Genomic DNA, 70,696 nt, shown 5'->3' with positions numbered 1-70,696 from the left:
TCCCCACAGAACACCCAGGGACTCCTCGACACGAAGGCTCTGACAGCCACAGCAAAGAGCCAGCAGCTGAAGGCAGCTCCCCAGCCTTGGAGAGGGAGCAGCCCCAGGGCAGGAGGAGCAGCAGCGTCACCAGGCCATCCCCAAGATGTGCCTCTGCCCCTGCCCTGGCAAACGTTACCCGTGACAGCGGCAGGATGGTTCGATGCTTCTCCCAGCCGGACTGCTTTCTCCCAGCAAAACTGCTTTGAAGGTAGGAGCAGGGAGCAGGAGGAAGGGTGACTATGCCATTAAACAATTGCCTTAAACATGTTGCATTAAACATGTTGCCTTAAACAATTATCCCATGACCTCCTCCACAAAAAACATCCTCCACCTACCCCCTGGAAAGCTCTTTTCCCCACCTGATGCCTCCATCTTCTTTACCTGGGTTCTTCCTATGACCTAGGACTGTTCTCCCACAGGACATTGTCCTTGAGGGATTTGTGTTTCCTTTACTTCTGCTCTGCTGCAGAGGCGCTACTATAGCATCAGCTTGGGCTGTGTTGTTTCCTGCTAGAGACGGTCCCCTGGTATCTTGCAGTGCCCCAACAACTACCTAAGAGGCTCTTTCTCCCCACAGGACACCTGGGGACTCCCCAGCACGAGGTCTTTACTGGCGAACACCAAGAGTCTGTGGCTGAAGGCGGCCTCCCAACCCCGGAGATGGAGCAACCCAAGGGGCAGAAATGTTACCAACACCAGAATCAGGCTGGTCCGGATTTGCTCCAAGCTGGACCTGGCCTTCGCCACCCCTTTTAAGGGAAGAGGAGGGAGCATGCGGCCTGTAAAAGTGACGGCAGTTTCCCAATTCTGCAAGAACAGCTGCTGCTGGAGTAGAAGACACTGGAGAAACACCATTCAATATTGTCCTCACAGTTATCACGTGGCCTCCTGAAAATAAAACATTCTCCAGCTGCTCCCTGGGGTGCCGCTTTCCTCTTCTGATGCCTCCATCTTCCCTAGCTCCACGTCATTATTTTTTTTCCTCTACTCTACAAAAAGCACTTTTAGAACAGGCCTCAAACTTTTTGACTTTTTGGGGACAGGAGGGCATGGAACAGAGCAATCCAGTAGCAACCCAGAGCTTGTGTCACCTTCCCTAGGACCTTTGCACCACAGCTTAATATTTTCATTTCTGACACATAAGGAGAAGGACCAAGCCAAAATATCACATTCCTTGACACCCAGTGGATAAGATGATAGAAAACCTGGGGCAGAAGTCATGATACCAGCTTCAATATGATCCTCTGAAGCAAAGCCTCATGCAGCAACAAACGCTTTAAAATTTTTAATGTTTGCTTTCCCATCTATGGGCCAGCCTTCATGCACACTTAACTAGATAAAGGCTTAGGGGATTCACAGGGACCTTAGGGGCAAGCATGGCAATAATTTCTGCAAGACACAAAGGAAGAACCAGGTTGCCTTGGACCCTAAATCCTGGCAAGGCTCCGTAGGGAGAAGCCCTGCAGAGGATGTGGTGAGGAGGCACTCGCTGACAAACTTGCTGGTAGTAGAGCCAGCACATGAAACTACACACCGACCCGATTCCCATCAGGGCCAGGCAGGCATATTCCGTTTGGTCAGCCGGGTCTGACTGCACCCGTACCGTACTTTCTCAAGGTTAGTGCAGCTGAGATAGGAATCTAGTTCTAGCACATTTAAGGGGTGCAAGGATACAACAAGTTGAGTCCCACCTGGGCATGTGACACATGTGTCCCTTCCATGTGTCCAGGATCCTCCCACTGGTGACCCTTCCGTGCAGCCTCTGGGGCTGCACAGTAAGCCCTTGTGGCGCAAAGGCAGCTCACGTGGAGCTCTCCGAGCACAGGGCTCATCTGCAGGGACCCCCTCAGAGCCTCCCCCCAACCTGTGTTGCACCCACAGCCCCATCCCTGCTGTAGCCAAACTCGGTGCTTCAGGCTGGCCACAGCTGGGCTTTTGTGTTCTCCAGGGAGTTCCCCCTTCCCCTGATTCCCCTCATGCCCTGGGAATACTCCCTCCCTCCAGCTCCTCCTCAGTATCCTCCTCTCCTCCCTGCGGACTATGGAGGCGCAGGGCAGGGCCAAAGGCTGGGCTCGGAGCTGCCTCCTGCTCCTGCACCAACTCCAGTGCACTTGGCATCATGCACAGGTGCAGCCCCCCGTGCTCTTGAGCAGCCCCTTTGGCAGCAGGGAGCTCCAAGCAAGCTGCCTGCTTGGGTGCTCAAGTCACGCGCAGGCTCCCTCTCTGCTCACTGGCATCAGCGTGGAGAGCCTCATCCACGTGCCTTGGCCTTGCAGGACTTCCTCCGCAGCATCCCCTCCAAGCTCCTCCAGGAAGAGCTCTACGAGGAGTGGATGGAAGCGATGCAGAAGCCCAGCCAGCAGGACAAGATCAACCAGCTGAAAGAGTAAGATGTGTGGCCAGTGCCACCATGTGGGCTTGCAAGCCAAGCTGGACTGGCCCCCGAATGTGGCATGCAAGTCCATCCTGCAGCACCCCTGGGCACCCATCCTGCTGGCCAAGCCTGGCCCAGCACGGTCTCCGTCCCCATCCGAATCCACCTTCAGCTCCAGGAGCGAGGAGCCCTTGGGCGCCCCAGGGCTACAGCGCTGGGACAACGTGGAGCTCTGGGCTGGGGACGCGCAGTCTCCCACCCCACTGACAGTCGGCCCTGGCTGGCGAGCGGCACTGGGCTCCCTGCTGAGCCCCAGCTGCACATTCGGGGGCTGGCAGGCGCTGGGCAGGGGGCTCCGGCGATGTGTGGCCGTGCTCGGGAAGAGGCAACGGTGCAGGGGCCGCTGGGCCAGCAGTGTCACCCACGGGACGCTGTGAAGCGCAGCCCCTGCTCAGAGGCTGCGCTGAGCAGCGCCGCTGACCCGGCGCCCCTGTCCCGCTGGGGCCGTGCAAGAAACATCTGTGCCACCAGCATGGAGGGCGTGAGGCCACCGTCACTGGGGAGAGGCGCAGGACACCATTGCCTCCCGCTGGGCCTTTTGGTCCCCTGTCCCCTCGGTGCGGTGCAATAAACATCTGTGCATCGCACTGGGGGATTCGAGGCCCCCAACATCAGGGAGAGGTGCAGGACACCAGCGCCTCTCCCTGGGCCTCTCCTCTGCCCACAAAAACTCTCCCCTCGCCAGACATCCTTCCAGGCAGGCAGGCAGGCACCACCAGGATAGAGCACTGTCTCCAACAACAACATCCTTGCCCACGTCGGGAAGTGCGGCCAAGACCGGTGTCCCTATCACCTTGGATCAGTGCAATAAACATCTGTATATATGAACATGCAATAAACATTGTTCACTCTGCAGTGAGAGTCAGCAATGATTCTACTTTCCCAGTCTTACCTTCCCCTTAAGCCGCCTTGCTCCTCTGAGCCCTCTGCCGTGTATCAGAAAACACACAAAAGTCTAAAATCTTTCCCCAAAAATGTCCCCTACGTTGGCCCAGAAAAATTCTCCAAGTTATCTGCATTATAAAATGGTGTGAATAAGCAACTCTAAACACGTAGTGTAAGACAACTGGAATGCAAACACAATATCCTTTAAAGCATGATGGCACTTGCTCAGCTAAGTCTCTGCCTACAAGAGACTAGTGGAGAGGCCAGCACACTTTCTCCAGAAAGGCAGGAATTGTCTCTTGCGATGCTTTTGTCCCGAGGATACTAATTGACAGCAGGCTAAATATGGGCCAGCGCTGTACCCTGGCAGCCAGGAAGGCAAGGGCCATCTTGATCCTCAGCATCTTGAAAAGATGGGAGGCTCCTGAAGCAAGAGTATTATCAGAATACTCTTAATCAAAAGGAACTCCTCTTTAATCTACAGCTTCCAGCTTATCCCTCCACTGATTTGCCTGTGGATCAAAATGGAATTTGGAGAGGAACTGATCTCCTTTTTTATCTGGATTCCGTTGCAGATTTCTTCTGAACATTTTCTCAAAAGAACAACAACTCTCATTTTAGTGGCAGGAAGAACAACTTCTATGAAGACACTTGGGGGCATTCAATAAGCACAGCTGACGTGGAGGGCAAATGATTCTTATAAGTAACAAGGCTGTGTCCTTCCCGCATTATCAAGGTGTGCCGCGTATCGCGGGTCACCACAAGAACCTTTCCTACGAGCCTGGAGTATCTGTCATTCCTTTCCTACGTTCAGCCTCGTGGACCACTAGGAGGAGAAGGGGAACGACAACACAAGGGGACTCTACAGGTCACAGCGGACAGGGAGAAGAGACAACAGGGCAGAGACAGAACCATATGAATTGATGCTCACAGCACACAAGGATGTTACTGACAATTACTATGTTCTTCTCAAATGGCTGTTGTCATAGGTGCAATCCAAAGGGCAAGAGAAGAAGGTAAGCAGGACGTAAGTACTCAAGAAGTACACAAATGGTTGGAGAATTGCATGCCTCACAGCTCTTCACCACTGCAGGAGGATGAGAAAAAGAAGTATAGGAAGAAGAATCAGCATATATCTGTTTCTTTAACCGAAAGAGATAACGTATGGGCAGTGAGAAGCAGTTTCAATGGAATGAGTAAAGACAGTCTCCAGTTCCCATTCTCAAGGGCTCTGTTCAACGGAGTTCACAATCACAACTAGGAAAAGTAGTTCTTAACCAATTAACTTATGTATTATTTACCTGAAGAGAAAAAAATATTGCTATGTCACTGTAATTATTCAGTAAGAAAGTACTTAAGTCCTCTGCCTGAGCACATTGTACTACAAAACACATAAAAGTCCAAAAACTTCATTCAAAACTCTCCCTCACTCTGCCTAGAATAGCCCTACAAGTTATCTACATCATAAAATCATGCAGACAAGCAACTCAAAGCCTGTAGTGCAAGACTGCATCCAAATACTAGCTAGTAAGTATTAGCATTTAGCTACTAAAAAATATTCGTTGAGCAGTAAAGTGGACTGAGATCCAAATGGCTTGTAAATAACTACGAGGGGAAGAAAGACTCTACATATTTTTTAAATATTGCCAGGATGCCCTGCATTTCTGGTCTGTGCAAGAATGGTGTCTGGGCAATTTCAGGACTGCTGAGATCAGCAGCATAGACTGAGCACAACTGGAATGCAAGCCCAGTATCCTTTCAAACATGATGGCACCTGCTCAGCTAAGGCCCTGCCTGCAAGAGACTACTGGAGAGGCCAGGACAGCTCCAGATCCCCAGAAAGGCATCAACTGTCTCTTGGGATGTTTTTTTTTTGGCAGGGATCCTGATTGACAGCAGGCTAAATATGGGCCAGAGCTGCATGGTATGCAGGGATGATGCGTAATGGTATGCAGGGATGATCAGAGCCAGCAGGCGAAGACAAGGGACAATTCCCCTTCACTATCCACTCTTAGACAGCCTCCTATCCAGCTGTGTGCAGCTGTGGCACTTCTGCCACAGGAGGAAGGTGTATATACTGGAGCAGGCCCAGCAGACACTAACCAAGATTTTCTGCAGGCTGGAGCGCTCTCTCTAAGCCTGGAGAAGGGAGGACTTTGGGGACACTTGGTAGCATCCTCCATACCTGAAAGGGACTGAGTGAGAAGGGGAGTTGCACTGGATGATCTTCAGAGATCCCTCTGGACCTGAATGTCCCTGTGGTTCTGTGATTTGGAATCCTCACAGGGAAATGTCCTCTCAGGAAGAGCTTTCAGGATGGGCAGCAGGCACGGTGCCACAGAGCCAACACAGAAACCTGGCATGTGTTTTTGTTTGTATTTTTTTCCTGTTTTGTGTACCACCAAAGAAGTCACTTTATTTCATGCACTCTGGGCGGAATTCACACTCTGAGCTGGCCAGAGGTGCCAGGACATGCTGCAGTGCGGCACCAGTCCTGGCTGAGCACGCACCCCTGCAGGGGGTAGGTGCAGGTGCCATCGCTCGCCTTGCCCACGGCCGCCCCTTTATAGTGCGGCCACACGCATGGCCCTGACTCAGCAGCGCATCACAAGGTGCCCCAGTGGCATCACAGAGCCCCGGGCAGATAAAGCGGTGCGTGTGCCCCAGCACGGCACTGGGCTGGTGCGAGGCAGCGCAGACGGAGGTGTCTCCGAGCTCGGCATCACTGCTAGGAGCGGGGACACACGTCCAAGGCAGCCTCTGAGAAGTCAGCTCAGTGCGGGGTACTGCGCGGCGCAGAACATCGCTGCAGCGCACCCGCCGGCCTGTCCTGTCGCCATGGGACAGGCCAGTTGTTTTGGGGCCCGCGGCAATGCTGGCTCTGCTGCCGGCATGCGGGCACCGCCCGGGGCGCCCGATCCCGCGGCTCCCGCCGCCCGTCGCGGCCTCAGGGGCAGGGCGGCCTCGCGGCCCCCGCTGGGGTCCTTTGTCTCCATTAGGAGCCCCCAGTTGCTTCTTGCCCTGCAAGCGGAGGTGACGCGGCACCAGAATACACGTGACCGCTACCTCCTGCTCTTCGCCAACGCCGTCGCCATCGCCACCCTCAAGTAAGAGCAGACCCGCAGCCCTCCTTCCTCCCCGGCCCTGGCCCCGCAGCACCCACCCACCCCGGCTCATCTCCTCGCGGGCTCCCGTGGCAGCCGTGCGCGCACAGAGCTGCTCTGCGCCAGGCCGCTGTGCGCACAAGGGCACAGGGCCCTGCTCTGCCCTCCTGCTGCGCAGCCCTCGCCCAGCGCCCGCCGCTGTCACTGCCCTCCGTGCTCAGCGCTGCCCCAGGGTGCAGGGCCGCCGTCCCCATCGCGCTGCTGCCACCCACAGTTGTGCCCCGGGTGGGCACAGCTGGGCCGCCCCGTGCACGACCCCTGTGCGCCACATGCCCGGCATGTGGGACACCTCCTGCTCTGTCCCCTGCAGATTCGGCTCCCTCTTCCGCCTGAGGCACCGCGTGCGGCTCCACGAGCTCTGGGTGCTCTGCGGCGAGGAGGCGGCCGCGGCCGGGCCTGCGCGGGACGACGAGATCTCGGGCCTGCGCTGCAGCCGCTCCGTCGTCCTGGCCTGGCCCACGGGGAGCTGCGTGGTGACGTTCGGGTGAGTTTGGCCCCTCATTCTATTCTGGGGCTCTGCATCAGCCCCGTCCTGCTCCCCGCATGGCTCACGCTGCCTCTCCCTGGTGCTGCAGGTCGCAGGGGGAGAAGCAGTTCTGCCTGGATGCCCTTCTCCGGTGAGACCTGCGCGGGAAAGGGGCCACGCGCGTGTAGGGCCGGGCCCGGGGCAGCGCGGGGCTGGGGGCAGCAGGGAGAGCAGCCAGGCCTGGCGCTGAGCCCGCTCTTCCCTCCCCTTCCCTGTGCACAGGCAGAGCCCGGGAGCGCCGGGAGCCAGGCTCACCCGGCTGCGCTCCCTGCGGCTCCTCACTGACATCGTTGGCTTCTCGGGCCCTGTAAGTGTCCTGGCGCTACGCGCTCGCCCAGCAGCACTGCGGCTCCCCAGAGCCCCTCTGCGCAGCTGCTCACGGCACCTCTCTGCTCTCTCGCACAGAAGCCGCCGCTGACGGCTGACAAGCTGCAGAGGCTGCTCTCGGGAGAGGTGAGCGGGGCTGCCCTGGCCCTGCCGCGCTGCGCGTGCACGCGAGGGCTCTGCGCACCACGGGGTGGCTCCCGGGGCCCTGCAAGGGCGGCACATCCCTGGTGCCAGGCAGAGCACGGACGGGCAGGCGCTGTCCGCGCCATGGCCACATCCCTGCCGGTGGCGCGGGGGCTGCTGCCGCCCAAGCAGTACCCGCCACCCCCACCGGGGCTCTGGCTGCAGCGGCGCTTCGGGGGTGCTGGCTGCAGCAGCAGCTTGGCCCCAGCCCCACGCACAGACGAGCAGCGTCACTCCCGCACCTGCAGCCTCCCCTCTGCAGCCTGGGGCCACCTCTGCTTCCCGGGAGCCTCCCAGCCATCCTGGCATCACTGGGCAGCTCCCTCGTGGCCCTGGATGCTGAGAGGCGGCTCCATAACCTTCTCCCGTTGATCGCAGGCTAGCTCCAAGCTATTCCCCTGCTTGGAGTCCACCGAGAGGGAAGAGGTGCTTGGCCCCGTGGCTGGTGAGTGTCAGGAAGCGGCTGAGCAGCTGCCTCCTGCCGCGCTGCTGCTTTCCTCCCGCCGTGCACAACCTGTGCAGCGCCTCTGCACAGGCTGCACGAGACCCGGCAGCACAGGGTGCCGCACGCTCACCAAGGGCCTCCTCTGCGGGGGGTCCTCTCCTCTGAGCTTGGCTTGCCTTTTCCTTGCAGCAGAGCCAGGAACCTCTGCCCACGGGGACACCTCAGGGCCGCTGCCCGCGGGCCCCTCACTGCCCCTCTTTGGCCAGCCCCTGGCAGCCGTCTGTGGGGCCCATGGTGGCCTGGCCCAGCCGCTCCAGGTAAGCAAGCCTGGCCACAGAGGCCTCCTGCTCCTCCCTTCCCCTGCAAGGCACCAAGAAGGGGCTGCAGCAGGAAACACCATGGGGCTGCCAGGGTGCTCTGCACGCAGCCAGAAGGAGAGACTCAGCCTCGCAAAGCCTCCCAGGAACCATGTCGATCTCTCCCTGCAGGATATCCTGGACATCCTTGGCGAGAAAGGGCCAGAAACAGAGGGGATTTTCAGGATCGCGGGCAGCCACAAGGAGCGCCAGGAGCTGCACGAGGTCCTCAACCATGGCCAGGACGCTGATCTGCGCAGCAGACCTGTGCACCTGCTGGCCATGGTGCTCAAGGTGAACTGCGCTCATGTGGAGCTCTGCGAGCACAGGGCTCATCTGCAGGGATCCCCTCAGAGCCTCCCCCTGACCTGGGTTGCACCAACAGCCCCATCCCTGCTGGAGCCAAACTCGGTGCTTCAGGCTGGCCACAGCTGGGCTTTTGTGTTATCCAGGGAGTTCTCCCTTCCCCTGATTCCCCTCATGCCCAGGGAATACTCCCTCCCTCCATCTCTTCCTCAGTATCCTCCTCTCCTCCCTGCGGACTATGGAGGCGCAGGGCAGGGCCAAAGGCTGGGCTCGGAGCTGCCTCCTGCTCCTACATCAACGCCAGTGCACTTGGCATCATGCACAGGCGCAGCCCCCCGTGCTCTCGGAGCACAGCAGCCCCTTTGGCAGCAGGGAGCTCCAAGCAAGCTGCCCGCTCGGGAGCTCAAGTCACGCGCAGGCTCCTTCTCTGCTCACTGGCATCAGCGTGGAGAGCCTCATCCACGTGCCTTGGCCTTGCAGGACTTCCTCCGCAGCATCCCCTCCAAGCTCCTCCAGGAAGAGCTCTACGAGGAGTGGATGGAAGCGATGGAGAAGCCCAGCCACCAGGACAAGATCAACCAGCTGAAAGAGTAAGATGTGTGGCCAATGCCACCATGTGGGGCTGCAGGTCAAGCTTGCTGTGGGGCAGCAGGAGCGGGCACTGCTCCCTGCATGAGTGAGGTGACTTTTGGTGTGTGTTCCCTAGGGTGGCTGGCCGCCTGCCGGGAGCAAACCTCCTGCTGCTCCAGCGCTTGCTCGCTGTGCTCCATCACATCAGCGAGCATGTGGAGACCAGCAGGATGGGGGCCACCAGCCTGGCCACCTGCGTGGGGCCCAGCTTGCTGAGCCTCGGTGGGGATGGCATGTTCCCGATGGCAGAGGGCATGGAGAGCAAGAGGAAGGTCTGTAGAATTCATCCCCTCGCTCCCAGCTTGGGGGTGGGTCTGGGCCACCCCGCACGTCCCTCTGCCCCTCTGCAGCATTGGGGCGCCCCTCATCAGCACTACCTGCAAGGGGAGAGACACATCTCTGAAAGTTATGGTTTTATGTATGCAGGTGACAGCGCTCGTCACCTTCCTCATAGAGAATTCCAAAGAGATTTTGGAAGAGGACATCACTTCGCTGCCCTTCAGTGTCTCCTCCGAGGAGTCGCCCGTGGACACCAAGTGCTCCACAGGTAGGAGGATGGATGGATGCCTGGCAGAGGGTAGGGCTGTTGGGAGACAGGTTTGCATTAGCTCTCAGAAGGCCTTTGTGGACATGCAGAGAGGTGCTGTGGGTGCTCCCACAGACACAGTCCCCTGGTATCTTCCAGTGCCACAACAAATACCCAAGAGGCTCCTTCTCCCCACAGAACACCCAGGGACTCCTCGACACGAAGGCTCTGACAGCCACAGCAAAGAGCCAGCAGCTGAAGGCAGCTCCCCAGCCTTGGAGAGGGAGCAGCCCCAGGGCAGGAGGAGCAGCAGCATCACCAGGCCATCCCCAAGATGTGCCTCTGCCCCTGCCCTGGCAAACGTTACCCGTGACAGCGGCAGGATGGTTCGATGCTTCTCCCAGCCGGACTGCTTTCTCCCAGCAAAACTGCTTTGAAGGTAGGAGCAGGGAGCAGGAGGAAGGGTGACTATGCCATTAAACAATTGCCTTAAACATGTTGCATTAAACATGTTGCCTTAAACAATTATCCCATGACCTCCTCCACAAAAAACATCCTCCACCTACCCCCTGGAAAGCTCTTTTCCCCACCTGATGCCTCCATCTTCTTTACCTGGGTTCTTCCTATGACCTAGGACTGTTCTCCCACAGGACATTGTCCTTGAGGGATTTGTGTTTCCTTTACTTCTGCTCTGCTGCAGAGGCGCTACTATAGCATCAGCTTGGGCTGTGTTGTTTCCTGCTAGAGACGGTCCCCTGGTATCTTGCAGTGCCCCAACAACTACCTAAGAGGCTCTTTCTCCCCACAGGACACCTGGGGACTCCCCAGCACGAGGTCTTTACTGGCGAACACCAAGAGTCTGTGGCTGAAGGCGGCCTCCCAACCCCGGAGATGGAGCAACCCAAGGGGCAGAAATGTTACCAACACCAGAATCAGGCTGGTCCGGATTTGCTCCAAGCTGGACCTGGCCTTCGCCACCCCTTTTAAGGGAAGAGGAGGGAGCACGCGGCCTGTAAAAGTGACGGCAGTTTCCCAATTCTGCAAGAACAGCTGCTGCTGGAGTAGAAGACACTGGAGAAACACCATTCAATATTGTCCTCACAGTTATCACGTGGCCTCCTGAAAATAAAACATTCTCCAGCTGCTCCCTGGGGTGCCGCTTTCCTCTTCTGATGCCTCCATCTTCCCTAGCTCCACGTCATTATTTTTTTTCCTCTACTCTACAAAAAGCACTTTTAGAACAGGTCTCAAACTTTTTGACTTTTTGGGGACAGGAGGGCATGGAACAGAGCAATCCAGTAGCAACCCAGAGCTTGTGTCACCTTCCCTAGGACCTTTGCACCACAGCTTAATATTTTCATTTCTGACACATAAGGAGAAGGACCAAGCCAAAATATCACATTCCTTGACACCCAGTGGATAAGATGATAGAAAACCTGGGGCAGAAGTCATGATACCAGCTTCAATATGATCCTCTGAAGCAAAGCCTCATGCAGCAACAAACGCTTTAAAATTTTTAATGTTTGCTTTCCCATCTATGGGCCAGCCTTCATGCACACTTAACTAGATAAAGGCTTAGGGGATTCACAGGGACCTTAGGGGCAAGCATGGCAATAATTTCTGCAAGACACAAAGGAAGAACCAGGTTGCCTTGGACCCTAAATCCTGGCAAGGCTCCGTAGGGAGAAGCCCTGCAGAGGATGTGGTGAGGAGGCACTCGCTGACAAACTTGCTGGTAGTAGAGCCAGCACATGAAACTACACACCGACCCGATTCCCATCAGGGCCAGGCAGGCATATTCCGTTTGGTCAGCCGGGTCTGACTGCACCCGTACCGTACTTTCTCAAGGTTAGTGCAGCTGAGATAGGAATCTAGTTCTAGCACATTTAAGGGGTGCAAGGATACAACAAGTTGAGTCCCACCTGGGCATGTGACACATGTGTCCCTTCCATGTGTCCAGGATCCTCCCACTGGTGACCCTTCCGTGCAGCCTCTGGGGCTGCACAGTAAGCCCTTGTGGCGCAAAGGCAGCTCACGTGGAGCTCTCCGAGCACAGGGCTCATCTGCAGGGACCCCCTCAGAGCCTCCCCCCAACCTGTGTTGCACCCACAGCCCCATCCCTGCTGTAGCCAAACTCGGTGCTTCAGGCTGGCCACAGCTGGGCTTTTGTGTTCTCCAGGGAGTTCCCCCTTCCCCTGATTCCCCTCATGCCCTGGGAATACTCCCTCCCTCCAGCTCCTCCTCAGTATCCTCCTCTCCTCCCTGCGGACTATGGAGGCGCAGGGCAGGGCCAAAGGCTGGGCTCGGAGCTGCCTCCTGCTCCTGCACCAACTCCAGTGCACTTGGCATCATGCACAGGTGCAGCCCCCCGTGCTCTTGAGCAGCCCCTTTGGCAGCAGGGAGCTCCAAGCAAGCTGCCTGCTTGGGTGCTCAAGTCACGCGCAGGCTCCCTCTCTGCTCACTGGCATCAGCGTGGAGAGCCTCATCCACGTGCCTTGGCCTTGCAGGACTTCCTGCGCAGCATCCCCTCCAAGCTCCTCCAGGAAGAGCTCTACGAGGAGTGGATGGAAGCGATGCAGAAGCCCAGCCAGCAGGACAAGATCAACCAGCTGAAAGAGTAAGATGTGTGGCCAGTGCCACCATGTGGGCTTGCAAGCCAAGCTGGACTGGCCCCCGAATGTGGCATGCAAGTCCATCCTGCAGCACCCCTGGGCACCCATCCTGCTGGCCAAGCCTGGCCCAGCACGGTCTCCGTCCCCATCCGAATCCACCTTCAGCTCCAGGAGCGAGGAGCCCTTGGGCGCCCCAGGGCTACAGTGCTGGGACAATGTGGAGCTCTGGGCTGGGGACTCGCAGTCTCCCACCCCACTGACAGTCGGCCCTGGCTGGCGAGCGGCACTGGGCTCCCTGCTGAGCCCCAGCTGCACATTCGGGGGCTGGCAGGCGCTGGGCAGGGGGCTCCGGCGATGTGTGGCCGTGCTCGGGAAGAGGCAACGGTGCAGGGGCCGCTGGGCCAGCAGTGTCACCCACGGGACGCTGTGAAGCGCAGCCCCTGCTCAGAGGCTGCGCTGAGCAGCGCCCGCTGACCCGGCGCCCCTGTCCCGCTGGGGCCGTGCAAGAAACATCTGTGCCACCAGCATGGAGGGCGTGAGGCCACCGTCACTGGGGAGAGGCGCAGGACACCATTGCCTCCCGCTGGGCCTTTTGGTCCCCTGTCCCCTCGGTGCGGTGCAATAAACATCTGTGCATCGCACTGGGGGATTCGAGGCCCCCAACATCAGGGAGAGGTGCAGGACACCAGCGCCTCTCCCTGGGCCTCTCCTCTGCCCACAAAAACTCTCCCCTCGCCAGACATCCTTCCAGGCAGGCAGGCAGGCACCACCAGGATAGAGCACTGTCTCCAACAACAACATCCTGGCCCACCTCGGGAATTGTGGCCAAGACCAGTAGCCAAAGGAGGTGGCCTCAGAAGTGGCGGAACAGCTGAGCTCAGGGCTGTGCTCAGGGCACGGAGACTCGGGGGAGGCCCAAGCTCATAGAGGCCTCCCCGGCTCCTCCTGGCCTTGATTCAGTTGAACTGGATAGAGCTGCTGAGCCAGGAGAAGCTGCTGTGGGACACCGGAGAGCTCAGCGCTGGGCAGGGGCTCCACTAACCAGCCCGCCGCTGAGCCCAGTGTCCCTATCACCGTGGATCAGTGCAATAAACATTTACATATATGAATGTGCAATAAACATTGTTCACTCCGCAGTGAGAGTCAAGAGTGATTCTTTTCTCCCAGTCTTACCTTCCCCTTCATCACAAAAATCCCACAGACAGAGATCATTGCGGCAGATCAACAGGAAGCCGCCCTGCTCCCCTGCCCCTCCTGCCGTATATAAGAAAACACACAATAGTCTAAAATCGTTCCCAAAAAATGTCCCCTACATCTGCCCAGAAAAATTATCCAAGTTATCTGCATTATAAAATGGTGTCAACAAGCAACTCTATACATGTAGTGTAGGACAACTGCAATGCAAACACAATATTCTTTAAAACATGATGCACTTGCTCAGCTAAGGCCCTGCCTACAAGAGACTACTGGAGATGCCAGGACAGCTCCAGCTCCCCAGAAGGGCAGCAATTGTCTGTTGGGATGTCTTTGTGCCAGGCATCCTGACTGACAGCAGGCTAAACGTGGGCCAGCTCTGCACCCTGGCAGCCAGGAAGGCTAACGGTATGCGGGGATGATCAGAGCCAGCAGACCAAGGGGAGCGACAATTCCCCTTTGCTGTGCACTCTTAGATACCCTCTTATCCAGCTGTGTGCAGCTGTGGCACCTCTGCCACAGGAAGCAGGTAGATAACCTGGGGCAGGCGCAGCAGACACTAACCAAGATTTTCTGCGGCCTGGAGCACTCTCTCTAAGCCTGGAGAAGGGCGGACTATGGGGACACTTGGTAGCATCCTCTCCATACTGAAAGGGACTGAGTGAGAAGGGCAGTTGCATGGGATGGTCTCCAGAGATCCCTCTGGACCTGAACCTCCCTGGGGTTCTGTGATTTGGAAACTAATGTGGGAAATGTCCTCTAAGGAAGAGCTTCAGGATGGGCAGCAGGCACATGGCCAGAGAGACAACACAGAAACCTGAACTGTGTTTTTTTGTTTGTTGTTTTTTCTGGTTTTGTGTACCACCAAAGAAGTCACTTTATTTCACGCACTCTGGGCGGAATTCACCCCAGACACTCTGAGCTGGCAAGGGCTGCCAGGACATGCTGCAGTGCGGCACCAGTCCTGGCTGAGCACGCACCCCTGCAGGGGGTAGGTGCGGGTGCCATCGCTCGCCTTGCCCACGGCCGCCCCTTTATAGCGCGGCCACACGCACGGCCCCGTCTCAGCAGCGCATCACAGGGTGCCCCTCCCGGAGGACTATGGAGGCGCAGGGCAGGGCCAAAGGCTGGGCTCGGAGCTGCCTCCTGCTCCTACATCAACGCCAGTGCACTTGGCATCATGCACAGGCGCAGCCCCCCGTGCTCTCGGTGCTCAGCAGCCCCTTTGGCAGCAGGGAGCTCCAAGCAAGCTGCCCGCTCGGGAGCTCAAGTCACGCGCAGGCTCCTTCTCTGCTCACTGGCATCAGCGTGGAGAGCCTCATCCACGTGCCTTGGCCTTGCAGGACTTCCTCCGCAGCATCCCCTCCAAGCTCCTCCAGGAAGACCTCTACGAGGAGTGGGTTCAAGCAATGGAGAAGCCCAGCCACCAGGACAAGATCAACCAGTTGAAAGAGTAAGATGTGTGGCCAGTGCCACCATGTGGGGCTGCAGGTCAAGCTTGCTGTGGGGCAGCAGGAGCGGGCACTGCTCCCTGCATGAGTGAGGTGACTTTTGGTGTGTGTTCCCTAGGGTGGCTGGCCGCCTGCCGGGAGCAAACCTCCTGCTGCTCCAGCGCTTGCTCGCTGTGCTCCATCACATCAGCGAGCATGTGGAGACCAGCAGGATGGGGACCACCAGCCTGGCCACCTGCGTGGGGCCCAGCTTGCTGAGCCTCGGTGGGGGCGGTATGTTCCCGATGGCAGAGGGCATGGAGAGCAAGAGGAAGGTCTGTAGAATTCATCCCCTCGCTCCCAGCTTGGGGGTGGCTCTGGGCCACCCCACATGTCCCTCTGCCCTTCTAAAGCTCAGCAAAGCAGCATCTCTGAGCATCGGGATGCCCCTCATTGGGACTGCCTGCTAGGGGACAGGCACATCTCTGAAAGCCGTGGGTTTGTGTGTGCAGGTGAGAGCACTCATCACCTTCCTCATAGAAAAGTCTGAAGAGATTTTTGAAGAGACCATCACTCTGCCCTTCAGTGCCTTGGCCAAGGAGTCCCCCATGGACACCAAGTGCTCCACAGGTAGGAGGATGTGCTGATGCTTGTCACAGGGTAGATCTGCTGGGGGACAGGTCTGCTTTGGCTCTGGGAAAGTGTCTGTGGAATTTCAGAGAGGTGTTGTGGGTGTTATTACAGACCAAGTCTCCTGGTATTTTCTAGTGCCGCAACAAATACCCAAGAGGCTCTTTCTCCCCACAGGACACCCGGGGTCTCCTCAAGAGGAAGGCTCGGCCAGTGACCTCCCAGATACAGCATCTGAATGCAGCTCCCCAGCCTTGGAGATGGAGCTGCCCCAGGAGAGAAGAAGCAGCGTCACCAGGCCATCCCCAAGATGTGCCTCTGCCCCTGCCCTGCCTAATGTTAACAACTACACTGGCAGGATGGTTCGATGCTTCTCCCAGCCGGGCCTGTCCAAGCAAAACCACTTTGAAGGTAAGAGGAGGGAGAAAAAGCTCAGCAGGAGTGAGGGTGACTATCCCAGTTTCCTGGGACAGCTGGAACTGCAGAAGGAGGCCCTTGGGAAACACTGACACATAACGAGAAGGACCAAGTCAAGATCACAGAATCATAGAATCATAGAATGCTTAAGGTTGGAAGGGACCTCTCGAGGTCATCTAGTCCAACCCCGCCCTGTTCCAGAGCTCTGTCACTCTCACTGTTAAAAAAATTTTCCTTAAGTTCCTGTGGAACTTTAGGTGCTTCAGTTTGTGGCCATTACCTCTAGTTCTGTCGGTGGCCACCATTGAAAAGAGGCCAGCACCGTCCTCCTCACTGCCTCCCTTGAGGTACTTATAGACACTGCTCAGGTCCCCTCTCAGCCTTCTCTTCTCCAGGCTGAACAGGCCCAGCTCCTTCAGCCTCTCCTCATATGACAGATGTTCCAGGCCCCTGAATCTCATGTTCCTTGGCCCTCAGTGGATAAGATGACAGAAACCTGGGGCAGTAGTCATGATACCAACTTCAATCTGGTCCTCGGAAGCAAAGCGTCCCGCAGCAACAAACACTTTAAAACTTCTAATGTTTGGTTTCTCATCTATGGGGCCAGCCTTCATGCACACTTATACTAGATGAAGGCTTAGGGGATCACAGGGACCTCAGGGGCAAGCATGGCAATAAGGTCTGCAAGACACAAAGGAACAACCATGTTGCCTTGGACCCTAAATCCTGTCAAGGCTCCGTAGTGAGAAGCCCCGCAGAGCATCTGAGGAGGAGGCACTCACTGCCAGAGTAGCTGGTAGCGGACCCAGCACGTGAAACTACACACTGACCCAATTCCCATCAGGGTCAGGCAGGCATATTCCGTTTTCTTAACCATCCCTGACTGCTTCCCGTGCCGTAGTTCCTCAAGGTTAGAACAGTTGAGATAGGAATCTAGTTCTAGCACATTTAAGGGGCACTTAGGATACAGCAAGTTGAGCCCCCTTGGGCATGTGGCTCGTGTGTCCTATCCTTGTGTCCAGCATCCTCCCATTGGTGACTCCTCTGTGCAGCCTTCGGGGCTACACTGTAAGCCCTTCATTCAATGCATCCTGCTCAACCCCTCGTGAACCTTGAGTGTCTCTCTACACCAATATCCGAGTTGTACTTGCCCCGGCCTGGCTCTCCACAGGACTCCACTCGCCCATCGAAAGGGCTTTTAGCTGCAGAAGAAGGGCTGCTAACTGCCAAGCCACTTAACCCAGTTGAGGAAATCAAGTGGTGTGTGTCAATTCTCATTTAAAAGAACGATTGCAACTGGCAAGCCCTTGGTGCTTAAGGGCAGCACAGAAGACTACTGTGCAGGGATGGGCTTTGTACATGTATTACGGGGTCACGAGTGATGTGCTGGTGATGATCCCCGTGGACAGCACATCCCCACCACCCAGGGCACGATCTGTGCCTGGCTGCTGCCTCCCTCCAGCCTTGTGGCGCAAAGACAGCAACTCTGGCTGCCCGTGAGCATCCCCTCATGTGAGCATCCCTACAGCCCAGCACGGCACACAGGACACCAGGACCACTGGCACAATGGACAACGCGCCTGACTACAGATCAGGAGACGGCAGCTTCGACTCCTGCCTGGCTCAGCCTTTTCCTTTGCACACCTTAGCCGCAGTGCATGGGATGGTGACAGCGCCCTGGTTTCTCCTTGGTGCTGACTGTGGCTTGCTGTTTCTCCCAGCCTGCTGCTGGAGAGTCCTGCCATGTAGCAGCAGGGTTTGGGGGAATGGAGTCTTGCCCAGAACAATGGACATCTCAGCCACAGACCACTGCACTGGAGGCCCTTACATGTGATCTTGCTGTGGGCATGCAGAAGGACTGTGGCTTTGGCAGGCCGTGTGTCCCACAGGCAAAGGCTGGAAGGAAGGGTGAGGCAGTAATGGAGGAGGAGCAGGAGGGAGAAAGGGATGGAGGGATTGAGGAAGGAGGGGAGGAGGTTGCAGCCAGCAATTGCAAAGAGCAGCTTGGCAGGTAACACAGTCTGCAGAAAGTACAGGAGTCTTAGGGGGACCGTGAGAGACCACCGAGGGAATTAGTGAAGAAATAGTGAGGTTGTTCTAAACGCCACAAATCCTGTTGTCTGTTGGAAAAACCATCCCCGGCTTCTCAGCAGTCACGATGCAGCTCGAATCCCTGAGGACAGACGTCGCTGCCCAGGTCTGCGGTATGGCAGGACCTGCTGCCTCTCACGGGAGCCAGGTAACGGAAAGGTGAATGGTGGCCTCAGCTGGAAGAGGTGCCTCTGCCCAAGCTGCTGCTGCTGCAGATACAGGACAAAGTGGGCAGACTGTGAACAGGAAAGAGAAAGCGTGAATGCTTCTTGATTTTAGTTATTTTGATAAAACTAGTGTCTACCATAAGACAGGCTGAGGCTGAGATTTCACATAGACTTTCCTGCCCAGCTCCTTAGGGTTGGCATAGCACCCAAGGGCACATCGATCAAGATGGCCCTAGACTTTGCATGAAAAGGTGGGAGGCTCCTGAAGCAAGAATATCATAAGAATACTCCTCATCAGAAATTCTGTTTAATTTATGACTTCCAGTTTACCTCTCCACTTAGCTGCCTGTCAATCAAGATCTAATTTGGAGGGGAACTGATTTTCTTTTCTCTAGATTCCACTGCAGATTTCATCAGAACATTCTCTCAAAAGAACAGCATCTCTCTTGAGGGAGATGAAGAACAAAAACTTGGAGGCTGTGCAGGGCCAAACAATAAGCAGAGCTAATGGGGATACTAAAGAGTTCCGAGAAGTGACAAGGCTGTGTCCTTCCCGCATTTTCAAGGTCTGCTGCATATCGTGGGTCACCACAAGAAGTTTTCCTACAGGCCTGTGAAAAATCTTTCCGATTGACTGTCCTTCCTTTCCTATGTACAGCCTCATGGACCACCAGGAAGAGAAGGGGAAGGCAACACAAGGGGTCTCTACAGGTCACAATGGACAGGAAGAAGAGACCACAGGGCAGAGACCGAACAAAATGAACAGATGCCCACATCACACAAGGACGTTACTGACTGCGTTCTGCGTTCTTCTGCGTACTCCGTTCTTCTCAAATGTGTGTTGTCACAGGTGCAATCCAAAGGGAAAGAGAAGAAGATAAGCAGGACTTAAGTACCCAAAAAGTACAAAAAGACAAAAAGTCTCAAAATTGCGTCCCTCACACCTGTTCAGCACTGCAGGAGAATGAGAAGGAGGAAGAATTAGCATATATCAGAGAAGGACAGGAGGAAGAATTAGCACATATCTGTTACTTTAACCAAAAGGGACAAAGCATGCTCAGTGAGAAGCACTTTCAACGGAATGAGTATAAACGGCCTCCAGTCCCCATTCTCAAGGGCTCTGTTCAATGGAGTTCACAATCACAGCTACGTAAAGTGTTTATTCACTAATTCATTTCTCTATTATTTAGCTGAAGTCAGCAAAATATTGCTAGGTGATCAAAATTACTCCATAAGGAAGACCTTAACTCTTCTGCTTGAGCACATTGCATTAGAAAAGACATAAAAGTCTAAAAAGGCTGTGCCAATGCTTGACCTTCATTTGAGATTTAAAGCCTCTTCTGCATAAACCACTGGTCTCAAAGTACTGGTCAATTTATTTCATCTCTGTAGGCAATGTGCACATCATTTGTTTTAGCACTGAAAAGAGGCCTCCGTTGGAGCACGGACAGAAAATTTCTGAGAGGTTGAGTGGCCCTGTATTACAACGTGTTGCAATGCCAGGCAAAGGCCACAGCCTGTGCATGTGCTTGAGCGTGATGTGTCCCAGGTGCTTCTGGGGTTCTGCTGCCGAAGCTCCCTTGGGCTTCTCCTTGCCGCACTGGGAAGTGTTGGTGTTTGGGTGACAGGAGGGTCAGCGCAGCCCACAGACGGGCCTGCGCGGGACGACGAGATCTCGGGCCTGCACTGCAGCCGCTCCGTCGTTCTGGCCTGGCCCACGGGGAGCTGCGTGGTGACGTTCGGGTGAGTTTGGCCCCGCATTCCAGGGCTGCGCGTGAGCCTTGTCCTGCTCCCCGCATGGCTCACGCTGCCTCTCCCTGGCGCTGCAGGTCGCAGGAGGAGAAGCAGCTCTGCCTGGACGCCCTGCTCCGGTGAGACCTGCACGGGAAAGGGGCCGCGCGCGTGTGGGGCCGGGCCCGGGGCAGTGTGGGGCTGGGGGCAGCAGGGAGAGCAGCCAGGCCTGGTCCTGAGCCCGCTCTTCCCTCTCCTCCCTGTGTGCAGGCAGAGCCCGGGAGCGCCGGGAGCCAGGCTCACCCGGCTGCGCTCCCTGTGGTTCCTCATGGAGATCGTTCGCTTCTCGGGTCCCGTAAGTGTCCTGGCGCTGCGTGCTCGCCTGGCAGCACCGCGGCTCCCCAGAGCCCCTCTGCGCAGCTGCTCACGGCGCCTCTCTGCTCTCTCGCCCAGGAGCTGCCGCTGACGGCTGACAGGCTACGGGGGCTGCTCTCAGGAGAGGTGAGCGGGGCTGCCCTGGCCCTGCCGCGCTGCAGTCCCGCACCTGCGACCTCCCCTCTGCAGCGCGGGGCCACCTTCGCTTCCCGGGAGCCTCCCAGCCATCCTGGCATCGCTGGGCAGCTCCCTCGTGGCCCCGGATGCTGAGGGGTGGCTCCATAACCTTCTCCCATTGCTCACAGATTAGCTCCAAGGTGTTTCCCCACTTGGAGCCCCCCGAGAGGGAAGAGGCGCTTGGCCCCGTGGCTGGTGAGTGTCAGGAAGCGGCTGAGCAGCTGCCTCCTGCCGCGCTGCTGCTTTCCTCCCGCCGTGCACAACCTGTGCAGCGCCTCTGCACAGGCTGCACGAGACCCGGCAGCACAGGGTGCCGCACGCTCACCAAGGGCCTCCTCTGCGGGGGGTCCTCTTCTCTGAGCTTGGCTTGCCTTTTCCTTGCAGCAGAGCCAGGAACCTCTGCCCATGGGGACATCTCAGGGCCGCTGCCCGCGGGCCCCTCACTGCCCCTCTTTGGCCAGCCCCTGGCAGCCGTCTGTGGGGCCCATGGTGGCCTGGCCCAGCCGCTCCAGGTAAGCAAGCCTGGCCACAGAGGCCTCCTGCTCCTCCCTTCCCCTGTGAGGCACCAAGAAGGGGCTGCAGCAGGAAACACCATGGGGCTGCCAGGGTGCTCTGCAGCAGCCAGGAGGAGAGACTCAGCCTCGCAAAGCCTCCCAGGAACCATGTCGATCTCTCCCTGCAGGATATCCTGGACATCCTTGGCGAGAAAGGGCCAGAAACAGAGGGGATTTTCAGGATCGCGGGCAGCCACAAGGAGCGCCAGGAGCTGCGCGAGGTCCTCAACTGTGGCCAGGACGCTGATCTGCGCAGCAGACCTGTGCACCTGCTGGCCATGGTGCTCAAGGTGAACTGCGCTCACGCGGAGCTCTGCGAGCACAGGGCTCATCTGCAGGGGCCCCCTCAGAGCCTCCCCCGGACCTGGGTTGCACCAACAGCCCCATCCCTGCTGGAGCCAAACTCGGTGCTTCAGGCTGGCCACAGCTGGGCTTTTGTGTTATCCAGGGAGTTTTTGTGTATCCGGGAGTTTTGTGTGTGCAGGTGACAGCACTCGTCACCTTCCTCATAGAAAAGTCTGAAGAGATTTTTAAGGAGAACATCATCCTGCCCTTCAGTGCCTCGGGGGAGGAGTCCCTTGTGGACACCAAGTGCTGCACAGGTAGGAGGATGGACTGATGCTTGTCACAGGGTAGATCTGCTGGGGGACAGGTCTGCATTGGCTCTGGGAAGGTGTCTGTGGAAATTCACAGAGGAGTTGTGGGTGTTAGCACAGACCAAGTCTCCTGGTATTTTCCAGTGCCCCAACATATACCCAAAAGGCTCTTTCTCCCCACAGGACATCCAGGGAGTGCTGGATACGAAGGCACTGTTCGCGATGGCCCGGAGCCAGCAGCTGGAGGCAGCTCCCCAGGTGTGGAAATGGAGCAGCCCCAGGAGAGGAGGAGAAGCAGCATCCCTAGGCCATCCCCAAGATGTGCCTCTGCCCCTGCCCTGACAAATCTTACAAGTGACACCAGCAGGATGGTGTGGTGCTTCTCCCACCCGGACCTCTCCAAACAAAACTGCTTTGAAGGTAGGAGGAGGGAGCAGGAGCCCAGCAGGAGTTAAGGGTGACTATCCCCTTCCCCTTAGACAGCTGGGGTTGCAGAAGGAGGCCCTTGGGAAAACACCTAGCAGTGTAGCCTTCACAATTATCCCATGAACTCCTCCACATAAAATATCCTCTATCTGCTACTTGCAGAGCTCCATTCCCCACCTGATGCTTCCATCTTCTTTACGTGTGTCCTTCCCTGGACTGCGCTCTCCTAGGACATTGCCCTTGGGGGATTTCTTTCACTAACTTCTCTGCTGCACAGGCACTACAATGGCATCAGCTTGGGCTGTGTGGTCTCACAAAGATGGTCCCCTGGTATCTTCCAGTGCCCCAACAACTACCTAACAGGGTCTTGCTCCCCACAGGACACCAGGGGACTCCCCAACACCACGTCTCTGCTAGTGACCACCGAGAGTCTGTGGTTGAAGGCAGCCCCAGGGCCCTGGACACAGAGCAACCCCAGGGGCAGAAGTATTATGAAGATCAGCAGTGAAATGGTCCAGATTTGTTCCGAGCTGGACCTGGCCTTCCCCACCACATTTAAGGGAAGAGGATGGAGCACGCAGCCTTGCAAAAGTGAGGGCAATTTCCCAGTGCTGCAAGAACGGCTGCTACTAGAGTAGAAGACACTGGAAAAGCATCAATCAATATTGCCCTCACAATTATCACTTGGTCTTCTGAAAATAAAACATTCTCCAGCTGCTCCCTGGAGTGGCCCTTTCCTCTTCTGATGCCTCCATCTTCTCTAGCTCCACATTAATTTTTTTCCTCTACTCTTCAAAACCACTTTTAGAACAGGCCTCAAGATTTTCCACCAAGCGGGATGGGGACAGCAGGGCAAGGAACAGAGCAAACCAATAGCAACCCAGAGCTTGTGTCAACTTCCCTAGGACCTTTGCACCACAGTTTAATGTTTTCATTTCTGACCAGTAATGAGAAGGACCAAGCCAAAATATCACATTCCTTGACACCCAGTGGATAAGTGGAAAACCTGGGGCAGAAGTCACAATACCAACTTCACTATAGTCCCCAGCAGAAAAGCCTCATGCAGCAACAAACGCTTTAAAACTTTTAATGCTTGTTTTCCCATCTACAGGCCACCCTTCATGCACACTTACACTAGCTAAAGCTTAGAGGATTCATAGGGACTTCAGGGGCAACCATGACAATAATTTCTGCAAGACACAAAGGAACAACCAGGTTGCCTTGGACCCTAAATCCTGGCAAGGCTCCGTAGGGAGAAGCCCTGCAGAGGATGTGGTGAGGAGGCACTCGCTGACAGACTTGCTGGTAGCAGAGCCAGCACGTGAAACTACACACCGACCCGATTCCCATCAGGGCCAGGCAGGCATATTCCGTTTGGTCAGCCGGGTCTGACTGCACCCGTACCGTACTTTCTCAAGGTTAGTGCAGCTGAGATAGGAATCTAGTTCTAGCACATTTAAGGGGTGCAAGGATACAACAAGTTGAGTCCCACCTGGGCATGTGACACATGTGTCCCTTCCATGTGTCCAGGATCCTCCCACTGGTGACCCTTCCGTGCAGCCTCTGAGGCTGCACAGTAAGCCCTTGTGGCACAAAGGCAGCGACTCTGGCTGCCCATGAACATCCCCTCATGTGAACATCCCTACAGCCCAGCACGGCACACAGGACACCAGGACACCGGGGCCAGTGGCACAATGGACAACGCGCCTGACTACAGATCAGGAGATGGCTGCTTCGACTCCTGCCTAGCTCGGCCTTTTCCTTTGCACACCTTAGCGGCAGTGCATGGGACGGGGCCAGCGCCCTGGTTTCTCCTTGGTGCTGACCATGGCCTGCTGTTTCTCCCAGCCTGCTGCTGGAGAGTCCTGCCCTCTAGCAGCAGGGTTTGGGGAAATGGAGTCTTTCCCAGAGCAGCGGACCTCTCAGCCACAGACCACTGCACTGGAGACCCTTACATGTGATCTTGCTGTGGACATGCAGAAGGACTGTGGCTTTGGCAGGCTGTGTGTCCCACAGGCAAAGGCTGCCAGGAAGGGTGAGGCACTAATTGAGGAGCAGCAGGAGGGAGGAAGGGATGGAGGGATTGAGGAAGGAGGGGAGGAGGCTGCAGCCAGCAGTTGCAAAGAGCAGCTTGGCACGTAGCACAGTCTGCAGAAAGTACTGGAGTCTTAGGGGGACCGTGAGAGACCACCGAGGGAATTAGTGAAGAAATAGTGTGGATGGTCTAAACGCCACAAATCCACGTTGCAGACAAGCAACTAAACGCCATGTTGCAGACAAGCAACTCTAAACATGTAGTGTAAGACAACTGGAACGCAAGCCCCCTATCCTTTCAAATATGATGGCACCTGCTCAGCTAAGGCCCTGCCTACAAGAGAGACTACTGGAGAGGCCCAGGCAGCTCTAGATCCCCAGAAAGGCAGCAATTGTCTCCTGGGACATTTGTGTCCTGGGCATCCTGATTGACAGCAGGCTAAACACGGGCCGGTTCCGCACTCTGCCAGACGGGAAGGCTAACGCTATGCGGGGATGATCTGCAGGAACAGAGTCAGCAGACAAAGGGGAGAGACAATTCCCCTTTGCTGTGCACTCTTAGACATCCTGTTATCCAGCTGTGTGCAGCTGCAACACCTCTGCCACAGGAGGCAGCTTGATAGCCTAGAGCAGGACCAGCAGACACTAAGCAAGATTTTTTGCGGCCTGCAGTACTCTCTCTAAGCCTGGAGAAGGGATAGCTTTGGGGACACTTGGTAGCATCCTCTCCATACCTGAAAGGGGCTGAGTGAGAAGGGGGGTTGCACTGGATGGTGTCCAAAGATCCCTGCTGACCTCAACCTCCCTGCGGTTCTGTGTCTTCCCCCAGAAACCTCTGGGGGAAATGTCCTCTCAGGAAGAGCTTTCAGGATGGGCAGCAGGCCCAGCACCAGAGAGCCAACCCAGAAACCTGGCATGTGTTTTCCCTTTTTTTTCCGGTTTTGTGTACCACCAAAGAAGTCAATTTACTTCACGCACTCTGGACGGAATTGACCCCACACACTCTGAGCTGGCAAAGGGTGGCAGGACATGCTGCAGTGCGGCACCAGTCCCGGCTGTGCACGGACCACTGCAGGGGGTAGGCACAGGTGCCATCGCTCACGTTGCCCACGGCTCCTCCTTCATAGCGCAGTCACGCACGTGGCCCCGTCTCGGCAGCGCATCATAAGGTGCCCAGGGCTGCTCATGGCGCCTCTTTGCTCTCTTGCCCAGGAGCCGCCGCTGACGGCCCACAAGCTGCAGAGGCTGCTCTCGGGAGAGGTGAGCGAGGCTGCCCTGGCCCTGCCGCGCTGCGCGTGCACGCGAGGGCTCTGCGCACCATGGGGCAGCTCCCGGGGCCCTGCGAAGGCAGCACATCCCTGGGGCCAGGCAGTCGAGCTCCTCGACAGCCTCCCCAAGGAGCCCCATCTGGACTGGCCCCCGAATGTGGCACGCAAGTCCATCCTGCAGCACCCCTGGGCACCCATCCTGCTGGTCAGGCCTGGCCCAGCACGGTCTCCGTCCCCATCCGAATCCACCTTCAGCTCCAGGAGCGAGGAGCCCTTGGGCTCCCCAGGGCTACAGCGCTGGGACAATGTGGAGCTCTGGTCTGGGGACGCGGAGTCTCCCACCCCACTGACAGTCGGCCCTGGCTGGTGAGCGTGTAGGGTACGGCAGTCGGAAGATCTCGTGCCGTGCGGAAAGAATAGGGCAGATGGGCACGTGCCCGTATAAGGCGATGTTAACGCTACTGGCTATGGGGCGGGCCTCCGCACACAGGCGCCCTATATAAATTCGGATGTACCTGCAATAAACGCCATTTGCTGCATCCACCATATTGGTGTCTGTGCTCATCTGGCCCGGGTTCCCGGGTGGTGGCACCCGTGCCCGCTCAACGCGCCGAGGCAGCTGAAGCCGAAAGGCAGCATGAGCGGCACTGGGCTCGCTGCTGAGCCCCAGCTGCACATTCGGGGGCTGGCAGGCGCTGGGCAGGGGGCTCCGGCAATGTGTGGCCGTGCTCGGGAAGAGGCAACGGTGCAGGGGCCGCTGGGACACCAGTGTCACCCGCGGGACGCTGTGAAACGCAGCCCCTGCACAGAGGTTGCTCTGAGCAGCGCCCACTGACCAGGCGCCCCTGTCCCCCTGGGGCTGTGCAAGAAACATCTCTGCACTGTGATGGAGGGCATGAGGCCACCATGATCACTAGAGAGAGGCGCAGCAGAGCACCACGGCCTCTCCCTGGGCCTCTGCTCTACACACAAAAACTCTCACCTTTGCCAGATAGCCAGGCAGGCAGAGAGCATCAGGATGGAGCTGCAGCAAGTGGTGGTCTGAGAAGTGGCCTAACAGTTGAGCTCAAAGTGCTGTTCAGGGCACAGTAACTTGGGGGTAGGCCAGAGCTCACAGGGGCCTCTGGAGTTCTACCGGGTCTTGGTCCAGTTAAACTTTACAGAGCTGCCAGGCCAGGAGGAGCTGCTGCAGGATCCCAGAGGGCTCAGCGCCAGGACAGAGGCTCCGCTAACCAGTCCCCCGGGTAAGCCCACTGTCCCTGTTACCTCGAGTCAGGGCAATAAACACTTGTTCACAGTGCAGAGGGAGGCAAGAGTGATTCTTCTTCCCCAGTCTCACCCTCCCCTTGATCACAACAGTCCCAGGGACCATTGGGACAGAGCCAAAGGAAGCCCCCCTGCACCCTGCATGAGTGAGGTGACTTTTGGTGTGTGTTCCCTAGGGTGGCTGGCCGCCTGCCGGGAGCAAACCTCCTGCTGCTCCAGCGCTTGCTCGCTGTGCTCCATCCCATCAGCGAGCACGTGGAGACCAGCAGGATGGGGGCCACCAGCCTGGCCACCTGCGTGGGGCCCAGCTTGCTGAGCCTCGGCGGGGACAGCGTGTTCCCAACGACAGAGCGCATGGAGAGCAAGAGGAAGGTCTGTAGAATTCAGCCTCTCGCTGCCAGCTTGGGGGCAGCTTTGGGCCACCTCACGTCCCCCTCGCCTTGCAAGAGCTCAGCGAAGCAGCACCTCAGAGCATCGGGGCGCCCCTCATCGGCACTACCTGCAAGGGGACAAGCACATCTCTGAAAGCTGAGGGTTTGTGTGTGCAGGTGACGGCGCTCATCACCTTCCTCATTAAGAACTGCCAAGAGATTCTGGAGGAGGACGTCACCTCACTGCCCTTCAGTGTCTTGGCCGAGGAGTCCCCTGTGGACACGAAGTGCTCCACAGGTAGTAGGATGGACGGATGCCTGTCACAGGGTAGGGCTGCTGGGAGTCAGGTTTGCATTGGCTCTGGGAAAGCATCTTTAGAAATGCAGAGAGGTGTCATGGGTGCACCCACAGACACAGTCCCCTGGTATCATCCAGTGCCCCAACAAACACCCAAGAGGCTCTTTCTCCCCACAGGACACCCAGGGACTCCTCAACACGAAGGCTCTGACAGCGACAGCCCAGAGTCAACAGCTGAAGGCAGCTCCCCAGCCACGGAGAGGGAGCAGCCCCAGGGCAGGAGGAGCAGCAGCGTCACCAGGCCATCCCCAAGATGTGCCTCTGCCCTGGGACATTTTAGGAATGACACCAGCAGGATGGTCTGTTTTTGCTCAGAGCCAGACCTGTCCATGGAAAACCCCTCTGGTGGCAGGAGGAAGGAGGAGTAGCCCAGCAAAAGTGAGGCCAATTTCCTCAATTAGCAATAACAGCTGGGGCTGGAGAAGGCACTTGAAATATCCTGTTCAGTTTTGCCTTCACAGGTATCCAAGAGCTTTCTATAACCAAATCTTCCTTCAACTGCTGCCTAGAGAGCTCCTTTCCTAGTATGATGCCTCCTTCTCCAGCAGCTCCACATTAACTTGCCCTCTTTCCCATCAAAAAAAAAAAAAAAAAAAAAGGCACTTTTATCATAGACCAAATTGCCCAATTGGAGGTGGTTCTCCCAATACTGACTCGTCCTTCAAAAACCACTTTGAAGTCAGGAAGAGGTAGCTGGAGGCACACTACCAAGCAAAGTTTGTAAACGTGGTTAACTTATTCATCCTCACTGTGATTCTTCTTGCCAAGGCCAAATGGTAAGTTTGGTCCTTATCAAAATTTTTTTTTCCCTTTGAGGGCTCTCCTGAGGTTACCAGTTCGACTCAAGTTCTTTCATCAGAATTGGTGGGGTAGACAGAGCTGTATAAATTTTGCAGAAAAAGAGAAGGGAATAAGCCTTCTATCCTTCTATCATGTTGTACAGGAATACTTGGCAGCTGTTGACGAACACTCTTGTATTGTAAAAAGAACTATTTTCCTGGTACGAAACTACCCCATCTTCCTTATGCTCTTGTCTGGATGGCCTAGCCAAAGTCAAGAGACGCCATTCTTAAGCATCTGATTGATAAGGAGATATGAAATTCTGCCTGAATATGTCCGAGCAATAGCAAGCCTTCTCATGCGTTTGCAGGAAAAGAAATGAAAGCATGATTAGGAAATCTGTGTGTCTGCACTCCTTTCGGAGGAATCCGTGTTTGCGTGAGCTTAAGAGAGGGCTGATGGCGGAAAGCAGCCTCCCCTCAGCAGAAACACCCACGTCTGCCCTCCCAGACCCGTCAGCTCAAAATGGCGCCGGCTCCCCCGTGCGGGCGCGCGCGCGCAGCGCCGCCTCCGCCTTCCCGCCGCGGCGCGTGCGCAGTGCGGCCGCGCCGGGGGAGCTGCGGCATTTCGTAACCGCGCGCGGGTTGCGCAGCCCGTCCCGCAGCCGGAGATGTCGGGGCCGCCGGAGGGGTCGGAGGCGGATGATGGCGGTAGGTGCCCGATACCTTCATGGCAACCTGGTGGGGCCCGGGCCGCGCGGGGAGGAGGAAGGGGCGCGGAGGTGTTTGAGGAGCCGGGCGGGTTGGGGGGAGCCTGCCCGCCCCATCAGGCGAGCGTTGGTGTTGAGCTGCGCGTGCGCACAGTGAGGTTGGTGAGGGGGCGCGCGCTGGTTTTGGTGTGGATTTGAGTCTTTGTTGTTGTGGGTGTCTTTGTTGTTGTTGTTTTGGGGTGGCTTTTGTTTTTTGGGTTTTTTTTTTTTTTTGGTTTTTTGTTTGTTTTCTTTCGTCAGATAAACTCGTCATCCAACGCTCGGGGTGGGGGGAGACACCTGTCTCTTGTGAGAGAGGGGATCCCCTGTGGAGAGGGAGTCACCTGGGCCGCAGTGTAGGCAAAGTGTGTGGAAAAGCAGCTCCAGAGAGCTGGGCAGGCCGAGCAGGTGGGCAGGGCCTGCGGCCACCATCTAGGAGCCACAAGCTGTGTGAGGAAGCAGGCTTAGGTCACCTGCTGGGGGAGATACATGGAGGGTTTTACAACGAAACAGGAGTCTTTTTTTTTTTTTTTTTTCTCCTCCTTCTGGATACTCTTCCAGCTTGGAAGTAAAGAACTCTCATGGCTTAACATGGTGGAGTTTGATGAAGATAGTGCAGGGGGTTGAACACCCTGTTCCTTGATGCTTTGTTGACTTAACATGTTACCTTCACCAAGTCGCTTTATTGCTTTTTTATTCTTGCTTTGTTGCATATTCTCTCTACTATGTTTTCTATTTTTCTTTCTACTTTTCAGCCAATACAGGAGTGAGCTCTGCAATATATATATAGTTTCTGTAGAGACATAATTTCAGCAGTGGATGCTAGGCACTTCTAGAATGCAAGTAATTTTTTTTTTTGTGTGTGTGCTCGATGATGAGGGTTGCAGGATGGCATCACAGCTATCTGCAGCTATAAATGTCAGAGATTATTTATGTATGGAAAAATTGAAGAGATGGAGATGCTATATCTTGTAGCTGTGGGATAGTGCTGTGCTGTGTATTAGATCTAAGAAAAACATATGCTTTTCATGTTTTCAGAACAGTATTAATGCTCTCTTTTTCTATCCGTAGGCTCAGATGTCTTTGAAATTGTCCTCCCAATCACTATCTTTGTTCTGAGTGATGATGATTTTCTCCAAGATGACAGTGAAGAGCAGGCAACATCGCTTCCTGAGCTGCAGGAAAAGGATGAGCAGGAGGCTAACTTGGATAATAGCAGCTTCTTAAAAAGCAATGTGACACCTGCAAGAGAAAACAATAGATTAAGGAGTTGGGAAGATAAGACTACTTCAAATAAGCATGATCATGTAAAGTACTTTGAAGAAAAATGGGATGCCCAGAGTGTGTATGACAATTCAAAATCAACTTTATCATCTTTAGTTGATCAATGTGATCTAAGCAAGGATAAAAACAATCAAAATGATGCATCACCTACATCACCTTGCAAAACAGAGCTTGCAGAGGCAGATGAAAACAGTGAAAACCAGGGATGTGACGATGACCATTTTCAGAAGATTCCTCTTCTCTTCCCTGCTGGCAAAGAGGGCACAGATAAGGCCATCAGTGCAGAAGGAGAGCTGACTTTAGCACCAACATCCAAAACTGAACAACAACTTGCCAACACTGCAAGTATTCTTTCTTATGGCAGTCAAGAGAAAAAACCGGAAATACACACAGAGATGGAGCCAACTGCTGAAACAGGAGGTAACTCATTAATGATACGAGTGCAAGGGTGGAAGAAATCATAGGTATCAAGTTTGAAGTAGGTAGGAAGGCTTCAAACAGAAGCTAAGAGGCAGCTGAAAGTGAATATTTACAAACCTTTATGAAAAAAATAGCAAAGAAGCTAATACTGTTTCATTCTACTGATGGCTTGAGAGAGGGTGCCTTTCATTAGGAAAGAGGATCTGAAAACAAATTTTGGAAGTTTCTCTCTCATAGACAGAGAGAGAAAAAAGCATCAGGAAATTATACTTAATGTAAGCACAGACTGGGAGGGACATAACTTGGGTTTAAGCTTCAGCACTTCTTGTAGGAGATCAAGTCCTTCAGGAAGGATGGGACAAAGTAGAGGAATACCAAGAGTACTTTCTTCTTTTAAAAGACAGAAGACGGCAAATTGTGTTGTATTTCTGAGATAACTAAGCTGATTGCTGAGCCTTGTTCTTCAGGTGGCAAAATTCAGTAGTGCCCTGATAGGAATTCTGACATAAAGCTGTTTTGTGAAAGCTTTAAGAGAGGTGGTGGTGTGTCTGGTGAAATTCAGAGCTTTGAGCAAAAGAGTGAAATAGACACGAATACTAGGATTACTTTTCTTACAGTATTATTTAAGGGTGGATGGAATGTAGAGGAAAGAAGTGGCCAGGGAAAAAGAAATGGAGTAAGAAAATATTAAGAAAGCAAAAAGAATGAAGAGCGAAGTACACAGTAGGCAGTTTTGGAGTATTACTATGGAATAGTCAAGAACACTGGTTAATGTGTGAAATCTTGTTTGTGTGTATATTTTCTAGATACTGATTCTTCAAAGAATGGAAGTTATGAAGTTAACAGAACAAGAAGGAGAAGCACCTCCTCAGAACCTCAGAATTTTCTTTTAGAGCATGAGTTGAGAGAAGAATTGAAGCTTACTCTTAGTAGCTCTGCTCCAGTTATTAATAGACTTTCTCCAAATTCAGAAGAATTGCCAAAAGATGTAGGAAATATGGAGAGGAATGCTTTTCTTTGTGCTGAATCAAATTCTCCAACGGAGCATATTTATCAATCATTAACTCCATTTTCCAGAAAAAAGTATCGGCAACAAAATGCAATTTCTTGTGCAAGTCCAAAAGAATTGCAAAGCCAGCAAGAAGGTCTATCGTGGTTAAGTAACAATGTGAGCATCAAACCTCTTTCTAAGGGATCTTGTTCTATAACTAAGCATGAAAAGCTAAATTTGAAATGCAGGTTCTGTAGTGCTGTATTTAAATGTACTGTGCTTCTAAAGAAGCATGTTTATGCAGCTCATAAAGGTAAGAAAAAATATAAATGCTGCTTTTGTAAAAGAACCTTCTTCTTTTCTGCCAACCTTAAAAATCACCTTAAATTTCACAAGAAAATTATCAGGTTGCAAAAGACAAGAAAAAATAGACTGAATGCTAAAAAAAGTCAGAGAAAAACTGAAGAAAGAAAATCTGAAATGAAGAAAAAGGAAAGTAAATACGAGAATTTATTTGTCAAAATTGAAAAGGACTTTACTGTGGATGTTCCTGTTACTTTTTCCTGCAAACTTTGTTTTTTTGCTTCATCAAATCCTAGGATTTTTATCCATCACCTGAAGGGTCATAAAGAGAGACCACCTTACCAGTGTCCTCAGTGTGATTATTCCTGCGTTAGTTTATCCTATATGTTAAATCACATGTACTGGCATGCTGGGTATAAGCTGTATAAGTGCAGGTTCTGCACCTTTTTGTCTTTGTATTTTACAAGCATGGTGAGGCATAGCTATATCCATACAGGAACTAAACCGTATACCTGTGAGGTCTGCAAGTCAGCATTTGCAACCGACAGCGGATTAGAGAGACACAGAAGAAAATTCCATGCTGGGAAGGAAACACACCAAGGGCAGCAACTCAGTGAATGTGTAAGTAAAAGGCAGAGAACTCAAAGACCTTTAAAGAGTTATGCATGTGATGAGTGTCACCTAGTGTTTTATACTAGGGGACATCTTAACTTTCATAAAAAATTTCATGAACAGACTAATGGTTATATAGATCAGACTAATGAGTACTGTGAAAGCAAACGATATCAACTTGACAGTGATTCCCGTGACTGTGTTTCTCTATTTCTTTCTGAGGACAGTCATCCAGCTGGAGAAATGTGTAAAATGATGGAACTGGACTTTAAGCAGTCAGGTGGCATGTGGGACAATAAGAAAATGTGCTCTGGGCAGAAATTCCCTGAAAACAGCTATGGAAGCAGCAGTTTGCCTACTACTGAGAATGAATCAAAAGTTTTTCCAGAGTCAAACATAGCAGATACTGTGACTTGCAAAGAAGAGCCCCTCTTCAGCCCCAAGGTCACTTATTCCCAAGTTCAAGTTGATAATGAAGACGATGCATACCATAGACTTGGGGAAAACTTTAAGGATACATGGCCTTCCACTTTGTCCTCTTTCAAAATGTACAAATGTGAACAGTGTGATTATGCAACTGCTGCTTACAACAGCCTTAAGGTGCACCTAAGAAAACATAGACACAAAAAACTGTTTGAGTGCAAAGAATGCAGTAAGACATTTAGAACTTCAAGCCTTTTGCAGAGGCACAGATGTCTTCATGTAAAGAATCAATATGACTTTGGTCACTACCTCTGCATAGACAGATGTTTAGAGGATTTTGATTTGCATCATGAAGGGCATCTAGATACGTATCCCGAAAGTTTTATTCCCTCAGAAGGTTTAAATGATGTCCATTCCTTGCTTTCTCTGAAGTCAAGTGGAGAACAGACAGAAGTCCAGAGGAGCAAGGAGCATGATTTGGGAACACAGAGTCAGCCTCAGTTCTATCAGTGCTCAGAATGTGAGTACACTACTTATATTTTAAGCAATCTTAAGCTGCATGTAAGAACCCATACGGGTGAGAAACCTTACAGCTGCAGTGTTTGTCAAAAGAACTTTCGTACTTCCAGTCACCTGAAACGACACAAGGTCCTACATTTTAATGTGAAACATCTCAAATGTAGGACCTGTGACTATTCAACAGACAAATGGTTAACCCTGAAACGGCATCTGACTTTGCACTCTGATAACGAAATCTCATCTGGTGGGAATGCCTATGAACAAAAGGTACTGCCGGTCAAAACGTACACGTGTGAAGAGTGTGGCTATACCACAACCCACAATGGAAACTTTAAGCAGCACTTGAGAATTCATACAGGAGAGAAGCCATTCAAATGTAGTCAGTGTTCGATTTCTTTCCGCACATCTGGCCACCTGAAGCGCCATCTGCTAACTCATCTGAAGTTGCACTGCAAAAGGTGTGCGTTTTCTACAATAGATAGATATGCTATGCAAAAGCATGCAAAAACACATAAAGTGTACAAGTGTAAAAAGTGCAATGTCACATTTCCTACCAAAAAGCTGCATGAAAAGCATAAATGGCAACATTTAAGAGCTGGACCATAAACATAGAAGTTGCAAGCTGGATCTTGGTTCTGGAGAGTTTTGCATTTTTTGAATTTACTCATTGCGTTTATGCTCTGTCCCCGGAACAATGGCTAGTAGTGGATGGATGTAGTGTTTTAGTTCAGGCTACAAAGATTGTCTTGCCTCTGGCTCTTCTGAGAGCTGTTCCAGCAACGCTTGTGCTAAAGTAGTTCTTGGAGTCGCATTTTCATGCTGGAACATTTTTTCTGCTCTCTGAGATCAGAGCTATGATTTGTCCCATGCTTATCTGTTGAAATACACTTGTAAAAGGGTGACCTTATTTTCTGTCACTCTTTTTTCCTAGCTGAACTTTTGTTTAGCTGAAGTAATGTCTAAAGGGAGAGGGATGTGTATTATATTGCAAAGTAATAACATTTGAACTAAAAATTGTGGAAGCGGTTGAGGCTTAATGCTAGCTTCCATCTGCTGAAACTTGTATTCCTTCCTGCAAAGTTTCCTCACAATATTACAGAATCAAAGATTCACGTACTCACTGGGTAACTGGGATATGAAAGTCTTTACTACTTATAGATGTATATATAAAATGTTGTTAGACATTTAATCTTGCCTGTAATTATCATTGATAGTTTTTTTTGAGTAGTCTGACAAAAAAAAAATAGTCATGTTGCTAACTAATCAGATCCTCTAAGATAATGAGAAACCTCAACTCCAATTTCACTGATTTTATGTTGATGCCTAATAGTTATCCATTATGAAATGCCTTACCTTTTCTCAGGCTGGTAGAATGTAGTTATGGTGCTCTTTGGAGGGGGAGAAAAAAAGAGAAAAAAAAAAACCCTACAGTGTCTATTTTGAGAAACAAATAATATATCCATTAATTTAGTCACTGTCTTGCTTGTTGCAAATACTACCCGGATTACATTAAAAACTTTAGAAGTATCTTGAATTGTCAAATTTATTTTGTTAATTTAAGAGATATTATATGATATGTATAATGTCATGAACCAAACTGCACTTGTTAGAGAAATGCAGTGAGGTGAACTTCATCTTCTTGGTAATCACACTTGTTTTGAGTTATATAGTACTGGACACTGAAATGTCTACCAGTTTGCTCAAAGGTGTTCATAACAGCAATGTCATCTTAGGGAGAAAGAAAATGGCAAAGGATTCATACAAATTGTCCTTTAGTGTCATAGTTCAGTCCACGAAATAGCAGAGTAAGCATATAGCTAAACTTGGGAGACTGTTAAAATGAACGGATATACACCGTTATGTTACTGTTCTGAAACTTATGTTTTTGTTAAAAGGGATAATACCATGTTAGAGGTAAACTTACTAATAGGTCCACATTTAAGACCAGAGCAGCAAAGGAATTTAAATAATCTAGTGATTTTAGGGAATCTAGTGATGACTTCCCAGGTTATAGTAAAAATAATTGTAACACCATGAAGGTGCTGCTACTATTGGGAAATGAAAGAAGAAAGTTTCAGATCTTAAAATGAGTGTGCTAGCTATCGGAATGTAACTGTGACATGGAAGTACGTTATGCACTAACAAGTTGTTGCAGCAGTACCCAACTGGGAACTGCAGCTTCAGGGTTTCATTATTATTATTGAAACAGAAGATCTGAAATCTTACGTAAATTTTAAGTAAAGACCACAATACACTAGGAAGTCTAGTAAGCAGTCTTCCCATGGACATGTGAAACCTGGATGCCCCTGCTCCATTTTTTTAATTAACAGTAAAAATAACAGTGGTAAAATCTTAACTTTTTCTGCTCTTCTGTCTCTTCCTCACCCTGTTTTTTGTTGGTTTAGGAACATGACAGGACCTAGTGAACAGTCAGTTTATCCTTTCAGATCAGCTGTCCTTCCCCTGGGCTTACTCATAGAGTGGAGCAAAAAAACATGACCCGCAAATATTTAATTAAATATTTGATTAATTAGTTAAAAAAGTGTTTTTTTTTTCCATGGGATTCTGTTCTGCCACCCAGGGGAAGCTCCGCCCCTTCCTAGTCCCGCCCAGCGCGCGCGGCCGCCCAGCATTTGGCGCCTGCGCACAGCGCCCTCCCCGCCGCGCGTGCGCAAGCGCGCTCTGCCCAGCGCCCGCCCCCTCCGCGCCGCCGTTGCCGCATCCCGCTTGCGCATGCGCAGAGCGCGCACTCTTCCGGGAACGGCGCCTGCGCGGGGTCTCGACCGGGGCCGCAGTGGCGAGCGGCGTTTCGCCGCTTTCATCCCTTTCTCTTCTGCCGGACTTCGCGCCCCTTCGCCGCCAAGATGCCGCGGATTATGATTAAAGGCGGTGTGTGGCGGAACACCGAGGTAGGAGCCGTTCGCGCCAATCCCCCCCACCCCCGCTCGGGGCCTCCTCAGGGGTGGCGGGGGGGAGGGGTCCTGCGTAGATGCGCATGCGGCGTTCGGGGCTGTAGTGGTGCGCATGCGCCGGGGGGGGGGGGGCGTTAGCCCTGTAAATAGTAGTGAAGAAACAATAAAGCAAGAAATAGATATTTCAAACTCCATTTTTTTTCCTCCTAGATGTTATGTTCAAAAGCAGAGGAGGCATCTGACACTATAAACTGTCAAACTCTGCCACTGTATATTGTGAACACTAATCACACAGTTCAAAAATAGGGGGGAAAAGTAATAAAAGATAAATATCCTGTGTTCTCTTAAATACTTGCGGTCTGCATCAGCTCTGCATCAGAGGGCTGTTGAATTGCAGATCAGCCGAGGGCAGGAAGTACTGCTGTTTATTTGCCCTGTTCTTAACGTCTTTCATAGCTGACTCATTTTCACAGCATGAGTCAAATGGATCATTTTTTACATCTGTTTCTGTATATCAGAGTATCATGAAGGAAAAAACTGTTTGTATTTACGGCTGTTTCTATGATTGATCTAATATCAATATACAATGTTAAAAATATGAAAAGTGGAACTAGTCAATGGTTATTGGAAAAACAACTGATTACTAGCAAATCAGTCTGAAAGTGTCATCAGTATGGCTGTATCATTGTCGATATAAAGAATTTATAGATCTGTTTTTCATATAGATTTTACAAGCTGTTTCCAGTAGCAGCTCAAGGCAAAGCTCAGTTTACAGTGAAAGCTGCTGTGTGCTGCGAGAGCTGTCTATGCTAGACAGAGTGTCTGCCACTGGTGCCTCGCATCAGCACTGTGTATCTGAGCAGCTTGTAAACAACCACAAGTGCTTATTGGTACAGAAGAACACATCCATGGTTGTCAAGGGTACAAAGAGTAGTTGTTAAGTATTTAAAATATTGTTTACTGATTTGTGAGGAAATCAGAAGTAATCAACTCGTTTGTCTGGAGAAGGGGAGAAAGGAATGGATGGATGCCTTGACCAGACTATAATTACTTTTTTTCCACATTTAATCAGTATCTCTATGCACAGTTCTTTGTATATAAACAGCCTGCATATTTTTCCCCATAAGTTTGTAATCTTTGGGAGAAGCATTTCTGATCTTCTGATTCTAAATGTTTAAGAAGTTTATTTTAAGGATTCTTTGCAATAGAGAAACTTCATGTTTTGTGGTGTATGTTTTTAAGAGCTTTTTTTTTTCCACTAGCAGGTAAATATAATAGATTTGCATTAAAATTTGCAAAATAAATCACTTAGGGCCTTATTTAAAACAAGACGCTCCAGAGCATTTGTCTTTTTTTTTTTTTTTTTCAGTGTTATGTCACTAACAGACAAACAAACCTCTCCCTACCTCCTTATTGCTGTCCTTTAAAAAAGTCCTACAGAGCCATCAAAAGCTGCATGTATTAGAGCAGTGAAACTGTTCTATTTCAGTGGGGTTTGGACTACAAATTCTCATTCATCTTGAAATAAAATCTGGAAAAGAAGCAGCAATGCTTTGTCATTTCTACTAGGTCAGCCCTTTAGATGAAACCTACTGCCTTCCCTTCTGCTTGTGCTCTAACTTTCCACTTTGTGAGTTTTGGTGATCCATAACACTGTAAATCATTTTCATTTTAAGGATGAAATCCTGAAAGCAGCTGTAATGAAATATGGCAAAAACCAGTGGTCTCGTATTGCTTCTTTATTGCATAGGAAATCAGCAAAACAGTGCAAAGCCAGATGGTAAGTGAGAATTTCCGTGACTGGTCATATGCTATTTGGAATTACTGTGAATTTAGGGGTTGCTACAGATTAATTTGTGTACATGGAAGAACAATGATTTTAGGGTTGTTTGAGTTCCATCTTTGTATATTGCAGTTTCCTATTTTATGAAAGGATCATGAAGGAAAATAAATGATCACTTTGCAAGTGATGGCAGTGTCATCGAATACAGGGTCACTGAATTTTTATATAAATACATATAATATACTTATGTGTATATATATACACACACCCACACACATACATGCACATATACCTATTGCTTTATATATTTGCAAATATTTTAAATCATTTTTTTTCAGAGAAATGAAATTCTCAAATCATTTACAGACGTTCTTTGGGTTATTTTATAGTAAGAGTTTGGCTTGAGGATTGATTTTTAGAATTTTCACTACAAAGTTTTAATTAATAGCAAAATGGAAGCATAAAACTGATGCAGATAAGGCAGCATGAATCCATTTAAGAATAAGATGAAATTTATTAAGTATGGAATTACTCATATTTCTTGGATTGTTTCAGCCTATAAGTAACTACTGATACAGTTAAAGATAAAACAACTCTTTGAAGGATCCAGACCAAGCAAGGCTGCTCCTTCTGGTAACTTCAGTTGTTTTGAGTCTTATCTTTTTTTCTTTTTTGAGTTAATTTTAAGATTTTTGTCTTGTCAGAAGAGAGGAAAAGAATGGAAAAAGAAGCAGTATCTGTAGGAAGAACAGTGGATTATTAATACATTCTAAAATCCAAATGTATGTCATAGTAATACCATTTTGTACAAAAGTAGTCTTAAATATATATTTCTGGCCGGATTATGAAATCTTCCTGCAGTGGTACTTAGGAATACTGTTTCAAGTTAATTCAAGGTAGATTAGTGGATAACTTGTATCCCTCTTAACTACTTCACTTTTTAATAGGTACGAATGGCTAGACCCAAGCATCAAAAAGACAGAATGGTCACGGGAAGAAGAGGAGAAACTGCTCCACCTGGCAAAGCTGATGCCCACCCAGTGGAGAACCATTGCACCAATTATTGGAAGAACTGCTGCACAGTGTTTGGAGCACTATGAATTTCTGCTGTGAGTTACTGTGCTGCTAGAGTTGCATAATTGGAAAGTCTGTGCAGTTTGCTGTGTGGATGTATCAGTCTCTTCACTTGGGGTGCTGAATGGTTTCAGACTGGCAAAGGGGTTTTTTTGTAAGCAGTCCTTCCATTTTAAATTTACCTGGATTTTTTTTTTGACTGGCTGAGTAGCATAAGTATATCTATGTGTGATAGATAAAGACAGGAAAAAAAAGAAAACATTATTGAAATGGCTTAATATGCAGCCAGAGAGTCTTTTGGGTCAGGACAAGAGAGGGATGTACTGTCTTCCCTTATGAGCCTTTTTTAAGTTCTGAGGCAACTGGTGGTATTTAAAAACATAATGTGCAACACTTAAGCATTCATTGCTGCTTGATTTCTTGTCATTATTATTAAACGTCAACAGTTTACAAAAGCAGACTTCACTGTCACCAACTTTGTCAATATTATTATTATAAACTTTGTCAATATTTTATATAATATCATGTTGTAGAATAGTACTATATAGTTTTTTTCTGCTAACCCATGATTATTTAGGTAACTGTATCATGATCATGAATCTTTTTTTTGCAGTGAGTAATTGTATAAAGTTTCTTTTATGGTACGTGGTACAAGCTTATATTTCTTAGTAAGTCTTTAGGGTGCTCTAAGAAAGGGATGGCTAGTATTAACCCAGGGAAAACAAAAAGCTAATTGTGATATATGCGACGTGTGTTCAGGGACAAAGCTGCTCAGAGAGACAATGAGGAAGAAACCGCTGATGATCCTCGGAAACTTAAACCTGGAGAAATTGATCCAAATCCAGAAACCAAGCCAGCCAGGCCAGATCCTATTGATATGGATGAAGGTCAGAAAGGAATTTGTTTCCTGTTTGTGCAAAAATCTGATGTCTCAAGTTTTTCTTTTTACATACCTCCTGTACCCATAAGAAATTCTATTTAAAAAACAAGCTTTTTTTTTTCTTGTTTTTCTTACAAATTTTATCCTAATTCTCTATCTGGAAAGTATTTGTGCTCTTTCAGGTTTTCTTTTCCCCTTATTTAGTATGTTTGATACCTTCTCACCTGTCTTTGTTATCCTTTTCTGTGACTGGCTCTTCTTTGCTAAAATCATTTAAATCATGCTAAATCATTTTTTCTTTCTATATTTTCATACTTTCCCATTTTACCTCTTTCTTTACATGTTCTGATTCAATGCAGAAATAAGTTGAATCGTTTTCAGTATTTTGGCATTTTTTTCTTCAAATCTTGGCTTCATCTGTCTGTTAGTTTCAAAAATGTTTTTTAGAAATTCGGAGAAAACTAGAGTTTGGAAATAATGCAGAATTCTGCCAAAACATTGATTTCTTGAGCTTTCCAAGATTGCTTTCAGATCTTAACATCATTTTTCTCTGGTTCCCTCTTTAAATACAAAACTGATACCTGCACTTATCTTACTTTTACAGATGAACTTGAAATGCTCTCTGAAGCTAGAGCTCGTCTAGCCAATACACAGGGAAAGAAGGCCAAAAGGAAAGCAAGAGAGAAACAGCTGGAAGAAGCTAGGTAAATTTATGCTTAATTTTATATAGTGGGGCTCCTTTCATTGACTTTGGAGCATTTACAAGTCGGGCACAGGCTTCTTTTTTTGCAGAATCAGAGATTTGATAGTACTCTTTGATAATAATTCATGAATTCATTCTTGTGTATGTACAGCCCCTATCACAGCAAGAATTTCAGGTTGTCCTAAAATCAGGTTTTAGGATACAGTAGTTGCCAATAACTGTGCACTTTAAATCACGTAACATTACTGCATTTCTGCAGGCGTCTTGCTGCTCTTCAGAAGAGACGAGAGCTTCGAGCTGCTGGGATTGAGATCCAGAAGAAAAGAAAAAGGAAGAGGGGAGTGGATTATAATGCAGAAATTCCATTTGAAAAGAAACCTGCCCCAGGTTTTTATGATACATCAGAGGAAAGCTATCAGTCACTGGATGCAGATTTCAGAAGGCTACGTCAGCAAGACCTGGATGGAGAATTAAGATCGTAAGTGTGTATATGAGTGTGAATTCTATTAAGTAGGGAGTGCTATATAAAAATACATGTATGTTAAGGGAAAAAAAAAAAGGGGTCCTGAAATGTCTGAAGTATTATGTAGTCAGGAATTGTATTTTCCATAGGGCAGATTCTAGCACGTCCTGCACTTCGCCCCCCCACAACATGCAGTAGAAACGCTAAATGCACATTTTCATCAACATACTTAATTGTACAATTGTCTTCCTATCACTTCTGGCAAGTTTATTTTTTTTTTAATTGAGAGATCAGATCTAATACTACATCTTTTTTTTTGGTTGGTTGTTTTTTTTTACCTGTTGATCTAATTAATTCTTTTTGTTTAATTCTTAGTTCGGAAAGTCTGGCAGGAGCCTCAGATTGCTGTGGTTTACTAAACTATAATTTCACAGGCTCACTGCACTACTATTTGAAGAAAACATTCTATTTATTAAACACCAAAGAAAACTTGATTCCTGTATCCCACAGAGAATATTCTTCGTCCTTTATCAACTGCAAGAGGAAGAGAGGCTGCTTGTGTACACTGATTCCTGCTGTCTAAATCCTTGGACTGACATCCCTTTCCTAACTCCAGTGTCTCTGTATTGAGTAGCTGAAGCAGCCCCCCATTGCCTAATTCCCTAATTTAGAAGCATTACATTGCTTTTTTTGTAGGCTCTGCTGCAAGATCTTCACACTGTATCTAATGACATAGCTTCTAAACCACGAGGCAGTTTGCTCTTCCTGCAGCATGTTTTATTTCAGCATATCCAGCTTTTGATTAGGGCGCAGACTATGTTCTTTATTGATCTGCTTGTTTATTTTACTGTGCGGCTGGTTTGTGTGTTCTAAAATGACTCTCTTGTCCATAATGACAGTGAAAGGGAGGGAAGAGAGCGCAAAAAAGACAAACAACACATGAAACGGAAAAAAGAATCAGACTTGCCTTCGGCCATTCTGCAGACCAGTGGAGTGTCAGAGTTTACAAAGAAAAGAAGTAAACTAGTGCTTCCAGCTCCTCAGGTAAACTTCCTGATCAGTAAATAACTTGTAAGCACAGTGTCAGTCAACAATTTCTGTGTTATCCAGAGGATCTGGTTGTCATGTTTTCTCTTGTGTCTTGGAATTTTCTCGTTGCTGCGAAACATGGGTTGACCAAAGCCAGTAGGCATATATAAAAGATTTATCTCAGAGTGATTTTTTTAAGCTAGAGTTGCAGAAAAATATTGGGGAGAGATACTGTGTTATCTCAGGTTTATGCCTGCTATAGCACGTAATTGGGCTGTCTCTTATGATCATGACATTTTAGAGACTGGTATTTTGGGGTACTGTTTGTTTTTTATTGGATAGAAATGGTCAGTAACCATCTAGGCAGTGTTTTAAGTAGCATCACCCAACATCCACCTGTGGAAGGGGTAAGGGTGAGAAGAAGCCATTCTGAAGAGCTATCAAAGCGAATGCCAAGTATTTTCTGACATGCATCTAAGAGATATGTTCTTCTCAAGGTGATGCATTACGTGATGTTGTTTTCCTTTTAAAGATATCTGATACAGAACTTGAAGAAGTTGTAAAAGTAGGCCAGGCAAGTGAGATTGCACGCCAGACTGCTGAGGAATCTGGAATTACAAACTCGGCCTCCAGCACTCTTCTGTCTGAATATAATGTGACAAACAACAGCATAGCCCTAAGGACACCCAAAACTCCAGCAGCACAAGACAGGATCCTGCAGGTGATGTATAAACTTACGGAGTAGGTTTTTGGTTTTAGTGTATTGATAAATTGAATGTAAGTCCCATAGAAAGCGTCGCTTTGATTTTGTGCTCTAATGGGGTTTGACTTCGTGCATGATGTACAACGTGCACAGAAAAGTGTAGAAGCTGATCCACTTCTACCTGATCAGTTGTGTGGCACCACACTTGAAAACTTTTTTTTTTAATTGTGTACAGCATGTCACTTTTAGCATTCACATTTAGCCCTCTTGGGTTCTGTGTAATTCTCCTCTTCTAAACACTTCAGCTTCAAAGTTGTATATTGTGTTCATATCCTTAAAACAACTTTGTGTACATCATTTGCTATTTAGTCTTGCCATTCAGCTTTTATTTCAATTAATTGGAAATAATTATTTGAAATAATAAAAATATTCTTTTTCCATCACTTTGTTGTCTTAAAAACATTTAAGACTAGGATTGTCAAAACCTACCTTTTTAACCTTCTGAGTTAGTTTTGAACAGTGTTGGTTGTATGAGTCAGGGTTATTCCACAAACTGGTAGTGCTATCTGTAATGTTTTGTTAGGTTTGTGGAGATGGCTAAATGACATCAGTGCAGCCAGTGCCTAAAAAAAAAATACTGCTTTCATAACGAGTTGTTTTTCATGAATTTTTGTTTCCTTCCATGATCTGTAGTCAGGAACTTTCTCTTTTTTCATAAGTCTCTGTGCAGTATTTGCAGAAATGGCCACATATATCACCTTGGAATGGAGTACATCACATTAGCTACAATACCCAAGTAGTTGGATCGTTATTATATCATAAATTGTTCAGTATTCTAGAAAGATAATTTATATGGGACAGTTCTATATTAATGCCTAATTCTTTATCACAAAAAAGCAAAACTTATTTATTTAGTTTTAAAAAAGACCTTTCTAAAAGCCCTCATGGACCAGAAATCTGAAATGTGACCAGGTATTTTGGAACCTTCTATTTGAAGTGTTGTTTGGATAAACTTATGCCTTTATTGGCATTAGTTTTCAGAAGGCAAGCATGCTGCCCCTTCTGAAAATAAGGATCATAAGGATAGGATAGTTTGAGTTTTCACTTTCTAACAAACTTGCAAATTTCTGATATTCATCAAACTGGAGAAAGTTGAAATATTAGGCAACCATTGATTTTGGAGATTCCACTTCAAAATATACCTTAAAGTTTAAAATATTTTGATATTCAAATAACTTTGCATTTCTTGTTGTTGCTCTATTTGTTAAATGTGTATAGTAGAGAGGGACTCTGAAAGTGTTAGTAATATACTCCATGTGTTTTCTGCTCCACAGGAAGCACAGAATTTGATGGCTCTCACAAACGTAGATACTCCCCTGAAAGGAGGTCTTAACACTCCCCTGCATGAAAGTGACTTTTCAGGGGTAACCCCACAGAGACAGGTTGTTCAGACTCCAAATACTGTACTTTCCACACCCTTCAGGTAAAACAGACTCTTCTGTAATGGCTAACTGTGTGTGTATCTGGTGGGGTAGAGGAAGCTGATCTCAATGTGGGAAATAGTAGCCTTTGATAAATGCTTCATATCCAATTTCAGCCTGTTTTCATTTAGAGCCCTATTATACAACTACCATAATTGTTTTGTCTTCAGCAAGCTCAGCCACTCGGCCTTCTTCCGTCTTTGTACAGCATTTAGCTCACTGGGATTTTGGGCCAAGGTGAGGGCTTTAGTGGTAATTATTAATTATACTGAAGTATTACAAGAGTATAAATAGCAAGATGGAGTGTCATTGTGTGTGTGGATCCCACCCTCTCCAATTTATTAAAGATGTGGGAGGTCTCCTAGCCAAGCCCACTGTGAACCCTTGAAAAGTTGAGGTAAATCCTACATATCTAAAATAAAATAATTTTTATACTGCCACTCTCAATACTAGGGAATTGTTGGTTTAACTTTTGCAGTGGGTCCTGAATAAGTATATATTTCACAAATGCCAAACCTGTGGAACTTAAAAATATTATACTTGGTATGTTTTGTCTGTTAAATTTTTCAGCTCAGGTTCTTATTTTATGTGCATCATGGCAGCATTTCAAAAGCAGTTTTGTTTTGCTGTTTAGAAGATTCTGATAGATAGATGCTGAGGGCCTGCCCTTGCAGATGGATTTACATAAGTTAATCCTTTTCTGGAGATCTACTGATGTCAGTGGGTTGCAGAATGAATATAATTTGACCTGGAGTGATCTGACTACAGATTCGGATAATTTTGTGCTACTAAATGAGTGATTAAAAAAAGTGGGAGGTTTTAATGTCTGAAGTTCAAGTTTGAGCGTGTAAGTAGGGAAGTTTTGTGTCAATTTTGTTTGCCTGCAGAAATGAAGAACAGAGATCTTGAGCAGAAAAAAAAAGTGGTTAAAATAAATAAAAGGAAGCCATAGTTGTTGTATAAAACAGAGTAGTAAAGTAGGGTAGCATATAGCTATCTAACCCAGCAGATTAAGTAATTAAAAGTACCCTTTTTTCTTTTCTGTGATAGTGTGAATTTGTAATATTTTGATGATTCTTCCAGAAGTTGTTGTTTTATCCTAAATTAAATCACTTGCTGCTCACTGACAAACCCAGTTAATAGGGCTCTACATTATCACTCCAAATAGGAGCAGTGGCAGAGGTCAGGCTGTATACACAACTGTCTCTTTCCAACATTATGGTATCTTATTTTCTTCATATTTATTAATGTGGCATTACAGAATTACAGTAACTCATAGTAGAAATGATGTATTAAATAGTCTCATAGATCAACTATCTCTGCCAGGTTTATTCTGTGCAGCACACCTTCTTTTTATCACTGTCTGAAGTTTACATCCTCTTTAAGTGAATGTAGGTAGCTGCATAAATGTAGGGGTGGTTTTTTTTGTAAGTATTTCTGCCTTCTTGATCCTGTTTCTTTTGGGCATTTGACGGCATTTTGTCAGTTGTTTTGTTTGCTTGTTTTGCAGTTGCTATGTCAAATATCTTTGCAAGTAAGAGAGAATTTGATTGTCATTATTTGGGGCATCCTCTGCATACCTTACCATCTTTCCTATAGTTAACCCTCAAAAGCTTATAGGGATAGAGAAATATTTATTTCCCAGTCTGGAGGGAAAGGGAGCTAGGCCTAGAAGGTCTGAGACTCCATTCATCTTGCCTAACCTTAGGTACTTAGAAGTAATTAGTGTGATGGAGCTACTCCCTCAGTAATCAGTGAAAGGAAAGAAGTACCTTCACAGTGATTCATTCAGTTGTAAGATGGGAAGGTTGTTAATAAGATGAATTCAGAGTGAATAACTTGCTGCAGGTGGTAGGGAAATCAGAGGTTGCAGTTAAATCTTGATTGCTGAATCCCAGAATAGTGACTGGGTGATCTTTTCTCTCAAAGGTAGGGGTAGGAAATAGTGTTGAATTAATTCCTGAAGCTTCTCTTAATGTAGTGTTGTGCCTAAATTTTAGCTCGAAGAGTCCTTTATTATACTCTGAAAGGTGTGAATGGTTTGTTTTGTTTGATCCTTTTAATCACGCATTGTGGTTTCACTGTCTTAAAAAAAGTCTTGAAATTATTAACTGTACAAGCAATAAACTTTGCTATAAATTTTGTTTATATTATTTTTATAAATTTTGTTTATATTATTTTTATTATTTTAGAATTTATTTTTACTATAACTTTTATTAACTTTAAATTTTTACCGCATTCACATGTTTGAAATAGAGCTCTTTGAGGAGAGAAAAATTAACTGTGTTTACATTTTTCTTAGAACACCTTCTCAGGGGTCAGAGGGCCTAACTCCTCGAGGAGGATTAACTCCAAAACCTGTAGCTGGTACAACACCTGGTAGAACTCCCCTACGTGATAAATTGAACATCAACCCAGAAGACGGTATGGCAGATTACAGTGACCCATCTTATGCCAAACAGCTGGTAAGAAGTACATGAGAAGATGGATATAATGGGTTTTCAGGAATTTTAATTTCTTATATCCTGAATAGAATTTGATTTTATAGCAAGTGTTATTTGTACCATTTATCTAGAAATCCGTACTCATCACATGATAGAATCAAATCTTTGCATTGTTGTAACATCAAGACTTTTTTTTTTTTGAAAGAGCAGAAATAGCTCAAAGCAGCTTCAAGTGAGCTCAGTGAAAGCACTCCAGGACTAGCCATCAGAGAAGACATAACTAGGTTTCAATCATACTTTTATCTTTGAAGTTGAGCAGGAAATACTCCTGTCTCCAGGAGAGAGTCATGGTGTGGGTTTATTTATTTATTTATTTATTGCAATCCCACACAGCCCTCAAATCCCACATCAGTCCAACTTCCCAGTTTACCTTCGTGACCTTTTCATTAGTCTTTCCTGTTGCCAGCACTGAGTTAAAGGAGTTTGAAATTTGCCATTAGGAGCACTTGGTTTTGAGATGTCCAGTCAATCTGAGTCCTGTCCAGATTTGCCTTTCATCACCTTTGGCAACAGATATTTCCATTCCTGGATATTCAGCCACATGTACCCTGCCAATTAGGCATGGCATAAAAGGCCATATAACTAATAGGTACTGAGAACTCCTTTTATGTGACTGATTCTGCAGCCTTCACTCTGGCTTTGGATATTTCGCACCAGAGCTATTGACATTTTTCTCTCTGGGCTAACTAAAGATACCCACCCAAAGTTTTTTGGCATGGTCTTCTCATGAAAATAACTCTTTGATTCCAGATTTTTAGGTTTACCCTTAGCATAAAGGACAAGGTTTATCTGATGTCCTTAGGCTTATTTGGTTCTATCTTAGCCTTTTTATGGTAAGTTTGGCTTTTCTGCTTGTAGAAGGAAAAGTAGGGCTTCAGTTTGCTGATGGATTTTCCAGGTTTCCAGCTGCATTGCTCTTTAGGTCATTCTTGTTCTGTACCACAATTCACAGATCTGTGAGCAACCAAATAGAAAAAAGTAATATCTGAGGGGTAACCTCCCACACAGACCTGCATATAAACCTGTGACCATCATGCACATGGGCAGATTTTCATGCATCATTTTCAATTTCTTGAAATGCATATATGTGAATCTCCACTCTTGGTCTGAAACTACCAGGCAGTGAGGGTACTGTACTAATTTACTCCTTGGATGTTTTTCAAAAATTGTACATCAAGTTTTCATTACCTGTCTTTAAGTGAGTTATATGTTGTCCTGCAACATCAGAGACTTGCTGTTCTCAACAATGCCTAAATTCTGAGGTGCTGATCAGTAGGCTAATCTGGATTAGTAATGTGCCCCCTTTTGTCGGATCTCCAAAAAAAAAAAAAAAAAAGTTTCTTTTGACTTTGTAGTAAACTAAGATTGCCAGATGATGTTACTTATGTGTTATTTGTATCTATTAATGTAGATGAAAGGAGTTTTTACCATATCACATACTAGTGCATGATTTCAGAAGCATTATATCCTAACTATCTCAACAGGAAAAAGAATCTCGTGAACACCTGCGCCTTGGGCTCATGGCCCTTCCTGCTCCAAAGAATGACTTTGAGATTGTTCTGCCTGAAAATGCAGAAAAAGAACTTGAGGAGCATGAAGTAGATGAAACCTTTGTGGAAGATACTGCTGATATAGATGCTCGCAAGCAGGTAGGTATATGTAATGTAATTGGTGCCTTTTGTTTCTTCTCTCTGTTTTTCCCATAGTTTCATACGCATTTAGCAGACATGGTAAAGTTTCCACAAAATAATATTAGATGTGCTTGTTTTTTATTCTGCTATCAGAGTACCTCAGACATACAGGCTAAAACAGTCTATGAATCATTTCCTTAATTCATTAACATTAATGTCGTTTTTAATAATGGAATCTTTAAGAATGTGTGTATCCTATCCTCTGCTGTTATCTCTTTAAAAAACATGAAAATATAACTAAAATATGATGAAAAACATCCTTCTGCAGAGGCATATGCATACGAATATTGTGGGTTTTGGAATTGTGAAATGTAAGGCAGGTAAATGCAAATTGAGGCAAGCTGGTAGAACATATGGAGTGAGCTGGTCTCCTGTGTGTGATTTGTACCGGAAGATTACCAGACAGACCAATTTTGAGTAGATCCCTGTGTTTTTTGGTTTGAGGATTAAAGATTTGGCACAGTGGTGTCAAAAGCACTGCTGTGTTCTGTTGGTTAAGCAGTATACTAATCAGCAGTTAGAGATAGTAAAACTTTTCTGTTTACATGAGTAATCTCTTTTTAGTTCATTATTTGTCCTGAGCACAATGTGATGCAGATCTGCTTTTGTTGCATGGGTTTGAGATCAGAGGGCTTTTTTTTTTTGCAAATGAAAAAGAAAGGTTGAGCTCTGATATCTGATAAAATAAGTTTTTTTAGGGACCTCTTAGGAATCTGAAATTCTATCTAGGGAGGGAAAAATACCTATACAGACATGTGTCTTTACCTTTGTGTATAAAAATAATAATAAAAAAGTATATATGCACACTAATAAAAACTCTGCAAAAATTTGGACAATTCAGGTATATGGAATATCTAGAGAAAAGAATATTAATTATAAGATTATATAATAGAATGACTTTCTGCCTTTAAAGCAAAGATATGACATGGCTAGGATTATAACTTGGAAAATCTTACTCATCGGTCTTGAAGTTTTAGACAGCCTTTTCATATTATTTATACTGTGATGCAATTAAATAGTCTTGCTTCTCCTAATGGGAGTTGCAGGGCAGTTGTCAAACTTGTCGTGGAGAAATTTTTAAGAACTTTAGGCATGAGCCTGAGGGAAAATAATGACGTCCGTGAATGACTTTTTAGAGTATCCCTCTTGGAGATAGTCTCCTGAACTCTCTCTGTCAACTTTAGTGGCATTAAATTATTTTGTCTTATAACAGGTAACCTGTTACTTAGCTCTGGCTTGATATCATTATACTGTGAGAAATTTCCACTGCAGTAATGAAGTTGTATCTGTCACTAATTTGTAGGAGGTATCTGATTGTATTGCAGTAGATGGAGTAACATTTAGCATGTTTTTCTAGGCCATGCGAGAAGCTGAGCGTGCAAAGGAACTGAAGAGAATGCACAAAGCTGTTCAGAAGAATCTACCACGGCCCTCAGAAGTAAGTGGAAACCAAACTGAAAAAACAGAAATAAAGGTTGCATTGTAGGAAGAAATACAAACCAGGTGGATCATGAAAGAATGAATTTTCTCTCTTGAATATGCTCATTTCAGCATCATGGGAAACTTTCACAGTTAAATTGCCATTGGGTGTTTCATATGCCCAGCTGAAAGCAAAATTGGGGATATAGATTACTATGTCTGTGTCATACAGCATGCACCTGTTCTGCATAGTTAGGCTGATGGGTAAAACTCCTGCTCAAATGGAAGTACATGAATTTAGTGTGATATTTGGTGATGTATGATGTTTCTAAACATCTTTTATTTCTGGGCAGGTTAATGAAACTATACTAAGACCTTTAAATGTAGAACCACCTCTAACAGATCTGCAGAAAAGTGAAGAGCTCATAAAGAAAGAGATGATTACTATGCTTCATTTTGATCTTTTACACCACCCATTTGGAGAACAGCCTGTGGGTAAGAAGGGGAAAGGCCCAGGATTTGGAACCAACAATGCAGAACATATGGCTTACCTGGAGCAAAATCCTTATGAGAAGTTCACCAAAGAAGATCTCAAGAAGGTGAGGATTGCATGGCTTACCTGCTGCTAGTCTAGGGTCTCCTTGTGTCATAGTCCTATCATTTTTCAAAAAAGGTGGATTTAAGCCTGCCAAGAACTTAGTTGGGAGAACGTAAAGAGCTGTAAATGGGACTCTATGGATAATTAGGCAGGCACACTCCTTTCTTTGAGCTAATACTAATTTAGACACTCAACAGGATGATGGGTATGTCATGAGATGATGGATATGCCAGATTTGTTCAGAGTCATTGACTGTTAGATGCAATCGTAAATGTCTCTTGATCGCTTAGCGTTCTAAGTACCCTCCAACAGTTGCCAGATTCTACCTTGTACCTCTGAAGTGATGTTAAATGACTGAGATTTTAATTAGGTGTGATCACCAGCCTCCCACAGCTGTAAGGTTTGTAGCATTGCAGATCAAGCATGAGAAAGGTATAAGCAAATCAAGCAGCTTAGCTGTGGTTTTCAAGACTGATATAACAGAGCTGGGCTAATGCACAGCATGGTGGAGCTGTGGCAACTTATCTTAAGGCATTCCCAGTTAAAATATGCTGAATAGCTGGATCAGGCTGTCACTAGAAGAGCCCAGTAGGCCGCCTGGGTAGCTTGTCCTGTTTTACATTGTAATCATAGAATCATAGAATGCTTAAGGTTGGAAGGGACCTCTAAAGATCATCTAGTCCACCCCTCCTGCACACGCAGGGTCACCTAGAGCACGTGGCACAGGACTGCGTCCAAGCGGGTTTTGAAGATCTCCAGAGAAGGAGACTCCACAACCTCTCTGGGCAGCCTGTTCCAGTGCTCTGGCACCCTCACTGTTAAGAATTTTTTCCTTAAGTTCCTGTGGAACTTTTGGTGCTTCAGTTTGTGGCCATTACCTCTAGTTCTGTCGGTGGCCACCACTGAAAAGAGGCCAGCACCATCCTCCTCACTGCCTCCCTTGAGGTACTTATAGACACTGATCAGGTCCCCTCTCAGCCTTCTCTTCTCCAGGCTGAATAGGCTCAGCTCCCTCAGCCTCTCCTCATAGGGCAGATGTTCCAGGCCCCTGATCATCCTTGTAGCCCTGCGCTGGACTCTCTCCAGCAGCTCCACATCCCTCTGGTACTGTGGGGCCCAGAACTGGACACAGTACTCCAGACGTGGACCAAATCAAACAGCAAATCCCAAATCAAACAGCAGGCCTGTACCATGGGTTCTAGTTCAGGATGTTCATTTATTTTAATAACTACAGATGTTCCATTTTGCCCCCAAGTGACAGTTCACACGTGTAGTACGGTGTCAGCTCTTTTGAAGAGTTTTGCCTGTGAAGTTTTGCCAGTAACTTTATGGGAATAAAAATGAATGAAAAGGACAAATCAACAAAACATGCGCCACCAAGTCATCTCAGTTTTATGCAGACTCTGGTTATCTGAGACTTAAGTTTTGACCAATAGTCATGAAATCTCAGCACCCAAATGACATGCCCTTTAAAGTGACTCTAAGGATATGCAAACATATTTTAAATCTGTCTGCCTGGGCTTATCTGATTGATGCATCATGAGCCTAAAAAGAGAAGATGGAACAGTATGTACTTCCAGTTTGTTGTTAAATGAAAAATTATACTTTGAAGATTTGCTAGCAGGAGAAATGAAAGATGGAAAATTCAGTTAGATCATGACTTTCACTGCCCTGCCAAAGTGAGATTGTTCCCTAAAGAACGCTCTCCGAGTGCTTTCCCTGGTTTGTTTTGAAGCACAACAAGAATTGAGTTTTCTATCACTTCCCTTAGAGACTATTACACAGTCCAGTAGTTTTTGTCTGGAAACTTTCTTCTGAGTCCCTGGAAATTTTCTTTCTCAAGTGATAGAAGGAACTTCTTTGCATCTTTGCTTCTGCTTGCTGTCTGGCCTTCAGAGTCCTATCAAAATCTCTAAAATCAAATGAGTTTATAATGAACCAAGAAGCTTTCTCTTAAGTTTTTTGCTAGGGTTGTGTTGTTTTGTTTTGTGTCTTTCTTCACGTCTTTATTGACTTCTTAGAATTCATTCCTTCTAAATGCCTTTCATAAAATACTCTTTTCTGGATGTGTAGTCCTCTTTTGGGGAGGATTAGCAGTGCTGTTAATTGCAGTGCTCTCAGCTAATAAAAGTGTTGCTATCATCAACTAGATACACTAGATAATTCCTCACAGGTATAAACAGAAGCTAAATGAAAGTGAACCTTTGAGCATCTGATGCTTAAATTGCTTACTTGCCAATGTCTTGTTATGAAAAATAAGTGGCTACGATGAGATATTTGGTATGGAAATTTGTGGCACAGATGTAAATCTGTTGAAAGTGAGGAGATGTACTTGCAGTCAGTGAAGTCCAGATCCACAGAATGGTTAGGACTTAAGCTGCAAAAGAAACTTAGAGGTGTCTGCCACTGGTCCACAGTTTTGTGGACCAGACTTCTTGCCAAAAAAATTAAGAGTTGTGAGAATAGCATGAATCTTTCCAGTTCACCTCAATTTACTGCATAGAGTGCACTGGAAACAGCAGCATGCTCAAATCTGAAAACAGAAATGTAGAACAAACAGAAGGATTTTATCTACAGTCAGAGGGATTGAAGCTTATACATCTCATCCGTTAATATTTAGTGTTGACTTTCCAGATTGTGTGGAAAAGTGCAAGCGAAAGGAAATGAAATGTGATTTTTGTTTCATAGAACAGCTGCTTCTGCACGTGCAGTTCTGCCTTCTTTCAAGCCCCCAGCTTTTATCTCTGTTCTTCAGCAACAAGATGAGGTATCTAGCTGTGCCACTGCTTTCATTAGCTACAGCAGAGTGGTGTCAGGTTTGGCCAAATTATATAAAATGAGGGGTAGTTGCTCTGTGAGTAGCCTTCTAGCCTGGGTTTCATTTATAATCCACAGCATCTGTGTTAGATTTCATAGTTAGCTTAACCTGATGGTGAGCTTTTAGTATGAAAAGAGAAACTACCCCTGTGAATTGAACACTGAAGGACTGAAAACAACAAGAGGAATTTCCTTGTATCCTTTGTATTGTAAATGCAATTTATTTCTCATCATTTCCAACAGGCACAGGATCTACTGGCACAAGAGATGGAAGTGGTAAAGCAAGGAATGGGGCATGGAGAGCTCTCAAGTGAAGCTTATAACCAGGTGTGGGAAGAATGTTACAGCCAGGTGCTGTATCTGCCTGGACAGAGCCGCTACACAAGAGCTAACCTGGCCAGCAAAAAAGACAGAATAGAGTCACTTGAAAAGAGGCTTGAGGTTAGTGTCACTTTTTTTCTCTGCTTTTTTTTTTTTCTTCTCTCCTAGTTTGGGTGTTTTTTTGTTGTTTGTTCTTTTGAATAAGAGTTACAGGTTATTGTAAATTATTTAGATCTCCTGGTGGGATTCCTTTTGAAAAGGCTGTTAAGAAGTTCTCCAAGGGGGCTTTGTAGATGCTCTTAGAACATATTCTCTCCTTCCTTCTTTCTTAAAGTATTCCTAGAGTATCCTCTTACGTAGGAGAGATGTAAGACTCCTTACCTTTTTCTCAACTGGAAAGTCAGGCGCTATTTTGTTTTAATTTCTTGTAGATTCTTTGTTGTTTTGTTGATCCCTGGATCATGTTGATCTCTCTAGTCCTGCACTTTGTCTCTGATAGTGGCCAGCATGAGCTATGTCAGAGAAAGATGCTTTTTTTTAAAAAAAAAAAAAAAAAAAAAAAAAAACACTCCTGCTCAAAACCTCTTCTCAAGTTCTCTTCTGAATTGCTTTTGCCTTAGGCTTAATTTCTGATTTATGAGAATTCATGCCATATACCTTCCAAATACTTTGCCATTGACAATTACATAAATAAAAATTCAGACTCTTTTGGTTTCTTGCCAGTCTGGCATCGTATGCCAAAGCCAGTGATCCCCTTAAAAAAGGGGACAGTGAATGTTGTGATTCCATTCCACTTTATCAGAGAATATTAAGCTTCCTAACATATGTATTTTTGCTTGCTTAACAATTTCTTTTCTTTAATATAAAATGCCAGAATTTAGATAGCAACCTGTCACTGATGTGGCTGAAGCTTGAGTACTAGAGGAGGATGCTGGGTACCAGGAGACCAGCAAATGAAACTAGACCCTTCTCTGTTCTCAGGAAGCCAAAATCTGCCCTTCTTGCCTTACTGTTCTTCTGCTGAGTGACTCCAGACTGCTTCACATGCTTAATCTTAGATCTGTTTATTGTCTGCCCAATTCCTCTCTCTTTTATGTTGCTTGTAGGTAGAATACAGTATACCTGCACAGTTACCTGGGTGGGACTAAGCTGTAAGGAAGGCACATGCATGCAGTCAGGTTAATGTCCTGATCTGTATGGAAAAAAATACAGTTTATGTAGGTTTCTCTTACCTCTCAGGTTATTTACCTGATCCAGTTTATGATGTGGCTTTGAAGACTCCCGAGCTAACACAGTGGGATACTGAGATTGCGTGACTCTTGTTTTGGGAGTTTTATCTGTTTCTGGAGCAGTGCTAGCTCACATCACTGTGGCTAGAGGTATTCTCTTTTGTTTTTATTTTTGATTTCTTTTAGTGAGGAGCAAACTTGCAGTTTTCTGATATGAATAGTTGCAGGGGGAGAGGGAAAAATGGGGAAATGGAGAGATTAACTGAGGTATATTGCATTAAGTAGAAAAAATCCATTCAGTCCTTTGGACACTGATTTTCCCTGGCCCAGTCGCATCTTTGTATTACTTCAGCCAGATACTCCCCACAAAACGCAAAACTACACAGCTCTCATGAGGCAGAGCTTTAAGCAATTTATTCCTGTAGAAATATGTTGGTTTAGAAGAAGCGAAGGTGTATTCTGTAAAGTTCTGTCAGTCAAGAGCGCCCTCCCCATCTCCCACCCGGCAGTTACTGACCATTTGAGCCAGGAGCACTTCACGTCCACGGAGCTTCATTTCTGGGTTAAACTGCTGCTGAGCATCAGTAGGAAAGCCCTTGTCCTGCTGCTGCTCGCCCGGCAGAGAGCACCCTTGCCCTGCCTATCGCTCCCGTCGCTAACGCCTGCCCTCGAGTCGCTGCTCTGCTCTGTCTTCCTAAGAGCAATATCTGAGCGTGGCAGCAGAGGCTGCGCCGGCATCACGCCAGCGATCCGAGGGCTGTGCCTAATTTGGGTACAAATGCTTTTGAAATTTAAATACCTTACGCCTAAAACGACATTAGAAGTACGTTATTAAAGTTGCAAAGTCAAGCAGTCAAAAGTTAGGGAATGCACAAGGAGCTTTACTCCAGCAGCCTTAATTTGCCTACGCATTGCGAGACAGTCTGTAATTACATGATTACAGCCTAGTTTTTCCACATGCTCATTTACTGCACAGGGTGAATGATGCTTGCCTAATGAATTTTTCTTTATTGTTCAAGTGTGTGGCCCTGTGTCTTTATGCTGTATATTATTAAGTCTGAATTGGTTACTTCTGTGTGGGCTTTCTTGTGCTGTTGATCTCTGTTCATCTCTTCCCCATGTTTCAGTGAGGGGTTTGGTGGTAGTATGCTCTTGAAGCATCCTGAAGCAAAGAAAGTAAGTTCAGATCAACCATTCATCAAACTGCTGCTGCTTTCATTCACTCTGTGAACGTGCATTGCACTGTAATCACAAGGTGGTCACGCACAAGCTAAAGCTCAAATCAGAGGGCCAATCTCTGAAGAATCTTGACCTCATGTATTTACCCAACATTGCACAGAACTCTGTGGACGAGCTAGTTAACAAAATCCAGCTATGCAGGTGTTCAGTTCCTATGACTGTGGGGCTTAGTGTCTCACTTATGTAGCTGCAAGTCTTCAGATCAGCTGGGAACTTTGAGCAGTGCTGGAAAGGGTGTCATTACTCGATGCACAGGTAAGAGGGAGACACCAAGCTTGGATATGCCCTCAAATTACCATATACCCCAAATCAGGGCCAGCAGACCTTGCTGTGTCCCAGAGCTGCAGGTACAGTGAAAATACTGCAGCACTTTCCACTAACACTTTTTGAGTGTAGGTACCATCTTTGTAGAGGTGTGTTTGAGCTGCAGATCTCTCCCAAATGTGTGCAAACTGCAATTCAGGGTGTGGTTCTGTAGCCTGACCTATTTAGAAGGCTCTTCTCAAAAGCAAGGGGGCATATAGTTTTCAAGGTACAGGTCACCTTGGATTTTTTTTTTCTTTTTAATAATAAAAAGCATAGGAACTTAAAGAAGAAATGAATATGCAGTGAAAATGAAAAGCTCAGCAATTATTCTTTTCTACCCCCATTCTCAAAAATGGCAAAACCACCTTCATTTTAATGTTTTTTCAAGGAAACATGTCTGAAAGCAATATCAGTTGAAATAGATATTTTAATGGGAAGTATCAGGCAATCTTAATGAAAAGCAGGAATATTAGCTCTGCTTTCAATACCCCAGATTATTTGCCTGTACTCCTACTTCCTTTGAGAGAGGGGCAGAAACTGTAAAACACACTGCCAGCAGCAGAAACTGCTGTTGCTCAGCTTTTGAGGCTGCCCCTTCCCCTTCAGACTGCACCAAGAAATGTAGCAAAAAAAAAAAAGAGCATTTAGTGGTATTAGCTAGAAACAGCTGCACGTGGGCTAGTTGCCCTGTAATACTTCCATATGGACCTGCTAACACGCTGCAGATCTGGTGCAAAAGCAGCATTATTTCTCATGCTGTCTTCACCACTCAGAGATTGCTGGGGGGGATTGATGGGATGCACAAATGGTGGAGTTGCCCTAATTGGGCTCTCCTCACTGCCGGAGGGGCGTAGCGGTGGTGGTCTCGTATCCGCTGATTTGTCTTGCCGGAATTGCGATACCGCAAGCGGATCCGGGCTGTTACCCACGCGCTCCGGGAGGCAAAGGGAGGACCTGTGGAGAGCTGCTGTTTGGCGAGATACCCTGGACAGGTATCTCGCCAGTTGTGTCATCATAATCGGCACTAATGTGCAATTCAGTGATAGTTTTAATGTTGAGATACACTGTTAATGCATTAGTAATAATTTGCATTCTTATTGTGAGCATTTTAGACTCTCTGAATATGGTGCTTATTTTGCTGAAGAGTCTTACAAGGTTTTACATGTTAGCACTCGGCAGTTTCAAGCCTATGGACGTTAATCCTCATGGCCTCACTGTATGTCTTTGGTATAACTTAGATTTGCTTGACTCCAGGTGGGATATTTCCAGACACTTCTAGAGGTTTAGCATATTTGCTCAAGACTAGACTAGCCTGCAGGGCTGATCTTCTCAGGAATGGGAGTTTCCTGAGGTGAACTCTACCACATTTGGTACTTGCTTCTCTTCTAAGTAGCCTATTTTTAAAGTAAAATCTTCCTACCTAAACTTCCTAGTTTAACACGGGTCCTCTAAGGTAAAAGATAGTATAGGCATCTATTTAACAAGCTAGTTGCTTTGCTTCATAATTCAGAACATAAAAACTTCCTGCCAGCATTACTTGGTCTTTGAAGAGAGTTCGTAACGTTGGCTTCCAGCATGCAAGTACTTTTCTACCAGTGTGGTAGTTATGTCATCATTTCAGTTGATTGCTAAATTATAAACATTATTGAAAGTCTACAGGAGAGGAAACTCTAGTTACATCACATATGCAAAGCGTACTGAATTATCCATCCCACAGTAAGATTTACAATATCTTCTTGTAACCACAACGTTCTGAAGCTGCATTGAGTTACACTCTTCTCTTGGTTGCTCCTTTGTACACAGTCCTAATGAACAAGATGGGCATTTACCAGACTAAAGAGGCCACTTTTGCTTTTCATTGCAGCCCGAGCCCTCTGAATTAGCTTGCAGTGGAAACCAGTGTCCTAGCTGGATTTTTGAGGGTTGCAGGCTATGCTCCCCTACAAGATGTTTGAGTTACTAATTTACAGAGATTGTATTTGCATTTTCTCTAGCTTCCCTATTCCAAAGCTTGCAATTTCTTTTGCATTTTCAGGGGTTCTCTTACTAAGTTAACTACCAGTGAAAAATAAAAATGAAATTAAATAAGAATTTGGAAGATAAGCTTGTCATATAACTGAAATATGGTGGCAGAAGTGGAGCAGTAAATTTCTGTATCTACTATTCATCTGTGATATTGTGTTACCTTAGGGAAATCCCTTTTTTAACAAAGCCTGTGGAAATACAGTTGGCATTAGGGGATCACAGCAGGGGTGTCAGTGTTCTTGCATATTGACTGTTCAGATTTTAATAGAGAACTGAGTATTTATGCAAGACCACTGTTGTGCCTGTGTTTTGCTTAATATGCAATTGATCATCCCTTTTCAAGTCTATTTAGCAAAGTAGTTTTTGGAGGGAATGTATTTTCCTTGGAGAAAGTAAATGGATGGCAGATCCTTCAGGAATCATCTTTAACTGTGTGTGAAAACACTTCAACTGCTGCCAGAAAAGGACAGGGGACAGCTGGAGAGTTACCTCTGCCCTTGCCCTGGTGCTTGGAGCTCTGTAGTTATCTGGTTCAGTTCATTGAACTGGTAGAAAATTAATTATTTATAAATTAAAAAGCAGGTCCCTTTCCACAGAAGCTAGCTGTTTGGCTTAGCTGTAACACAAAGTCTGAGTTTTGTTCACAGACTTTTGCAGTATTTGCAGGACCCATAAGGAAGTTACTGCCCCTAACCTAGCTGCTGAGGACAGCAGTAAATAAAAGTTATTCTTTTGCCAAGTATCATTGATGTCTACAATAAGAAAAAATATCTTTTAAGCAAAGATAATTTGATTTAGTCTGAAATTTTGATTTGTCTTTCTAGTGCGACTGAGTAATCAGTGCCTAGTTCTGAGAAGTCCCAGGAGTTTAGATTTAATGCACCTTGTTTTAGCTTCCTAACTGAAGCAAATGGGATAGGACTGTAATTGCCCTAGGCTCATTTCATTGCTGGTAGAGAGACAAGGTACCTCCTGAGAGCAACTTGGCCCACTTAAGCATTGAATTTCCCTCTTGAGGCACCTGTTTTTCTCTTTTGATTACAGAGGCACCTAGAGTGCATCAGATAAGTGAAAGAGAACTAGATCTTAATGTCTCTCTGTCTCTAGAATGGGAGGGCACTGTAATTTTGTTCATGAAGCTCTAACGGAGCTATGATTGAAAATCATTATCTGAAAGTGCCAAATTTTAAGTGTGCTTGTAATATACCTGTAGGGCAGTGGTCTTTTCCAATCACAGCTTGTTGAGTGGAGCTGAAACTTTATATGTGGCATGTCTGGAATAAAAAAAAAATATTGTCCACTGTGCTTGTGACGAATTACTTTAAATTTGAGACTTTTATTTTAACCCCACAATTTACATTTGCAGTCAGAAGCCTTCCCCCATCTTTCTCCATCACCGCGAGCATGTCGTGGGGTTGGAAGTCGGCTTGGGAAGCAGGGAAGAGATCCAATTGTATTCAAATCTAAGTAGTCCTCTAGGACTTCAGCTATTACATCAATGACATTTCCCACGCTGCCTGTTGAACAGCTTTGGGAAACAGAACTGTTCTGCTGTTAAACTGTTATTTTCAGAGGGAAATGCAAATAGTTGATTTTTGACTTTGGGACTTTTGGAAAGAAGGAGATGAATGCTAATAATAAGAGGGTTTTTCATATTCCTACTTCTGCAGCCTTGCTGTGTGTCTGGAATTGGTCTTCAGATTAGGCTGGTGTGTTGTGCTAGCCTGTGTTCCTCCAAGATTTTAGTGTCTGTAGGATTAGATAAATCTTCTGCATAAAAACAAGCCTTTATTCAGCTGATAGGCCTCATGCTATGAGTGTAGTACAAGTTATTCCATATCCCCAGTCCAGGATGCGCCAACACATCTAAATGGATCAGAAAATGAACCCTGAAAAAAAAATATTTAAAAGAGCGGTTAAATTGGGTAGCAGTTACTGTATCTTGTAAAGTGGTGGAAATTCCTCATTCACCTCCAGTCTCTGAAACCGTTAGTTTTGTATGTGTTGCTGCAGTGAAATCAGGCTATACATTCAAACATGCAGTTAACAATGGGAACCAGTGTGTTTCAACATCACTGCTGAAAATTGGTTTTTGACAGAGAAATATATAAATTACTGTGATCTGTGGCTGGAAGCCACCTCACCTGCAGGCCTGTTAGCTCTCCAGAGGCTCTCCTAATGCAAAACAACCTCGTGATTTGTGAATGTTGTGCTAGAGTGAATTGCTGCCGATGACATAACTTGCTTCATTGATGCTTGCCTAATGATAGCTGCAGGAGCAGAGCAGTAGTGACTGCTGCAAGCTGTTAGCTCAGTTACATCAAGTGGCTTCTGCCATGTGTTAAGAGGGAAGCAGTCTATCTGCTAACTTGTTTATTGCATTGACTTCCACAAGATTTTTAGCCTCTTCTGTGGATAAGATCGCTCTGAGAACTCTGGATTTCCACTGGTTATGTTTGAAGGTAGTTCTGCTGCACTCACTGCCACTTAGACACAGCACTGATCCAGTTGCTTAATGCTAATCAAAGCTTTTAAATATTGTGATCCCCCCTTTTTTTTTTAACCTGGATAGATTCCAGAAAAACTTAGTGAAAATACCTTGTTTGTGGGGTTTTTGTCATTTTTGTTTTTTTCTTTGTTTGTTTTTGTTTTTTTCCTCTTTAATCTGTGCTTTACTTGTGGTAAGACCTAGAATAGATAATATTGGTTAGGTAATGCTGAAATCAGTTTGATAGATTTGAGCCCATGTGTGTTGCGGTCTTCGTTATCCCTGGATTGGTCTGAAATACTGGAAAACCTATTGGCTGTAGCCAGGTGTTGAGCAGGAAGCTGTGATCTTGGTGTGAATCATCTCATTCCAGCTATTCTGCTAGCCGGAGTCCAGACCAGGCAAGTTTACACATCCTGTTACCTCAGCTAAGTTAATCCAGGTCATGCCGTCAGAATTGAGTGTGGGAGGGCTGCTTGTGGGTCTGAGATGAGGAAGGAAGCTATAGTACCATTTTGAGTCTTCCTGTATAGATTCCAGCTTTATGCTGATACGTGGATCCTCCAAGATCATGAAACAAGTTGATTGACTTTTGACCGTGGCTCCGGTAGGAGCTCACAGCATTTCTGTTGTGTTTGTTTTTACCCGTATGGCATGTTCTGAAAGACCAAGTAGAAAACAAGAATGTCTACTGATGCAATGGAGAGAAAACAAAACACTGTCCATGAAGTGAGCAGGAGTGTCCTCAGTAGATGTAGTGATGCAAGAAACCATGAACTATCTCACATTCCCACTGGATGTTTAATCTTAAGGAAAGGCTCCATGATTCCCATAGTCAGTCTGTCCCAGTTCTTTGTTGTCCTCAGTTAGGTGCTACAAGTAACTTTGTGTCTGAAGTTTCCTTGCTAAATTTAAATCTCTCTCCTTCTTTGTGAGTGGACGTAAGAACAGACAAATTAATTCTTGCTCACAGTGATCTTTCAGATACTTAAAACTCGTTTTATCATCGCTCCTTTTTTCTGGATGAATCCCCCTTTTCCAAGTCATGTTTTGTAAACCTCTGATTACCTTTGTTGTTCTGTTTCAGATTCTTTTCATTTGATCTCTTGTGGAATATCAAAAACTAGGCACGATTCCCTAGTTCAGGCATTACTAGGCATGATGAAAAGCTTTTATATAAGAGACTTGGGATGAGATGAGGCTCTTACATTTGCCCTGAGATCATATATCATTTTACCCCTTGCTCGTACACGCTATTTCGTTCTGCTGTAGCCAGTACAAAAGTCAGTGGAACCAAAGTTGGCCAAGAAGCAATACAAAATAAATAACTAAGTCGAGAAATCTTTCAAATGTCTTTACAATTTCTGCTAGATTCATGGGGGAAATGGTTGTCAGATTTTACTGAAATGCATTTCTTAGCTTTAAGCAAATAATGTAGACTACTGTTTAAACACACCTCTTCATAACTGCTTGGAATTTTTAACTTGGTATCTGAGCTTTAAAATTTTACGAAGCTTGAACTAAAATTATATGCAGTTGTTGGCATTAATGCAGCAGTCAGCAATTTTTAATAAATAGGATTTGTTAAAAAAGTTGAGACCTCCTTTTGACCTTTCCGTAGTACGTCCTAAAACTCTGTAGATGGGAGGGAGGAGGAAAGGTGGTGAGTGTTCACATTTCTCTCTGCAAGCTGGGAAGGAAGAAAGGGCCGTTATTTCTGGTTTCAGATACTTGTAAGGCATTTATTATTTTCTTTTTGACAGCAGAGAGGCCTGTAGTAATTCAAATGGACGTGGAGCTCAGTAGAAAAGCAAACTCTGAATTACAGTATGCAAACTAAGGTTCTGTAGTAGTTAAAAATAAGAATATTCAGGAAAATACAGGCATACTAAGTCCAATTCTACAATCCATTGTTTGTAGAAGGATCTGGGCTGACAAGATCAGGTGTTGGTGTCTAAAGCCAAGCAAAGTGAATCCCAACTAGGGATGTGGAAGTGGGAGAACAACCAAGCACTGCCACTACTGGTGGCGCTTGATGCGTACTGACAGTTCAGGGCTTCCGACCTCAGTGCCTCCTTTCTGTAGGATGGAGATAGCATTTATAATGCTGTCCCGTGTCCTCAGGTACTCAGTGTTTAAAAAATAGTAGAAAATGAAGTTTTTGACAGATTTTCACTGAGAAAAGCAGAGTAGTAGACCTTTTCTGAATAGTCTTTTTTTCAGAACGTTCTGTCCTAGAACAATGTCGTTCTGCTTGGAGCTTCATTCTGCACCAAGCCTCCTCTGTGTAGTCTGTGGAACAAGATGGGACAACCTTTCCTTGTTACACTAGACCTCTGCTACAAAGAAAATCCTGTTTGCCTGTACATCCATTTATTCCACGGTCTGTAAATGTCAGTGGTTCTCAACACGCGTTTTTCATTCAAGGAATAGTAATTGGAAAATAGTTCATTTACCACACAGCTGTATTTGTTGTTGCAGTAATAGCATATTATTTACCAGTGAAGACATTTAAAGCTTTCATACTTTTCCGTCAGAGAGTATCCTCACAAATCCCTAATCTATTTATTTAATTTTCTCTAGATTTATATAAATATTGAAAAAGAGGCGCCTTTCTGTATGCTTAAAGCACCTTGGGCATAACTTAAAACTGCATTGCAAACAGTATCTGAAAAGTGTAGCAGTCCCCATCTGTCTCCTCAGGAGCAAACTAGACAGCTCAGAAGGTCAGATTTCTCTTTCCCTCCACTATTAACAGCTTTCTCCTTTTACCATTCACTTTGTTTCTCTCTCCCTCTGCGTCCTGAAACTGTTTTAAACAAGTGAATAAGTTGTCAAGGAGCAGAGCATTTTCCAAAAACATGTAACGATGTAATAGGGCGTATTAATTAAGTTGGACTGTTGGAAGGTTTATGAAATGCACTTTGCCATGGCTTGGTTCGTAAAACTGTAATGGACATGACAGATTGGAGTGGCTGAGGCTGCCTCACTGACCTTATCACTGCCCGGGACAGATCACAAAGTAGTTCTTTCCCTAGGGAGTTTAGTTTCATGGGTAAAAGTGGATGGTGTGTTAGGACTCAAAGCAATTAAAAGGTTTTTTTTTTGCCAATTAGCTATAGCTTTTGCCTTTGTAGGAATGTTAGCAAGCAAAACTTTGATTTTCAGTGAAGTAAGGCAATGACTGGTGATGTAGTCACTGTGGTTCTAAGTTAAACTTGTGTTTCAATTGTTGGGACTCTAAAGCTTTTTTTTGTTTTTTGGTTTTTTTTTTTGCATTCCTACTGATATACATTGTACTATGGTAAATAGCAAAATCTGATAAGCTTGATTCCTGTTTTGTTGAGTTCTGCATATTTCACACAATGCTTTTTGGAAGGAAAAGAAAGAAAAGTAGCCTAAAGCTGCCAGGAATCCATCTGTTCCTATGTGGAGATGCTGCAGCTCGCCATAACTTTGTTCAGTGACATGTCACAGAATCCCAGAATGGTTGAGGTTGGAAGGGACCTCTAGAGATCATCCAGTCCAACCCCCCTGCTCAAGCAGGGACACCTAGAGCACAGGGTGGCATCCACACGGGCCTGGTTGTTTGTTTGGGTTTTGATTCAATGTTAAGGATTACCTTGATGTTGTCAGGCTTTAAAACTATGGACAGCCATTTCACCCTTTGACTGCTCATTTAATTTTGCCCCACTAAATAAATTACAAAAATATGTAAAGGTTTTGGTACCTTTCACACACAGGAATGTTATATCAAACATCAATAAAATGCTCCTGTGACTACATTTGCTTTTTATTTTGTTGTTTCTCCCAAGTGGCAGGATTTTGTAGTTTACTTACCAATTTCAAATTCCAGCTCTGGATTATGGCTTTGGAGGCTTGACCTGAACTCCCTTGGGGAACCAAAACAAGTAAATTCAGAACGTTAAATCCAGAGTGGGATGGGGTAGCACTTACCAGAGTGATGCAGGAGAGAGAGCTTGACTTCTAAGAAGCTAGTTGCTTTGTGGTTTTGATACCACATTTTCATCTCAGTACTTTGTCACATCTGCTATGTGCCATATGAGATTGTAAATTGTGGCTTTTTGCTTTTGGTGTTTTCCACTGACCCTAGGCAGTTAATTCATCTTTCTAACTCAATATCTGTCTGCTATTCTTGGATAATCTTACATTCTTGCTTTGAGATCCATAAGGGAAAAGCTGTGTGAAAGTAATGATGCTCTTGAGCCCTCTGAAGATGTTCATTTTCTTACTACGTAAAAGAGAATGTTGGAATGTTATAGCAGCAATGTAGTAACTCTGAATAGGTAAGACTGTATGTAGGCAAAATTATTTTATTTTAGAACAAAGCTGGCTTCGCTCACTTGCAGTCTCAGTACCCACAATCACCAGGGCATGTGTCCAGCACTGAAGTACTAAGCCACTTAGCTCAGTAGCTGCAACAATTCCTAGTCAGGAAAACCTGTCCATATACCATGTAGTCACCCCTTTGCTATGACTAGTAGCTGTTGCTCATAATGCAAAGAGCTTGATCAAGAAATCTTTCTTAGGTTGTTGTCAACTGTACAGTGTATGATTTGTCAATAGAAACCAGGGAACTATATCTTCCATTAACTCTATACAGTTCTGCAAAAAAAAATATCTTTACAATTTTTTCATTGTTGTCTTTTGGATTCTGGATAAATTAAATAATTCCTGTTTTTTTGTTTTTGTCCTGACAGATCAATAGAGGTCACATGACAACTGAAGCAAAAAGAGCTGCCAAGATGGAAAAGAAGCTGAAGATTTTGCTTGGTGGTTATCAGTCTCGGGCAATGGGCCTCATCAAACAGTTGAATGATCTGTGGGACCAAATTGAACAGGCTCATCTGGAGCTACGTACATTTGAGGAACTAAAGAAACATGAGGATGCTGCTATCCCACGGAGACTGGAGGTGAGATTCCTAAATGTAACCCGACTGGTCAAATACGTGTCTTTTATGGAGAAGGAAAAAAGAAAAGTGTTTTTACAGCAATTGGGCTCTGAAGTTCACAACCAGAGGTTTTTATCAAGGTTTTTAATGATACTTTAAAATTATACTTCTGGCAAATACACAACTCTTCTGCCTTTCACTTCAATGTCAAGGATGCTGTGACATATTACTAGCTGGGACTAATTTACTAGTGGTTTCTTTTCCTTTCTTTTTTTTTTTTTTTCCAGAAAAGAGGATTCCATATAGTCTCAAGTCTTCTCAATGACTTGCTATAACTTTTTGTTATAACTTAACACTAAACCATAGATTATTGACTATTATCCCATATGAGCTAAACATCATCAGCTGTACTATAAAGGGAATTTTAAGTATATAGGTGTATTTTCCTCTCTGTTTCCCGCAATCTCATGGGTATACAGATGGATTAACCAGGCTGTGATTCTGTGATTAATCACTATGCAATAAAGTGGCAGCTGACTATAGATGAATGTGAAATGATGCAGGTGGAGGAAAAGACATCTGAGCTTTACCTGTATTGACTTTTACCACTCAGGAATACCCTTGTGGTCTTTTTTTTTTAAAAAAAAAAAAAAAAGTCTGTGAAAACATCATCTCAGTAACAGTTCACAAAAAGTGAATTTAGAAGCAATTAGGAGAGAAATGGCATAGTAATAATCATTTTTTGCTGTAACTACATCCAGCTCTGACTCCTGTATGTGGTTAGATTCCCCTTCCTTTCTATCCAAATCTTAAAAGGATGTTGTAAAAACTGTACAAACAAAAAGCTACATGTTTTGCAGAGCCGATCTCAGCTACAGAATGGCTTCCAAGGGAGAAAAAAAAAATTCAAATCTGGGACAGAATCTGGTTATTGCTGGAAAATTCCTAGTGGCATGAGGAAGGAGTACAGACAGATAAGTGTTTACTGTCTCTTACGATACAAGAGTGAAGGTCTTTCAAATGAGCTGGCAGTTTGAGAACAACCAGAATTATGCACAGTTTCAGATAGTGCCTAGTTGATCTGTGGAAGGCCTTGTCGCAGGACACTGGGCTAGTAAGGAAGTTGACCTGATAATAGGTTTGAAGAGAACTTGTGGAAGAAGAATCCATAGATACCTGTTAAATGCAAAGACACTGCTTGTGGGAAAGTTTGTAATTTGAAACCTCTCCTTTTGAAGCATTTGATATCAGCTGCTGTCAAAAACAGGGTGCTGAAGTAAGATGACCATGATTCTTAACACCCTTTGTCAACTGCTATTCTTTAAAACTGGTCTAATCACTCTCTTATTTCAGCCTAACCTTTGCTATTGATCTGCAGAGTAGAACTGACTGGTTGTTTAATTATATTTCCCTTTCAGTGTCTGAAGGAAGATGTGCAGCGACAACAGGAGAGAGAAAAGGAGCTCCAGCAGAGATTTGCTGACTTCATGTTGGACAAAGAGACTTTCCAAGCAAAATATTAAAGCACAAGATTCTTTTCTTTATTGATGTATCATTTTTTAAATGTACAGATACTTCAGCAACTCTTGCCATCTATCACAGAAATCAAGTGTAGTCTGTTGTTTGCATCTTGTCAAGTTTTGTTCCTTTAATGGACTCTTCCAAATGCTGTAGGTATGAATGACTTTGTCCAGTATTAAAAAATCGGATTGAAATCTCCAAAATGTTATTAAAAGAACAAAAATCATTCTGGGATGATTTTAACCATTTGCTAGGATTATCACATTATTCCTAGTGTTTTGTCATTCTTAGGACCTGTAAGATACATGCCTGCAGAGTAATGTCTTTTGAATAAACCTGGAATGTTAAAAATAAGATTTTTTTTTTTAACCTGAACTAGAATTCCGTCTTCCCCTACAAATCTCTTTCATGTTTCCAGTAAATCAGCTTTCTTTCCTGCACCTGCCTCATTTTATTTTCAAATATTATCATTTGTAATAAGTAGTAACAGGGCAGATCCATATAGAGCCATGTTGCTGATTCTTCTTCTGTGCCATTGACTCAACGTTCTCTTTGATATCAAAGGATGTTCACACGGTAATACCGTCAGTAAGGATATCTTCACCAACCTGAAACAGGTTAGATTTAAGTTTTTACAAAGTATGCAGGATAGTGTAACTTCCCCTAAATTGGAACTGAAAGCACCTTTGAAATTTCTTCAGGAGTATGAGCTTGTGTTTGCTCATACTGTTCTGTAGCCACATCTCAGAACAGTGTTCCATTTTCTGTTTTGATTGATCTTCTGAAAGACAAGAATGGAGTTATCAAAAGGCCTTCTCCATGTCACTTTTCCTAACTCACTGAGATGTGTTTCTTGGATGAGATCTGAAAATGTTTCTTTGTTGAGTAGATTTAGCAAGAACAGAGTTAAATGTTAAAATTTTAGCAGCTCTTCCCAGCACTTTTTAATGCATGCATTTTCCTGAGTCAGGCGTCCGGTTTAGAGAAGTGCTTTCATATTTTTATTTTAGTAGAGGTGTTAATCACTTCTCCAGGGATCCTTATTCTTAGCCATTATGCTTTGGGTGTTCTGAGCAGTTGTTTTGCGGAAATGCATCGAAGAAAAGAGGCAAAACAATGTATGCATTGTTAACAGCACAGAATTTAGCAATTAAATGCATCAGGTTGGTTTTGACATCACGTAATTTGCGTTTACATGTATTTGAATTTAAGTATGGGCTTTGCTGTTGTCAGTGCTACTGCATTACAGAATGCCACTTCTTGTAGGCCTTGGCAAGATTGTTAGGGGGACAGTGTGAGAGTTGTGGGTGTGCAGCTGTTGAAATACCAGCTCCTGTGTTAATCCTCACTGGAAATCGGGGAGGTTTCCTAAGGATAGCCCATGTGGTTCCTGCTGATCAGTGATGGTAGCACATTACACAGCCAGCGTGAGAATATCTCCCCCTGTATTCACCAGAGGTCATTCTTCTGGAGTGTTAACACAATTGTAGACTATGTACTTTTAAAAATGTGTTAAATATTTAACTGAAACAGAGCCCATCTGGGAAGAAAAAAAAAAGTATTAAGCATCAATCCTTTAGCATTTGGGGTATTTTGGCATGGATTTTAGCATGGACTCAAAAGAAAAATCATATAAATCCATATCATGACCATTCTTGTGGTTGTGTGGTAGCTAGAGATATTATTGGTAAACCTACAAGGCTTTTCTGTTACCACAACTAGGATTATTTCCTTGTTAAGGCGACAGCAGAGCTTCTTTGGTGTTCCCTACATTTCTTGTCAGCTTCAGAGCTAGACAGGTATTCAAACATTCTGCCTTTGCAAGTATTTTTAATGGCAAATATAGAAGGACTGATGAGTCATGAAAAAGACTTTTTTTTTTTTCTCCTTGAAACACAAACCTGCTACAATTAATGTTCTCAGAGACTATTATATTTGAAAGGTTTTTGCAGGAAACTTGCACAGTGTTTTCTCCAGCTTGATTTCTTTAGACCGTGTTTAATCACATTTGCTGTTTTCCCTGCCTCTAGTCAGCTTTTCTTCTGAAGTTTCTGCATGTCTCAACAATGAAATATTGAAAGGAAGTTGCTTGTCTTGTTTAATATCCAAATATACCTTGGGTTGTCTTTTTATGGCATGTCCAGAGCTGCCAAAGAATCTGTAAAGATTCTGTAAAGCAGCTGTAATCTTAGGTCTACTGAAATCACCTGTAAAATCTCACTTTAGACATTCTCTGAGCAGGTCTGTTGGATCCAAAGGGGTTTGAATGGAGCTAAGGTCTCTTCACCTTTGCAGAAGAGCTCGGCTAGGACTGCCCTCAATCAAGGAATTCATGTATGGTAGGTTGAATTTAGGTGCTGAGGCAGTTTATTCACCCAAATGTTGGTGCTTGCAGTCGGAGGCCTTTTGCAGATCCTTTTCTTGGGCTTGGCCCGGATTGCGTGCCAAACAGTGCTTCCCAAGCTCTCTCTAAAGCTCTTTGAAATTGAATACAGATGTTTGGTGGACACAAAAATGACCACCACACCTCGGCACCAGTTTTCCGCTTTAAACTTTTGAAACCAGCTGCTAATTTGGCCTTTGTTTCCAAGAACAATAGCAAGTATAACCATGAACAGCGTGAGCTAGTTAACGGCTTAGTGCCATGGGGAAAGCAAAACCTGACCGAGTGACGGAGACAAGGTGGGAGTGAGTTGTGTGTGTTAACAATTATTTTGAGAATTATTTAATGCTCTTCTTAAGAAATTCCTTAGTTTCCATTCAGCATGCCAAGATATATCTGCAAGTCTTTAAAGAATTTCAGCTGACGATTTTCTTCTCTTCCTGGAATCAGGCTTGGCATTTACATATTGGATCAATCGTATAGCTGGAGCCTGCTTCAAAGTCCATGGGAGTCGATAAGACTGTCATTTACTTCCGTGGGTTTGGAATCAGGTACCTGGGGAAGTTAGTGGGACAGCAATGAATTACAACATGTGGGTGTCTGATCAGTACTAT

At 46.3% G+C, this 70,696-nt stretch overlaps 2 protein-coding genes across 2 annotated transcripts; both read left to right on the top strand.

The window, feature by feature from the left end:
- Positions 1–28,952: 28,952 nt before the first annotated feature.
- LOC104569403 (uncharacterized) lies at positions 28,953–34,235 on the top strand. The gene is made up of 3 exons (XM_088540088.1): positions 28,953–29,010; positions 30,120–30,752; positions 31,559–34,235. The coding sequence occupies exons 1-3, from the start codon at positions 28,971–28,973 to the stop codon at positions 34,204–34,206; spliced, it is 3,321 nt and encodes a 1,106-aa protein (XP_088396214.1). The 5' UTR covers positions 28,953–28,970; the 3' UTR covers positions 34,207–34,235.
- Positions 34,236–36,358: 2,123 nt separating this feature from the next.
- Positions 36,359–68,053, top strand: CDC5L (cell division cycle 5 like). Its single transcript, XM_088540087.1, has 16 exons — positions 36,359–36,509; positions 38,189–38,292; positions 39,243–39,404; positions 40,129–40,256; positions 40,854–40,953; positions 41,212–41,430; positions 42,315–42,459; positions 42,977–43,165; positions 44,482–44,630; positions 46,931–47,093; positions 48,617–48,781; positions 50,181–50,261; positions 50,596–50,841; positions 53,901–54,098; positions 65,987–66,199; positions 67,597–68,053. The coding sequence occupies exons 1-16, from the start codon at positions 36,465–36,467 to the stop codon at positions 67,699–67,701; spliced, it is 2,412 nt and encodes an 803-aa protein (XP_088396213.1). The 5' UTR covers positions 36,359–36,464; the 3' UTR covers positions 67,702–68,053.
- Positions 68,054–70,696: the final 2,643 nt, after the last annotated feature.

The sequence above is a fragment of the Tinamus guttatus genome, unplaced genomic scaffold (genome assembly GCF_059628265.1).
Source record: "Tinamus guttatus ecotype Peru unplaced genomic scaffold, ASM5962826v1 Tinamus_guttatus_pri_ptg000055l, whole genome shotgun sequence".
In the NCBI taxonomy this organism is placed as follows: domain Eukaryota; kingdom Metazoa; phylum Chordata; class Aves; order Tinamiformes; family Tinamidae; genus Tinamus; species Tinamus guttatus.
Note: the sequence above shows the minus strand (reverse complement) of the source record. Positions and strands in the feature narration are given on the sequence as shown.

Excerpts from the sequence above, each read along its gene's own strand:
- LOC104569403 (XM_088540088.1), top strand. The coding sequence starts at position 28,971 with ATGTCGGGGCCGCCGGAGGGGTCGGAGGCGGATGATGGCG. Across the intron at positions 29,011-30,119 it reads GTCGGAGGCGGATGATGGCG|GCTCAGATGTCTTTGAAATT; the intron begins GTAGGTGCCCGA and ends TTCTATCCGTAG. Across the intron at positions 30,753-31,558 it reads GCCAACTGCTGAAACAGGAG|ATACTGATTCTTCAAAGAAT; the intron begins GTAACTCATTAA and ends TATATTTTCTAG.
- CDC5L (XM_088540087.1), top strand. The coding sequence starts at position 36,465 with ATGCCGCGGATTATGATTAAAGGCGGTGTGTGGCGGAACACCGAG. Across the intron at positions 39,405-40,128 it reads GAGCACTATGAATTTCTGCT|GGACAAAGCTGCTCAGAGAG; the intron begins GTGAGTTACTGT and ends ACGTGTGTTCAG. Across the intron at positions 42,460-42,976 it reads TAGTGCTTCCAGCTCCTCAG|ATATCTGATACAGAACTTGA; the intron begins GTAAACTTCCTG and ends TTCCTTTTAAAG.